The 52,576-nt window shown below is 47.5% G+C and overlaps 3 protein-coding genes and 3 long non-coding RNA genes across 11 annotated transcripts; 2 read left to right on the top strand and 4 right to left on the bottom strand.

Annotated features, from left to right (window-relative positions):
* Positions 1-6,266: 6,266 nt before the first annotated feature.
* Positions 6,267-12,267, bottom strand: LOC123810700. 2 transcript variants are annotated; one of them, XR_006784293.1, is made up of 4 exons: positions 12,153-12,267; positions 8,623-8,704; positions 7,555-7,762; positions 6,267-6,919 (listed from the first exon to the last, which is right to left on the bottom strand). It is a non-coding gene; the product is annotated as an uncharacterized LOC123810700 (long non-coding RNA). The 2 variants fall into 2 exon arrangements; XR_006784294.1 differs by lacking the exon at positions 12,153-12,267 and adding an exon at positions 11,449-11,579.
* On the top strand, positions 11,449-21,404 carry C1RL (complement C1r subcomponent like). 2 transcript variants are annotated; one of them, XM_045826631.1, is made up of 6 exons: positions 11,449-11,574; positions 12,155-12,383; positions 16,222-16,411; positions 17,688-17,813; positions 17,947-18,021; positions 19,435-21,404. In XM_045826631.1, coding segments are annotated over exons 1-6 (1,395 nt in total). In that variant the 5' UTR covers positions 11,449-11,572; the 3' UTR covers positions 20,208-21,404. The 2 variants fall into 2 exon arrangements, with proteins under 2 accessions (XP_045682587.1, XP_045682588.1); XM_045826632.1 differs by lacking the exon at positions 11,449-11,574 and adding an exon at positions 11,881-11,993.
* On the bottom strand, positions 16,336-19,539 carry LOC123810701. Its single transcript, XR_006784295.1, has 3 exons — positions 19,419-19,539; positions 17,957-18,089; positions 16,336-16,465 (listed from the first exon to the last, which is right to left on the bottom strand). It is a non-coding gene; the product is annotated as an uncharacterized LOC123810701 (long non-coding RNA).
* A 2,430-nt stretch (positions 21,405-23,834) lies between the features above and the next one.
* C1R (complement C1r) lies at positions 23,835-33,259 on the top strand. 2 transcript variants are annotated; one of them, XM_045826635.1, is made up of 11 exons: positions 23,835-23,976; positions 24,689-24,917; positions 26,173-26,365; positions 26,686-26,832; positions 26,933-27,129; positions 27,395-27,542; positions 27,653-27,774; positions 29,759-29,837; positions 30,206-30,361; positions 31,854-31,928; positions 32,383-33,259. In XM_045826635.1, coding segments are annotated over exons 1-11 (2,115 nt in total). In that variant the 5' UTR covers positions 23,835-23,974; the 3' UTR covers positions 33,150-33,259. The 2 variants fall into 2 exon arrangements, with proteins under 2 accessions (XP_045682591.1, XP_045682590.1); XM_045826634.1 differs by lacking the exon at positions 23,835-23,976 and adding an exon at positions 24,494-24,616.
* Positions 33,260-40,439: 7,180 nt separating this feature from the next.
* C1S (complement C1s) lies at positions 40,440-49,306 on the bottom strand. 3 transcript variants are annotated; one of them, XM_045826564.1, is made up of 12 exons: positions 49,139-49,306; positions 48,119-48,285; positions 47,681-47,888; positions 47,306-47,483; positions 46,339-46,464; positions 45,703-45,902; positions 45,145-45,298; positions 44,667-44,782; positions 44,176-44,254; positions 43,515-43,643; positions 42,738-42,812; positions 40,440-41,651 (listed from the first exon to the last, which is right to left on the bottom strand). In XM_045826564.1, the coding sequence occupies exons 2-12, from the start codon at positions 48,121-48,123 to the stop codon at positions 40,852-40,854; spliced, it is 2,070 nt and encodes a 689-aa protein (XP_045682520.1). In that variant the 5' UTR covers positions 48,124-48,285; positions 49,139-49,306; the 3' UTR covers positions 40,440-40,851. The 3 variants fall into 3 exon arrangements, with proteins under 3 accessions (XP_045682520.1, XP_045682521.1, XP_045682522.1); XM_045826565.1 differs by having other exon boundaries at positions 48,119-48,269; XM_045826566.1 differs by having other exon boundaries at positions 48,119-48,198.
* Positions 49,307-50,885: 1,579 nt separating this feature from the next.
* LOC123810551 lies at positions 50,886-52,144 on the bottom strand. Its single transcript, XR_006784274.1, has 3 exons — positions 52,023-52,144; positions 51,863-51,938; positions 50,886-51,164 (listed from the first exon to the last, which is right to left on the bottom strand). It is a non-coding gene; the product is annotated as an uncharacterized LOC123810551 (long non-coding RNA).
* Positions 52,145-52,576: the final 432 nt, after the last annotated feature.

Below are 52,576 nucleotides of genomic sequence, written 5' to 3'. Positions count from 1 at the left end.
TTACTGAAGGACTGGGCTTTAGGCTTGACAGTCCACCCAAAGCCCCAGGGGTGGGAGATTTGGAACTGGAATCTCCAGCCTCTGAACTTGCCCTCTGGACAATCTTCTGGTGTGAGGCCTGCAACCCTAGATTCTATGAGCTCACACTATGGTTAACCTCCCCGAGGTTAGAAAAGGCATTCTGTCTGCAGCTTCTCCTTCCTGCCCACCCTGTCTCCTTTTCAACAGCTTCTTGGTCCTTTTTAACCCTTTCCTATCTTCCCAAAGCCCCACTCCTCTTGTGCTCTGTCTCCTGTAGGTCATTCTTTTGTCTATGCAGTCCTGCTCCTTGATGGAGATGGGGGAGGGGCCCTTCAGATCTTAAGATGGGGGAGGAGAGGGCTAGACTCCCCAAGGGCACTGTGGCTTCAGGTTAATGCATCTGAAATACACATACCTCGCAAAAAATAACATCCTGCATGTATTGTACTAAAATAACATGTCTACTTCTGTGACCGCCAGCTTCCCAAGTGGCCCCGTGATCCCTGCTTCCTGGCATTCCCCTCCGTGTCGCCAGTCCCCTCCCACAATGTATCAGGGTTGGTCCATGTGACCAATTGAATATGGCACAAGTGACCCTATGTCACCTCTAAGGCTAGATGATAAAACGTATTTTGGATTTTCTGTACAATGTTGTACCTACAGCCAAAATACTGTATTATACACCTAAAACGTTTTTTAAAAGATATTTGGGGCTCAGCCTTGCTGTGTCTTAGATTCCTCTGGGGAAAGGCAGCTGCCACATGATGTGGGCAGGCAAGTGTCCTGTGAAGAGGGCCCTGTGTCAAGGGACTGAGGCCTCCTGTGCACAACCGTATGAGTGACCCGTCTCAGAAGCAGACCCTCCAGCCCTGGGCAAACCTTCAGGTGACTGCAGCCAGGGCCAGCACCTTGAAGGAAGCCTTGTGAGAGACCCGCAGCCAAAACCACTCACTCATCTAAGCTCTTCTGATTTCCTCAGAAAGTGTGTGAAATAACACATTTGTCGTTTTAAAGCACTAAGTGTGTGACTTGTGACACAACAGATAATGAACACCTGTTCTCAACTTGGAATTTCATCACAAATGACCCTCATCCTAGCACCATAGCCTCAATTTTTGCCAAGGTAGAAAGAAAGAAAGAAAGAAAGAAAGAGAAAGAGAGAAAAGAGGAATGGGTGACTTGTGGCAGGAAAAGCCCGACCAGCCACAAACTGGTGTGGCTCTGCACTCCTCCACGGGCCCTTCCACGCGAGCCCTGAGCCCAGACACCCTCTGAGCACCCGGTACGAGGAGCCCACACCTCAGCGTGGCCCTTCCAGAAGTCTAAAAAAGGATGTTTAAAGGTAGGCAGGTGTCCCCTTTCTTTCCTGTTTAAGGCCAAAATAAAGGCTGTGGCAAAACCTCCCTGGTCTGCAACCCCCACCCCCACTGGGTCCTTCTCCATGCAGGACAGCCAGTGGCAGCACCCGCAGAAATTTCAAAAATAAAAATCCAAATTCTGAAATACGTTTATGTACTTCCTACACTCAAGCCTACCTACTTCCTCTGCTTTCTCTCCATCCTTCCCACCCCCACATCAAAACTTTGAAGACTTTCCTCTCTCCCTGCTTCTGCTCTTTGCCCCTTCTCAGTTAATGAGAAACAAAATTCAGTGGAGGGGGTGAGCTGAGACAGCGGGACATCAGGTGTCTCCAGACATAAGCTCCCCAGGGTTGACAGGGCCCTGTCTGGCCTAAGCTTGTATCCAAGGGCAAAAAGTTCTTCTTTAACTGCATGAGTTACAGATGCCACTAAAGCCAAGTCCAAGCAGCATCCTCAGGATCCGTGACCTCATCCTTTCAATCTAGCCTGTCTCAGAAGGAGCCATCTGGTCACCATTATAATTCCAAATACATATTTTTCTAAGTATCAAAGTGATTTGATCACATTACAGAAATTTCACTCAACAGGGAAACATTTTTCAAATCACCCACAGCCCTCTAATGAGTCAGTTGTTTTAGATTGTTCTCTCGTGTTTTCTATTTTTGTGAACACAGTGTACTTACAATCTTGTAGCTTGTTTCCTTTATTTCCTTTGTTCAGTCCTCTCAACCTGTATCTGGGGACCCACACACAGAGCAGGTGTGGACTTGGCTCTTTACTGGCTCCCATTAGTAAGGGAAAGGGGAACAAAACAGATGGCTGAAGGACTAGGAAAAACCAGCTCGCCAGGTTTGCCTGGGACTCCGCCGTTTTAGGACTGGATGCCCCCTGTCCCGGGAAACCCCTCAGTTTCAGAAAAACCAGGATGATTCCTAAAAGGTCACCCTTTTAGAAACAAGTTCCCCAAATTAAACCAGTTTAGAGTTCAGAATTCCATTTTAATTTATCTGTTCCTTTTAGCTACACCTCTTTGCCTTTCGTTTTGAAAATTTTTCATTTTTAGTGGTCACTCTAGGGCAGTTGTTCTTAAACTTTGCACCCTTAAAAAATCTTTGAGAACCCCAAAGAGCTTTTGTCTGAGTAGGTTGTATCTATTCATATTCACTGTATAAAAAAGTAAAGCTCAGAAAACTTTAAAACACAAGGATATAAACATAAGCACACATTCCATTAGCTGTGAGGGGATGATGTCGTCACACCCCACGTAGCCTCTGTCCACTCCCGGTATGTTCATGAGACACAGAGAGAAAAAAACAGCAAACAATATCTGACAATTGTTATGAAAATAATTTTGATATCATAAACCCCCTGGAAAGATCTCAAGGACCCCCAGAGCTCCCCAGACCACAGGTAGAAAACCACTGCTCTGCAGAAAACTGCGTCCTTGATTTCTGAATCTTTTTAGACTTAATATTGGGTGAGGAAACTTGGTAACCATGTGAGTACCCTCATCTTTTATGCTACGATTGCCATGTATATTACATCTGCACGTGTTATAAACCGCACAATACTATATTTTTCTTTAAATAGGCATATGTATTTTTAAAACATTAAGAAAATATATATTTTACATTTACCTACAGGTTTACCATTTCCCTTCATCTGTCCAACCACTCTGTTCCTCCATCTGGATTCCTTTGCCTCTGGCCCACGAAACTTGAGCGTCTCTCATAATGCAGGTCTACTGATAAAAAATTCTCTAAGTTTTCTTTTTTCCGAAGGTGATTTTATTTCATCTTCATTCCTGAAGAATATTTTCACCAGAAAAACAACTCTGAGTTGATTTTTTCCCCCAGCATTTTAAAGATGTTGTTCTACTGCCTTCTTTCTGGTCTGTGTTGTTTTTGATGAGAAAGCAGTGACACTGAAAACGTTGTTCTGTGTTTGCGGTGTGCTCTTCTTCTCTGGGTGCCTTTGAGATTTCCCTTTTATCTCAGGTTTTCAGGAGTGTGACTCTGATAGGCCTACATGTGCTTTTTTGTTTATTTCCCTTTCTGCTTTGAGTTGCTGAGCTTCTTGAACCCAAACATACCTGCCTTCTCCAAAACTTGGGTAACTTTCCATCATTATTTCTTTGAATATTTTTTCTGCCTCATTCTCTTCTCTCCTTCTGGGACTCTAAGAAGACCCCTATTAGAATGAATATATATATATATATATATATATATATATCCACAAGTCCCTGAGTTTCTGCTCATTAAAAAAAATTTCTTCCTCTCTTTCTCAGATTGAGTAATTTCTGCTTATTTATCTTCAAGGTCACTGACTCTTTCTTCTGCTATCTCCATTCTTCTACTAAGTCCCTCCAGTTTTTGTTTTTTAATTCCATATATTGCATCCTTTAGTTCCAGAGTTCAGATGTGGTTCTTTTTTAAAGTTCTTATTTCTCTGCTTATGTTCCTGTTTGTTTTTCTTTAATACGAGCATATTTTTCTTTGCATCTTTGGGTGCTAAAATTCTTGGGTACTGAATCCAACATCTGGGTCATCTTGGGGGATGGGTACTGTTGTCTTTTCTCTTCAACATGGTTTGTGTTTTTGTTTCCTCATTTTTGGAATAATCTTGAATTGTATCCTATATGATGATTGATATGTTATAAATATCATGGATTCTGGCCCTGGCCATGTGGCTCAGTTGGTTGGAACATCGTCCCATATACCAAAAAAGGTTGCAATTTCGATCCCCAGTCAGGGCACATGCCTGGATTATGGGTTCTATCCCCATTTAGGGTGTATTCTCTCTCCCTCTCTCTCTCTCTCTCTCTCTCTCTTCCCCCTTCCCTCCCTCCCTCCTTAAAAGTCAATAAACAAACCCTCAGGTGAGGATTTAAAAAAAAAAAAGACTATGGATTCTGTAATGTTCCTCCAAAGAGTATACTGCCTTTTTGTTCAGTTAGCAGTTAACTTGGCTTATCTCAAACTGCAAACTGTCTTGAGAAGAGCAATAGCTCAAACTGAAGTTGCATTCTTTTAGTCTCAGCTAGGCTGCCTGGAGTCTGCCCCATGTACTCATTGTTCAGGGGAACAGGGTAGAAATATCTGAGACACTCAAGCAGCTAACAACCTGATTATGATCCAGGGATCACTCAACCAGAGAACAGCCATGTGCAGAGCTTAGAGCTCAGGAAGGTGGTGCAGGCTCAGGGTATTGGCCCCCACAACCTTTCCCAGCACCAACCTGTGCCACCAGACAGATCAAGATGAGCAAATGCCTTTCATGATGATAAAATTAAGAAAAGAGTGCTAGCTCTCACCCAGACCTGCTCCCTTCCCCAAGGCTCCAGAGCCTAATCACCAAGCCCTCATTCTCCCTTCTCCCCACTCCCAGGTGTGGACAGTGTGCCATCCCAAGCAGGACCAGCCCTAAGAGTTCTGGGCCCTGCATCTCTGCCATAATTACTTGGGCAGCTACCTCTGCTCCTGCCCCAGGCTACAAACTGCAAAGCAATGACCACGTCTGTCTTCCTGCCGGCTGGGGAGGAGGCCCCAGGGCAGGAGGAGTGCTCCTGAAAGCCAGGCCTGGGCACCACTCCCCAGCCCAGCCCCTCATGGGCCTGCTGTGATCAGCTACACACAAACCAGCAGGCTCCTTCTCCAGGCCCAAGTCCCTGGAGGCCTTCTCCCCTGACCCTAACACTCATTGTAGCTACGCCCCCTGGATGGGACCAGGCCCTCATATCCAAAGTGTTAGATTCCTGAAAGCAGGGACCACATCCAGGCCCTGGGCTGCTCCAGACACCAGCTGTAGGTATGGTCACTGTCTCTTGACCCTCCTGGCTCCATGACCTCTTTCACACCAGGACTCCACCCAGCACTTTAACCGTTGTCCATTTAGGGTGACCGACTGTTCTAACTCACCCAGAACTTTCTCACATCCCCCGAAAGCCTTCAGTCCCATACAAATCAGAACAGTTGTCCTTGCCTGCCCTGGAGTTTTCTTTTAAGGCCTTTCTCTTCCTCTCCTCCAGAACATTACCAAGAAAGAAAAGGGCTAGCCCAGGTGCTCTCCAAGAGTCCTGGAGCGCAAGCTCAGGAACAGAGTACAATCCTGCCCATCAGACTGTCAGAGAACAGGGAATGATGCTCTGAGGGGAGACTATGGGTGGATCCCCAGCCCTGATGGGAGCCTTAGTTGGCTTGTTCCCATCACATGGGTCTTGGGTTGGTACCATTGTTCACCCCTGTGGGTGTGTCTCTGCCTTCACAGGTGTTCCAGGTGACCCTGAGAGCTGGATGAGGGGGAATGTGTCAGTGGTCTCTGGGGAGGGGAGAAGCCCAGCCAGTGGGGCCTGCTGCTCCTAAGATGCAGATGGGAGACTATCCTCTGGGGCGGCTGGGGTTGATGCATGGCACACAGGGTCAACTTCATCCCAAGACTATACCTGGGGAACTGTGTCTCTCCTGACCATCACCCTCCTGCCATCCCCTCATAGCCAGGGACTGTGCTGTCCTAAACCTTAGCCTGGAGAAAACAAAGATCCAGAAGGTACCTGCTTAGGTCTGTAACTTGCTGCATGTGTGAGGAGCCATATGACTACATGCAAACTGGAGAAAGCAACAGATTCTTCTATGAGAAGTGTGTGTGTGTGTGTGTGTGTGTGTGTGTGTGTGTGTGTCTGGAATATAAGCCCAAATGGAATGTAAAGATTTCCATACATTCTATACCTAGAATACCTGGCACACACTAGGCATTTGTTGAATGAATGAATATCTGTGTACGTGTACATGCCACAGTGTCCGAATGGTAAATTCTCCTTAGGCCTGGGAGAGTAAAGGGGGGGAATGGAGCTCACACTGAAGACAGAGTTTTTTGTTTTTTGGATTTTTTTTTTTATGGAGGCAGCGATACTGCTGCCAACAGACAGAATGAGGCACAATACTATTCCACCACATCTGTTTTCCTCAGTCCAAGCACATTGCAAATCTCCTCCACAGTCCTTCTTGTTCTCTGCCTTGAGGACTGCTGTCTTCTCTTCCAGTCAGTCTGCGGCATGGAGGTGGGAGGGGGGGAGTGTACAGGTAGGAGGGTTCATTTGGGGATGTCCCCCAGCCTCTTTCTCATTCTGAGTTCTTATGGCTGGAGGGCAGACCTCAGAACTCCAGGACAAGGCGATCCACCCCTGCCTTTCAGACCCAAACACATTGAGATAACATTTTTCTAAGTATTGATGAAGGTGGGAAGCCCTAGGTTTGATGCAGAAGGAAGAAACAGATATGTTGGTGAGCCTGTGTTTTATGGGTGAGTCGAGGGGAGTATTGTTGTGTTGCTCTTGGCAGCATGGTGACCGAAGCACTGGGCACAGAGCTGCTGGACACCCTTCCAGGTAACCAGGGCTCGGAGTGGGGTAGTGGTCACAATTGGTGATAGTGAGTGAGCTCGTGGTGTGGGAGGTCTCCAGCAGCATGGTCACCTATTGAAGAGGCTGCAAAACACCATTCTCTGGGATGACCATAGAGCTTGTCCAAACCAAGATAACTCTGAAAGGGAAAGGGGGCATATAAATAATTACACCAGGACAACCAGTGTAAACTGGGATTGTTCCAACCAAACTGAGACATACGCTCTCCCAGTAGATTATTCTAAACAGTGTTCTGGGAGATTAAGTGAAGTTAGTCCACCAAAGCAACAAAGAAAGGAGGCATTAATACCCTAGTGGGTAAGGCACTGATGACCTCACAAAACCTACCAGATTTTTGGAGGGAGATGACAGCAACAATAAAGTGAATCAGTATTGAGTGAGTCAGGGTGGATGGCAATAAATGCAAGTCGCCAGTATTGCTCGGGCTGCTAGGTGGTTAGATGGCTGAACGATGAAGGTGTAGCTATGGTGAAACGTGATCGGAGAAACAAAGAACATAACATGGGGGTCCTAACCCTCACAATCTAGCACTGGTTCAGCATCCTTCCTTCCAGGACAGATCCTTGTGGGCTCATACTATAGCCCCTCTCATTCCTGGGTTATACCCAGGAGGTCCTGGCTTTTTCCTTGCAGGCATGAATAGAAGGCTTCCTCTTCTGGGGTTGCATTGCCTCCTCCCACAGCTAGCAAGAAGTGGCTCAACCTAGACTTCTAAGGACCATGGGCCAAGCAGTCCACAGTCAGCCACCTTACATGCTCCGACATCCTTGAGAAGGCAGGACCCAAGATACCAGCTACATCTCCACATTTCCAACTCAGGGCAAGGTGGAACAGTGCAGACCAGGAACTATGGAGGAGTCCACAGAGGTGAATTCCACTACTTTCACCAAAGTCTTTCTTTCTCTCATCTGGGGTCCTCATGCCTCCACGTGGCCATCGCTCTTCTCCCTAGAGCACCTGCCTGGGAAGGAAGGGCAGAGACAGAGAGCCAGGAGCATAAATAAATGGAAGTAGAGGCTTTGAGAGAGAGAATTTTTCTGTAAACAGGCAGCTGGCATGGTCCCCAGAGAACTCTCTTCAACTTCTCCTTCAAGTCAAGTCTGGTTGTTGGTGGGTAAGAGGTCTTCCTGGTCTCAGAAATATCGAGCCTCAATTGGGATAAAAACTAGCTGCAATATTTCGGTCATCCCCGTGCCAGACCACACGCGGCATCCAGAGGTTTTGTTTTAGGTCATGTTGATAATTACTGTACTTCCCGTAACTTTCAGCTCCCCCTGCTCCTGGAGCCTTCCCCAGCCACAGCCCTGGAGTGAGGGGACCTGACTCCCAACTGCAGCTGAAAGACAGAATGTGTCTCATAATACACTTGTTAGCTTTCTCTTTTCTTCTGTACATTTTAAGCTTCTCAGACCTGCCCTTTAAAATCCTATATAATGAAATTCTGGGACTCGGTTTTCAAAAGCCAGCCTCACAAATGCTAACAAAATAAATCTGAGCAAGATGAGAACAGAACGTACTCCCTCTTAGCACAGCACTGCAGAAAATCAGGCACGATTCTGCTCACACAGTTGATTCTGATAAAGTGGTGAATCAAACATGTTCAGTCTCACTGGAGGGGAAATACATAATTCTGTTCCATGTTATATTTATATCATCTTTGGAGTATAACTTATACAAAGGAATTTTTAAAGACATTCAGACTGCAGAGATGATTGCTGTATGACCAGGGCACAACGTCGTCTATAAAACGTACAAGACTGCCGGTCTGGTTGGTCGTTGATAACTTTTACTCATAGAAAAAAATTTTAATTAACCATTTACCTTCCAGAAAGCATGAATACTTGTGAGGTTGTTGTTTGTCTGTTAGACCAGGAGAATACCTTTGGGACTGACTCTCTTCCTCCTGTCAAGCATCAAGATAAAATCCCATTACTCTGATTTTTTTTTCCCAAAAAGCTTAAGAGTCGGCAATTGTTTAATTAACAGAAGGAATCCCTGCTCTGTGATCTACCAGGAAAGATAGGAACCAGTCTTGTGGAAAGAGCTGGAAAAGGAAAGCAAGAAACAGAGAACAAACTAATGATTGCCAGATGGGGTTGGGGGAGGAGGGAATGGGCAAAAAAGGAGAAAGGGATTCAGAAGTACAAACTGCCAGTTACAAAAACAGTCAAGGGGATGCAGAGTGCAGCACAGGAAATACAGTCAACAATACCGTAATCACTGTACATGGTGTCGGAGGGGCACTAGACTTACTGAGAGTTCACTTTGTAAGGTATATAAATGTGTAATCACTGTGTTGTGCACCTGAAACTAATATAATACCATAGGTCAACTGTAATTGAAAAATAAGTCTTAAAAAAAGAGAGAGAAGCAGTGAAACCCCGATATTTCAGTTCACTCAGGATTTGGAATCAGGCCGAGGCCTGCAGCACCCCTTCCCTGGGGCGATCGTGAGGAAGACATAGGCCCTGATCGTGATGTTTGGGGTCCTCATCGCCACTGGTCCCTGTTACTTAAAAGACAATAAAAATTCCAAAGCCCAGTAGGTAACTGTCTTGTTGAGTCAGAGGCTCCCCAGGAAGATGGAGCAATAAGAGGTTCAAAGGAGGGGAAGCTGTCAGAGCCAAAGCTTGGTTTAAGGAGGAAAGTGAAAAAGAGAACACAAAAGCCTGGAGAAAGGGAAGAAAGCGAAGGAAGTGAAGGACAAATAAAAGCAGGGTAATGAGCCCTGCCCAGGCGGTTCAGTTGGTTGGAACATCAGCTTGTGCACCAGGGTGTTGTGGATTCAACCCCCAGTAAGGGCACATACCTAGGTTGTGGGTTCAATCCCCAGTGTAGGTGCATGTGGGAGGCAATCAATGGATGTTTTTCTCTCTCTCTCTCTACCCCCCCAACCTTTTCTTCTCTCTAAAATCAATAAACGTATCCTCAGATGAGGCTTTTTTTAAAAAGCAGAGTAACAAGAACAGGAACATACCTACCACCAGGGACCTGAGCAGCATGCATGCACCCTGAGTAGAGATTACTTCATGGAATAGGGGTGACAGGGATTGCCCCCCCCCCAAGCTGTCCCTTGGACTAAGGATGGAAGGACAAGGCTCTAGGAAGGAGAGGACATCAGAGGAATGGCACTTGGGAAGGAGCCTGGTCATTGGGAGTGACCCAGAGAGAGCCGGAAGGAGCTGTTGATTATTATTACAAGGTTACAAAATACGCAGAAGGATACCATTTTCTAGTATATTTTGTATCTTTAAATTTTTCTATTTCTGTTATTAAATAGCTGTGTTACACCATACACATTCTGTTGGGTTTGTTGGGGGCCAGCAGGAGTATTCTGCAGAAGAGGGGACGAGGGAAAAGTCAGGTCCAAAGTGTGGGAGCAGAAAAGCACTTAAAGTGACAGTGGGGCTGGATGAAGGAGGAGTAGAGAGCTAGTGCAAGGGAGAAGAGGGAAGAAGCCAGCTGAAAGACTTTCTACCCATACTTTCCAGATTCAAACACACACATTTCTCGACCCCATATATGGGCAGGGCGCCTTATTAGCCGTCAGTGATGGCAAGCCCAGGCCTAGTAGATAGTTCTCGAGAGCCCCTAAGGGTTCCCAGAGAGTCTCCCAAAAGAATTGTGGACCGAGAGCACTGGAGTGGGTGAAGAGCCATTCTTAGCCTCAGTAGCCCAAAGAATGGAGAGAGAAAGGGTAACTAAAACTATGTGCAAAGCCACCCTGAGTTACACCTCTGAATCCCAGAGGTGTACAAAACTTCCAGACAAGGCCACAGCCCACACCCAGGACGTGACCCCAGGACCACCAGTGGTGCAGAGTCACTCCACACCTGCCTGCCTTCCCACTCTTCCCCTCGCTTTCAGATCACAGGCCGTGGAGCGGGAGGGGCTGCTCTGAGCTGATCCTGTGGGTGGCAGTGCTCTCCAGTGGGCAGCCTCCTGATCAGAGGGAACCTGTGTCCTTGGGGAACAGGCTGCTGCTGTCTTCCATCTCCCACAGACCTGCCTCCTTTGTGCACAGGACTACCAGCCTTCACAAGAACAGCCTAGACCCCTACCAGGCCATGGGTGAGTGTGTCTCCTGGGGAGGTGGCCTCGTGCCCAGCCATGGCCCTGGGATCTGCCTGAAGAAGCAGGAGTCTGGGCCTGATCCAGGCCCTGGGCCAACCTGACCCTGCCGGAGGAGCAGATTCCAGGGGTTGTGAGCAGGGTGCAAAAGACCACCCAAGCAAGGGCCCCAGCCATGCTTGGTGAGGAGGGAGTGAGGAGGAGAAGTTCAAGTTCAGAGGTCACAAACTTCCATTTCAACAAGAGGCAGGCAGGTAATACAAATAAGTGGAAAGGTCAGGAAGGGAGAGATATGGCCGATTAGAGGCAACAGCCATAGCACACACGGAGCCATACCTACTATTTACCATTTTGTAAATAGTACAAAAGAGTCAAGAGTCAGTGCCCTCCCAACCCCTGACCTCTGAGGGCAGCGAGGTTTTGGAGTTTTTCCTCTGAAGTTGTGGTGGCTGAGATATACCCAAGTCAAACAGTAGGTGGCGCTCGACCCAGAGAATTAGAAAAAGGAACAGGAGAATTACTAAACTCATTTCCAGTAACCTCCCACCTCCCCCTGAGGGCTCTCTCTGGCCCCACCTCTTGTTTCCTGGCCTGAGCCAAGTCCTCTCCAAGGTCCCGGAGGTCCCACTCCAGAGGCCTGGTCTCGGAGCCGGGGAATTATTTCTGGGGAAGCCCCCACTCCACAAGCTGCCCAGGCAAGATGTGAGTGTGCCCTTAGAAAGGACTGGAGGAGAGGAAAAGGGTGGGGAGATGGGAGGATGAGACCCAAGGGCTCACGTACGCCCCACACAGAAACCCACACCCACACACTCACATACACACACACACTCAGAGCCACTTAAAGCAGAAGGGAATTAGAAGTTGCCCTTAGCTTCTAGCAGCCTTCCCGGGGGGTGGTCAGGCACAGTGCTCTGAGCCAGGAAACTAACATTTTCACTGTCCCTCACCTGTACCTCCGTGTCTCCCTCAGATCCCAGGGTGGGGCTGGGATCTGCTGAAGCAGAAAGCAGTTCCCCACCTTGTATGAGACTCTCCAGGAAGATAAGCTATGGTGAAAAACTCACCGTGGAGCTCAGGCTGACTGGGAGGCTGAAGGAATTGGGGCGGAGAGGGGCAATAAGGCAGCGGGCAGAGGTGTCAGACTTCAAGGGCTGAGGCCACAGCTGCTAATGCCTTCACCAGGTCTCTCAGTCCCTTAGCAATGCCTGCCCCCATTCCTCAGGACCCCACAGGCCTCAGGCCGCAAGCTGTGTGGACTCATCTTTCCCTCACCCACTCACAGGTGGTGGCTGCTCCTCTGGGGAGTCCTCCAGGCTGGCCCCACACAGGGCTCTGTGCTCTTGGCCCAGCAGCTACCCCAGCAGCTGGCATTCCCCGGGTTCCCGGAGCCATACCTCAAAGGCCAAGAGAGCACCACTGTCATCGAGGCCCCGGAGGGCTTTGCTGTGAAGCTCGTGCTCCAGGACTTCGACCTGGAGCTGTCCCAGGACTGTGAGCGGGACTCTGTCACAGTGAGCTGGGGTCCTGGAGGGACTCCGGGGAGGCAGCCTCCTGGCCTGGAGCCCGGGGCCAATGGGAGGTGGCGGGACCCTGGCTCTGGGGGAATGGATGAAGAGCCCAAGTCAGGGGCGCAGGCTGGCTTCCCTGGGAGGCGAGGGTCTGCCCAAGTTCGCAGCCTCCACCAGCAGCCCTGTCCCTGGCCATGCTACCATCTTGGCCCCAAAGGGACACACAAGTACCACCAATCCCTGGAATCAAGAGCGAGGCTTCACACATCAGTCATTAAAAAGACATCAAGCATTTTGCCAAGTGTCTGCTCTGTCAGGACAGGAAACTGGGCATGAACAATAACAAAAGATTCGATGACTGAGCTTACCCTAAAGTTCTCGTGATAAGGGAATTATTCAGAATAAGGACACTTTAAAACCAGTACTGTGTTGTCTTTTGTTTTGAATTTTATTTATATCAAAATAATAGATGCAATGTTTGTTTGTTGGTTTATTTTTAAATCAGAGTACTACAAGGCTATAATGGGAAACAGCTGTCTCCAGCTTTACTCCTCAACCCCATTCTACCCTCCTGGGCAATTAGTCACAATTCATGTAGCTGTTTCATCTGGCTTTTAGTTTCATATGTATCAGTCACACTCTTGTTCTGGTTTGTGTTTGGGTTGGGTTGTTTTGTTTTGTTTTTTTGGTTGTTGTTTTGTCTTGTTTTACATATTATCCATTAACTTTCAACTACAGAAGACAGGACTGGCTTTATCGGAGACCCTCACGCCTACATTCCCCCTCTCCCATCCTTGCAGCTTACCTATACTACTATTTTTAATTAAATCTATAGTCATTACTTACATTATTATGACTTTAAAATACTCACATCTGAGCATATGATGGACAATAATTACAGGTTTTTTCCTCTCTAATTTTCGGTTTCCCAGGAGTCAATAATTACATGGAGTTCTTTGGAGCTTTCTGTTTGTTTTTGTTCTACTCTGGTTTGCTTAGTCCTGTGTAACTAATCACAAACTCTGTGTTGAAAGATTTACGCTGTGTAATTTACACAGCGTAAATCTTTCAACACAGTCAAGTACAAATCTCATCCGAGTCGTCCTGTTCATGGGCGACATTTCGCCAAAAGATCTCTTGATCTTGATTTATTTCTTCACTCTGAAGTCGTGGCTGTCTAAGACTTCACCCTCTCTGGGGTTCCCTTCTCCATCGCGCTGGGAAATTCCCTTTACCTGCCCTGCGTTAAAACTGAACCCCACTGTCATTCTCTTTCTCTCATTTTTAGAGGAGCACTTTCTCCTCCAGAAAAGGTATGTGGGAGTCAGTTTTAGAGGCTCTTGCACAACCCTAAACGTCTTCGTTCTGCCCTCACAGCTGGTGGATTGTTTATCCGGCTTGCATTCTAAGCTGGAAGACATTTTCTCTCAGAGTTTGGATGACATTGTCTCCTAGCTCTAGTGGTGTTAAGTCTGACAGCAGTGTGATTTCTGGTCCTTAGTTTTTTTCTCTCTAGAGTTTCTGGAATTGTTTTTATTACCAGTATTCGGAACTGTATGACGTGCCTTGATGTGGTTCGCTTTCTACTTGTTGTAGAACCTTCTTTTAATCTAGAGACTCTTTTCAACCTGTCCTTCAATTCTAGGAATGTTCTTCTATTATTTTTTTAGATTATGTCCAGGCATCTACTCTCCTTATTTTCTTTTTCTGGAACTCCTATAATTTAGCTGTTGTATGATCTGGACTGATTCTCTGGTTTTATTATTCATTCTGTTGTGTTTCCATCTCTTTGTCCTTTTGTTCCACTTCCTGGGAGATTTTCTCATTTTAAATACCCACTTTAGTGGTTTTTTTGCTCTTGACTTTTTTTATGACGAAAGGCTCATTCTTATTTTTTAAATGTGGCTTTTTACAGAATGTTGTTCTTATTTCACAGACAAGACTCTTTTCCCTGTAGTGGGACTATTTTTCAATGCTGTTTCTGTTCCCTGTATTATCTCTACTTTGCCCAAGTTCTTTCTTACTCTTCTTTTTGTTTTGTCTCTGCTTCTTATATTAGAGACTCTCCTACAATAACTGATAATCCTTGGCTGTTCATTTAGATTTAAAAAGAAAGTACTAGAATGATATTGGATGCCCTGTGAAGACAGCTAAAATTTAAGAAACGACAAGTTTGAAAAGAAAGCTACGAGCGAGGTGGACCAGGTGTGCCGCGGGGCCCTCCCAGATGTGGGCGTGCAGAGCATTTCCCTGGGGGATGGCCAGCCTCAGAGAGGAGTCCTCTGGTCTCCTGAGGGAGTTGCCCGCCTTCTGGTAGACAAGCAGAGGCATCTTACTGTTTGATATGTAGACTGTCACCCAATCCCTCTGTTTTCAGTTCTGATCTCACTCCCTCTGTCAAGTGTCCCAGGGAACCCCAAGCCCAGGGTCCCTGGCTCCCGCTGAGGTCTCCTGCCAGGCAGGGTGAACCAGAGGGAGTCACCTGGGCACACAGGGTGGGCAGAGGGGTCTAGAACTCTGAGGTCTCCCTACATAGGCTTCTGTTAGCCCCCAGCCCCGCCCCACTCATCCCCATCCTCAGGGGTTCCTGGTTGTCCTCGTTTCTGTGGTAAGAACCTGTGTGCTTTATGTTGGCTTCCACTCTGCGGAGTCAGATCCTTAGTTGCCTCTTTTCCATCTCCGGTCCACCTTCCAGGATGTTACTGGCATCTCTCCTCTGCTGTCATCTCCTCTCACTGTTTTGTCCTTGGTCGTGTTGAAAGGAATTTGAGACTGTGGGAGAATGAGGGAATGAAGAACCCAGGAGGTGGATTCATAAGAAAATCATAAATTAAATGGGGAAAAAAAAGAAATGAGTAAAATGAGCTGAGCAGGGGGCTGAGTGCCCAGAATAGAGATTGAGCATGAAGCGTGGGCCAGGGGAACTCCTTCCAAGAGGTATCCTTGTGGGTTGGAGAACCCACCAAAAGGAATCTGAGCAGGGGCGAGGCCCTCGAAGGGGTTTGCAACAGGGACCCCTCCTTAAAGAACATGTAAGTTAAGCAACAATAGGCAGCCTATCCGTACTGCGTGCACTTGTGTCCTTAGATTCCCACCCCTTGTGGGGCTTTATTTACAGTTCAGCTGGAGGAGGGACACTCCAGAAAAGAGAACAGGAAAGGCCAGAAACCCCAGCTCGGTCTTTGCAGAGGGTCTTATTGCGTCACAGATGTTGGCCCACAGGAAGTTACTCAGAAAAGTGGAAGGGGGCAGGGTTGGAGGAAGCCAGAGGGAGGGACTTACATCTGTATTTTCATCAGTTCAAAGCTGTAGTGCTATAAGCGCCATGTGAGCACCAGGGATTCTGTGGTCAGCAAAACAGGTGTATTTCCCGCCTTCTTGGAACTTACAATCCAGTGGACTATTGGGGGAGCCCTGGGGAGCCCAAGGAACTTCTTTTTACTGATTTATTTTTCATTATAATTGACAAATAGTATTATATTAGTTTCAGGTGTACAACATACTGACTCAATATTTATATGGCTCACAAAGTGATCACCACAATGAGTCCACCAGCCACCTGTCACCAAACATGGTTATTATATGTTATTGACTCTATTCCCAAGGAGCCTTTCGAGAGCAGGCAAATATGGTGGGCTTTATGAGATAAGCATAGAAGGCTAAAGAAATATGCAAGGTATCTGGTCACATCTGGAAAAAACTTGGGAGTCAACAGCAAACAGGAAGCTACGTGAGCAAGCTTGCACAGGCGTGTGCTGACCTGTCAGGTGGGGAGTGTCCCTGGGACCACCCGGGGTGCAGATTCACCCCACACCTGCCTGCCCCTCTGCTCCCCTTTCAGATCACAGCCAGTGGGACGGACCCAACCCTGTCCTGTGGCCAGCGGGGCTCTGCGCTGGGCGGACCCCGAGGTCAGAGGGAGTTTGTGTCCTCAGGGAACCGTTTGCGGCTGACTTTCCTTGCACCTGCCTCCTCTGAAGACAGGACAACTGGCCTCCACAAGGGCTTCCTGGTCCTCTACCAAGCCGTGAGTGAGTGTCCATCCTGGGGGTGCGCTCTCTTTCCACGGCCATGACCCCTGATATCTGGAAAAGACAAGTGGAAGCTTGAGTGATGGTTGAGGCTGGGGGTGCAGGGACTGGACACCGGGGCCCACCCCTTCCCTGCCGCCTCCGGCCCCCGCTGGGGAGCTGCCCAGTTAAAGGCTCCAGCAGGCATTCTCACACTGATTTACTGACCCGGGTTTGAGGATCATTTCGTTTTTCATGAAATGCCACATACAGATCGTAAGTAAAATTCCAGATTTTCAAATGGTAACTCAGAATTTTTTTTTGCAAGGTAATATATGCACATGATAAAAATTTCAAAAAAAAAAATATATGGTAAAAAGTAAGTCTTCCTCTGATCTCTGGGCCTTAGTCCATGACTACATTGTCCAGAAACAACTCTGTTCTCCATTTCCTGGGTATTTTTCCAAAGACATTCTATGCCATTGAACTATAATTGTGTGTGTGGCAGTGGGGGAGGGTTGTTGCATAATACAATGTTTTAAATTTGGCATTTTTCACTCAATGATATAGCTTAAAGATCATTCCATATACATGTGGCTAGCATTGCCTAGTTCTTTTTAGTGACTATATAATATTTCTTTGATTAATATGTCATAATATATTGAATTAGTCGTCCACCGATAGATATTTTGCTGCCACAAACAGTACTGCTATGGAAAGCTTGTATACAGAACACAGGTGGCAAACACAAGGCCCGCGGGCCGAATTCATCCCTCCACCTTGTTTATCCGGCCCAGCACTTTGTTTCTACCCGGCAGCAGCGCCGAGCTCTCACTTAACTGTTAAGGAGTAGTTACATTTACACAGTCCTAAAAGTGCATTCGGCCCTATGAAGGCAACTGTGAGGCTGATGTGGTCCCCGGTGAAAATGAGTTTGACACCCCGGATATACACGTTGGAGCATGCACATGAGGGTGAATCCTTAGAAAGGAAAATGCTAGGTGAAAAAAATCACAGTTTTAATTTTGACATTGCTGAATTCCCCTCACAGAGGTTTTGTGAATTCACACTCCCACTCAGCATGTCTGAAAATCCTGTTTCCCCGTATCCTACTCACCATGGTCGCTGTCAAACCTTTTTAGCATTGACAGTCTGATCAGTGAAAAATAGTTCAAATGTTTAAAAAAAGGAAAAAAAGACTGCGGTTCAAACTAAATGTGGCCATGGGCCAGAATCAGTCCCTGGCTTGCCATTTGCAATTCTGTTCTAGGTTCTAATGACCACTTCTTTCCTATAGGCATGAACCATAGTCAGCCCCTCAGCCAGGTTAGTGGGGGCTCTGAGGCCACACACACACCTGGAGGCAACTCCTCCAACATCCAGAACCACTGCCAGGAGCCCTATTATCAGGTGGTTCCAGCAGGTGAGTCCCCACCTGCCGGGGAACCGGCTTCTACCTGCCTCACTCCTACCAAGAGGCCTGTGGCACCTACCCTTTTAGCCCCACCTCCCGATTCTGAGCCTGTTTCTTTGCCTCACCTCATTTCACTCCTCAGGGACACTCACCTGCACAGCCCCAGGCCCCGGAGAAGAGACAGAGGACAGGGAGGAGGTTCCTCACTGTGTGCCAGGTGAGTAGTGACCTGCCAGTGCTGTGACGGCGGTCACTCTCCAAACAGGATTCAACCATACGTGGGGCCTGTGGACCAGGATGCAGGGGGTTAAAGGAAAGCCTCAGAATAGAAAGAGGAGACAAAAGCAGAAGGGGAGGAAGAAGAGGGAAACCAAGAAGGTCCATAAAAGGAAAGGCAAGGAGCTTGTCCCTTATTCTTCGAAGATCAAGATATACCTGGGGAAGCAAAAGCATGAAGGAAGTTAATCAGATGGGGAAGTGAGGGAGACAGAGGGGCAGCGAGGAACGAGAGAAAACCCTCCCTTGGAGCCGTATGCTTCGAGGACACACAGACAGGCACTCTGTCCCGCAACTATCTCCCTACCCAGATGCCACAGGGCCAGAAAGTCCACCTTTTTTTTTTTTTAGTTTCATTATTGAGATAAAATTCACCATTTTATAGTGTACAATTTAGTAATTATTAGCATATTTACAATATTGTGCAACCACTCCCACTAATTCTAAAACATTCCCATCATCCCAAAAGAAACCCAGTACCTCTAACTCCCCCCTCCTTCATCCCCTGGCAACCACTAACCCGCTTTCTGTCGCCACGGACTTGCCTATTCTGAACGCTCCATAGCAGCGGGCTCATACCATATGTGGCCTTTCGGGTGTGGCTTCGTTCCTTTAGCATCACGTCATCAAGGTTCCTCCACATTGTACCAGGTATCAGGACTTCATTTCTGTCACAACTGAATTGAATCCCACCGTATGGACATACCACATTTTGTTTATCCATTCATTAGTTGATGGACATTTGGGTTGTTTCCACTTTTTGCCTCTTATGGACAATGCTGGTATGAGCATCCACGTACAAGTTTGTATCTGAACATGTTTTCAGCTCTCTTGGGTGTACACCTAGCAGTGGAATTGCTGGTGTTGACTTCTATCATAACTCTACGGGTATGCTTAACTTTTTGAGGAATTGCCAAACTGTTTTCCATGATGGTTGCACCATTTTAAATTCCCATCAGCAGAATATGAAGATTCAAGTCCCATTTTTTGAAACCCATTTTTTTTTTAGTCAAAGCATTGCCTGTCTAACCCAATCTGGATGCATTTCTCAGATTTTACTCCTGATCCACAGAAGCTCTGGAGGCAGCCGGAAGTAGTGGTTCGTAGGGGGTGGAGGACAGGTAGTAGTGGCAGATGTTAAAAACGAACAAGTGGCAGAAAGGAGAGTCAAGAGGCGCCGAAGGCAAATTCTGCTTGCTGTGTGAGTTTGCTCAGGATGGCCCCACCAAGAGTCTAAAGAAGTGGTTTGAAATGGCTAAGGAGGCAGGAGAAAGAGCCCTTCACAGAAGTAGGTCTTTAATAAATGTGGCTTGATGCATGCTGGTTTCTCACCCTTACCTCTCCTCTCTTGCAGTCTGTGGACAGCCAGTCACCCCCATTGCGCAGAACCAGGGGGTCCAGGGTTCTTCCAAAGCTAAGCTGGGCAACTTCCCATGGCAAGCCTTCACCAGTATCTATGGCCGTGGGGGTGGGGCCCTGCTGGGCGACAGATGGATCCTCACTGCTGCCCACACCATCTATCCCAAGGACAGCGCCTTTCCTGGGAAGAAGAGGAGGGTGGACGTGTTCCTGGGCCACACAAACGTAGATGAGATGATAAAGCTGGGGAACCACCCCGTGCGCCGAGTGGTTGTGCACCCGGACTACCCTCAGAACGAGTCCCACAACTTCAACGGGGACATCGCCCTCCTGGAACTGCAGCACAGCGTCCCCCTCGGCCCCCACCTCCTCCCGGTCTGTCTGCCCGACAGCGAGGCCCTCTACCGCAGTGGCCTCATGGGATATGTCAGTGGGTTTGGCGTGGAGATGGGCTGGTTAACTACTGAGCTGAAGTACTCGAGACTGCCGGTAGCCCCGAGGGAGGCCTGCGAGGCCTGGCTGCAAGAGAAGCAGAGGACTGACGTGTTTTCGGACAACATGTTCTGTGCTGGGGATAGGGCGCGGCGGCAGAGTGTCTGCCAGGGGGACAGTGGTGGCGTCTACGTGGTGTGGGACGAGCGTGCCCATCACTGGGTGGCCACGGGCATCGTATCCTGGGGCATTGGGTGTGGCAAAGGGTATGGCTTCTACACCAAAGTGCTCAACTACATGGACTGGATCAAGGGAGTGATGGACGGGAAGGGCTGACCCTGGGCACGCTGAGCCCAGGCACCAGCTCTGTGAGGCCGCAGACAGAAGAGGGTTGAAAGTGAGGACTGAGCCTTGTGGGTGGGGAGGGAGGGAGTCCGGGAATCCATATTTGAGTCACGGTGTGAGACAGAACTCCCCCTCTGCTCAAGGCTGACCCCAGCCCAGATAGGAAGGGCCTCCCCCAGCCCCTCCTCCTCACCCTCTACCTTCCTGTGAGTTTGCACTATGCCCAGGAAAGCCCTGTACATCCCAGTGAGTTTCACTTCGAACTTTATCTCTTGCTGACAGAGCTTCATCTGTCTCTCCTGGGAGACAGACAGCCTCTCACCACCCTGTTCAAGTGGTGTATGGGGGCAGTGGTCTTAATTGCATTGCATCCCTGAAACATTCTAAAGCCCCTTCAGTTGCCGTTCAAATATTCAAACTCTCAGCTGCACCACCTACCACAACTCCCAGCTGCAGCTACAGTGATGGCTCGGTGTTTGTTATATCTCCCACATGCCAGGCAATTCGTGTACGTTATTTCACTGGCTCCTCACACCAAGTTTGCAAAGCCTGTGTTATAACCCACATTTTGAATGAGGAAACTGAAGTTCAGAGAGATAAAGCGACTTGCCCAAATGCCACAGCCAGTCCAGGACTGCAAAGGCCCTTTGCCTCCCAGTGCACCTGGACACCTCTCAGAGTCCTCAGGACCTGCTGTGTTGCCCACTCCCCCTTCCCAGCCCCCACAGCCCTACAGCTTCTCGCTCGCTGGGGACTCCTGCTGCCGTCAGGACGGACACCTGGTGCACACTTTCCTGGGGCCCGGCTCCTGCAGACAGCACACCCCCTGGGCCCAGCCCTGGGCTGGGTGTTCCTGCAGACACGCCCGGTGCTGCTAGACACCCCAGGCCATGCTCCACCTGAGACGACCAGCTCTTTAATTTTTAGTGAGGACATGAGGCAATTTAGAGTAAAAGGCACAAATAAAATACACGTGTTCAAATAGAACTAGAAAGTGAAAAAAAACAGAGGAGAGCAAATTTACTAGTAATAAAAATCAAGGGGGCTGTATGGTTAAAGGTTAAATTTATATTTGAAAAATAGGATTCAGCCCTGGCTGGCGTAGCTCAGTGGACTGAGCGCGGCTGCGAACCAAAGCATCGCAGGTTCATTTCCCAGTCAGGGCACATGCCTGGGTTGTGGGCCAGGTTCCCAGTGGGGGCCACATGAGAGGCAACCACACATTGATGTTTCTCTCTCTCTCTTCCTCCCTTCCCCTCTCTAAAATAAATAAATTTTTAAAAATAAATATTTTAAAAGAAAAATAGGATTCAAAGGTGTACATACATGTGGTGGTTCTATTTTATAAACCTGTACATAGTACAAAAGACTATCAAAAATACTCTAAAATATTCATCAGAGGTTGCTTTAAGTGGTATAATTCCAGCTGTTTTGTTTTCTCTTGTTCTTCTCTATTTGCTAAATTTTATTTAATGAGCATGTATTAGTTATTTTTTTAACTTTTATTATTGAAAAAGTGATATGAGTTTCTCCCTACCAAAGCAAAAAATATAAAGCCAGATCTATGTGTACATATAGGAATAGGCATATCTAGACATAGATATAATTATAGGTATGGCCACAAAGGAAAACCTACTGCTACTTTAAGGGAGAAAATGTTTCCCCCAGAATCAAGTCCTAAGAGGACTGAATAAGACAATGGACAATGTCCTCAAATACTGCTCTTAAAACAAGTGCCTGCTCTGGCTGGTGTAGCTCAGTGGATTGAGCATAGGCTGTGAACCAAAGTATCGCAGGTTCAATTCCCAGTCAGGGTACATGCCTGGGTTGCAGGCCATGACCCCCAGCAACCGCACATTGATGTTTCTCTCTCTCTCTCTCTCTCCCTTTCTCCCTCCCTTCCCTCTCTAAAAAAATAAATAAATAAATAAATAAAATCTTAAAAAAAACACAAGTGTCTGCACAAACTTTGTATAGCTTTTTCTTCTTTCAGTCCTTAGTGTAAGTCAAGGGCATAAGACAAATGTGCAAGTCAAGGTTATCTGGAGTGGTGGGGCAGAGTGGAGGCTGGGCCGGGACTGAACCAACCAGGTGCATGTTTGTCACTTGCCAACCATGTTGCATAACCCAGGACAGAACTCAGATTCTGTGAGATGGGAGAGGAGAGCTTCAGCTGAGACTTACCTTCCCAAACGCCCCTCCTTCCCTGGTACCCCTGTCCCCCTGCCCTGCCACAAGCTCACACACACACGCACGCGCGCACGCTCATGCTGCTGTCAGAATGCCAGTGTGCAGTTTTCTAGACAAGAACCCACCCTTTCTCATCTCCTGGTCTGCTCCTTATCCTTCTTTCATGTCTTCACTCTTTCTGAACTTGACTAGGCCACCAGTCAGGTGCTGGATCAGCCAGGTCACGAGATTCATTCCTCAGCTGCAACACATAAGCCGATGGGAGCAACCCTCCAGGCCCTCGTTAACCTTGCAGCTTCCCCGTGCCTCCTCCCCACCTATGTTCAGTGATGGTGTGGTCGCTGCCTGACAGGAATGGCCCGTCTTCGTGAGTCCTTGCAAACCATTGCCTAGGAGAGTGCCTGGCACATTGAATAGGCCGCCCATTAAGGATCAACGGGGGGAGGGGGGTGCAGGGATGGGGGAATTAATCTGATAAGGGAAACAGCAGGATACCCTGCAGAGGCCTCAGAACTCAGAGGCCTGGTCTGCAGCCTGAGCCTCCCTGTGGACTACAATTACACAAGGCATTTGAGCTGCAGAGAGTTGATGAAGAAAGGTTCCCATGAAGAGCAAACCTCGAAAACAGGACACTGTGTCCTGATGGACAGGAGAGACCAGAGCTCTCCTCCCTCCCGGGAATCTGGCTTCACTCTCAGTCACTCTTGGTCCACAGCCACACCCTTGGCCTAGCCCAAGGCAACTGTGACTCTAGGGCTCAAACTCTTGACCAGACACTGAGGAAAAGTGGATTAGCTCCACTCTCTCCCCAGCTGCCCCTACTTCTCTAAGAGCCAAGTTCATTGGCAGGCCTGAGTTCATTGAGGTGGGCAGGAAGAGTCTTAAAGCAAACCCTGGTGCAGCTGTAGGGTTGCCCTGAAACAGCAGCCCCTGTTCGAAGTCTAAGCAGCATTACTGAATGAAGTAAGCCAGGGCCCCAATGCAGCCAGACTGCATTCCCCTCTTTCCACGCCTGCACTGCTTCCGCCACGTCGCCCTGGGCTTTGAAACCCTGGCTGTTCCTGGCCCAGGGTTGCTGGGTGACTGAGCGTAGGACAAACCGGGCTAATGGAAAAGGGCAGTGCAGAAAAGAGAGTGCCCTCAGCTGTGATCTCCACTGCACTCTGAGTGGGAACCTTGTAAACATGGCAGCAGCCTCTAGGAAGGTCCCTGAAGAAAGGGAGAATTCAGATCAGACCTAGAAAACGAGAAGTCTGCGCCTCCGGCGGAAGGCTCTCCTGTTCCTAAAAACGGACCCTTCCCCATATCGGCCAGCAGGTGGCACCACCATCAGGGAATTCAAAACCAAAACTAAGTTAAACTGGAAACAGATTTTTTTTTTCATCAGTTTTGTTTATGCAAATAGTTCATTCCCCCGAAACTTTCCTCCGGGAAAGGTCCCCCTCCCCCCTCCACAGTCGGTCACTCCCTCCCCCTTCCCTCCTCTGCATGACCGCCTCTCTCCCTCTGCACAGAGTGGATGCAGACGCGGTCAGGACCATCCAGGATCCAAAATCAGGACTTGAGAGATGTGAGTAAGGCGGATGGGGACCACTGATGGAGGGAGAAACCAGAGGAAAGAACCCTGGGCGTGGGAGGCAACCCTGCCGCCAAATTTATTCAGAGAGACAAGAACAGCCTGCCCCTCCCCATATGCCTTATCTATTCCAACATGCACACGCATGCACGCCTCAAACACATACCCTCCATCCCTCCTCCTGAGGACCGGAGACCTTAGACACATGAGGTGGTGGCCACATCCCCTTCTTCCTCCCAGCTCATAGCAGGAGGGCGCCGAGACGGGGGAAGCCCACTCTGCCCAGGAGGGGTGTCCTCCGTGCACCACTCCACACTCCATAGGCGGTTTCTCCCAGACGCCTTTGCTGAGCCTTCGGGAGCCCTTTCAGAGAACCACGACTGGAAACCCTCACCCCCAATTAACTGGTCCCAAGCCAGCCCATTCCGGGAGTGGGAGGGAGTGATAAGACAGGGCGAGGAGGAGGATGGGGAGAGAGGTGAAGGCAGTGTGATGACCTCTGGACTGGACACTGCCCTGGGGAGGAGCACCCAGTGCAGCAGCTGTGCAGACCGGCCTCCCCACTCCACCCACATCCACCCCCACCTGGAACATCTGTGAGGTCTAGAATGGGCAGAGAGGAAAATGCCCAGCGGTATGGCCAACCCATCCCCCGCCCCACTCGCTGCCCAAAGAGCCTTCCTGACGCCCGCTTTCCTTTTGGCAGGTGGCTTTTATACCTCCTGGCGTCGGTCCTGTTCTGCACGGTGGGAGATGCCACCCCCCTCTCTCAGGAGCTCTTTGGGGAGGTGACGTCCCCTCTGTACCCCAAGCCTTACCCAAACAACTTTGAGACAACCACTATGATCACAGTCCCCACGGGATACAGGGTAAAGCTGGTCTTCTGGCAGTTTGACCTGGAGCCTTCCGAAGGCTGTTTCTATGACTATGTCAAGGTAGGAGGGCAGGTTGGGAGGGCAGGGGGAGAGCTGGGTGGCTCTGGAACCCAAGGACTTGTGCTCAACCACCATGGGCAGCACTTCCCATCCATGGACACAGCCCCAGCCCTGCAAGAGCTGATGGCCAAGTGCAGTTCTGGGAGTTGCGTGATGCCATGAATGGTGTCCACAGGCTTTAGAGGCCTTCGAAGAGCACTGGGAGGGCGGGGGGCAGGGAACACAGAGGAGTGAGGGTACAGCCCTCACTATCAAGAAAGTTACCATCTGCAGGAGTTTCCCCATCTGTTTCCCTGCTGGGAGTCTTTGAAAAATCGCCGTGCCTCAGTTTCCCTGTTTCCTTGGAGAATATCACCATGACTACCCACCTCATCAGGAGCCCAAAAACATGGGGAAGAGGAATGTGTGTGGTGGTAGCTCAGGCGTAGTCTTCAGCAAGGACGTTGGGCTCAGCCCCCTCTCGTCTCTGATAACCAAGGGTGCCCTCCCAGTCTCATCCTTCTGCATCCAATAAAAATGAGATTCTGGATTCAGGATTCAGTAGCACTCACACACATCCAATCAATACCATTCCCAGAAGGTGGTGAGAGAATAACATGAAAACGATACAGCTTCCTCATCCAGAGGACTTGAGAAGTGTGCAGTGCTGCGAGGACGGGCCTTGGTGGCAGGGATGGCGAGGAATGGGGTTGGGACAAGGACATCACCTGCTTTGGGTGGGTCAGTGAAGAAAGAAACAAGGGAAGCTGGGCGATGCTCGCCGATGCCAAGGCTGGTGGGCCACAGGGAGTCACATGCAACTATGTGTATCAGGACACGTGGCTGGATGTGAACGGTCTGAATAAGGTGAGGCGGGACAACGACACAGAACTTAAGGCAGATCAGCCCAGGCTCTAGGAATGAAGGGAAGGTAAAGGCTGGGGAGAGCCGACCAGGATTCCGGGGGAAGACAGGCACAGGAGGCGGTGGGAAAGAGGAGAACCCCGAAACGTGCTGGGGAACACAAACAGGAAAGGGCATGGACAGCACGGAAAGAGTTAGCCCATGGGAGGAGACTCGGCGGGCAGATGCAAGTCACCTGGGGCAGTTTGCAAACACCAGAGCCCACCAGGTGGAGACCAGCTGGAGGCTATTGCAGAAGTAGGGCAGCGTTCACTCTCTGGGACAAGAGGAGGACCTCCACTGACTTTCCATAGGGCATGTGCCTCAGCAGCCCTTCTTCCTACCTTCCTACTCCTCGCCCTTCCTCCGCCAGATCTCTGCTGATAAGAAAACCCTGGGGAGGTTCTGTGGCCAGCTGGGTTCCCCACTGGGCAACCCCCCAGGAAAGAGAGAATTTGTGTCCGAAGGAAACAAGATGCTGCTGACCTTCCACACGGACTTCTCCAACGAGGAGAATGGCACGGTCATGTTCTACAAGGGCTTTCTGGCCTACTACCAAGCTGTGGGTGAGTGGTCCCCGGGTGCCCTCTTCGGGGCCTCAGTCGTATTGAATGGAGACTGGAAAAAGGGAATCTTGAATCCAAAAAAGCAGGGAGCCTGGCCTTCCTTATTTTTTCCCCTCAAGAGAGCTTTTTCCAGAAGAGGCAGGCCAGCCTGGGCTCTGTCCCCAGGGGTAGTTCCCAGAAAGCACTAGAAAGGCCCAGGGGTGCAGGCGGTCAGGAGCTGACTTGGTCTTGTAGCCTCTGGTGAGTGACCACTCTGAGACCAACCCCACTACAGAAGTCCCCTGGCAGGAATTCAACCTTCCTCCCGGAATCTCTTCCAGACCTTGATGAATGTGCTTCCCAGCGAAACACGGTTGAGGAGAATCCCCAGCCCCCATGCCAACACCTTTGTCACAACTACGTTGGTGGCTACTTCTGTTCCTGCCGTCCAGGCTATGAGCTTCAGAAGGATGGATATTCTTGCCAGGGTGAGGTTGGGTGGTAGGGAGGGAGGCAGAGGCTGAACAAGGGCTTGCTGGGCCAGCCAGAGAATCTCCTGGTGACCCTCTCCTGGCTCTGCTCTCACAGTTGAGTGCAGCAGAGAGCTGTACACAGAGCCATCAGGCTATGTGTCCAGCCTGGAGTACCCCCAGCCCTACCCCCCTGACCTGCGCTGCAACTACAGCATCCGGGTGGAGCGGGGCCACACCATCCACCTCAAGTTCCTAGAGCCTTTTGAAATCGATGACCACCAGCAAGTACACTGTCCCTATGACCAGCTACAGGTACAGCCATCCCACCCCCAGAGAGACCCCTCCCTCTCTTCCCCATCCCCACTTGGTTCTTCTCATCCTCTGGCCAATTGGGACAGGAATGTCCAACATCACAGGTGGGCTGGGCAAGCTCCTACACAACTGGAAGTGGGTCCTGGGAATCCCTTTTCCCCTCCCAGTGAAAACAGACACAAAGCAAGATTGCCACCACCACCACCCCCAGCCCTGTGGGAAAAGGCCCACATTAGAGAGATGACCCACCCTCCTCCCCCACCAGATCTATGCCAATGGGAGGAACATCGGAGAGTTCTGTGGGAAGCAAAGACCTACTGACCTTGACACCAGCAGCAATTCTGTGGATCTACTGTTCTTCACAGATGAGTCAGGGGACAGCCGGGGCTGGAAGCTGCACTACACCACCTCAAGTAAGGTTGCCTCCGGGCCTCCCTCACTGGCCAGCAATGGGGCAGGATCAGGGAGGGAGAACGAAGGCAAGTGACTCTGAAGTGAACATGCCCTCTGGTCTCCACCACAGTCATCAAGTGCCCTCAGCCCAAACCCCTAGACGAGTTCACCATCATCCAGAACCTGCAGTCTCAGTACCAGTTCCGTGACTACTTCATTACCACCTGCAAACAAGGCTACCAGCTGGTGGAGGTAAGAGCCCGGGGCTAAGGGAGAGAGCTGGCCCAGCATTCCAGGAGCAATTCAGATGGATAAGCCCATAGCAAACTTAGGCTCAACCCCAGGTGGGATCACAGGTGTTAGAGCTGGAAGGGTAGCCGGGTCTACCAGTTCTCAAACTTGACTGCACATTGGAAACTCTTAGGGTTTCAAAAATACAGATGTCCGCGTCCCCTGCTAGAGACTGATTCCACTGGTCTGGAGTTAAGACTGGGCATCAGGCTTACTTAGAGCTACCCACGTGGTTCTAATGTCCACCAAGTTCACGAACTACTGATGCAGTCTAATAAACTCATTGTAGAATTAGGAGCTGAAAAGGCAGGAGTGGACGTAGAATGCAAGGAGTGGCTCACTCGGCATCACAGTGATTTCGTACATCAGAGACCTGGACCAGATCTCCTCCCTCTTGCTCCAGGGCTCTTTTATGCACATTGGTGGTCTCACCTAGGTCCCACCATCTGTCCTCTGTGGACTCAAGAAAGAATGTCGTTTTATCCACTGGCCAATCTCATAAAAGCTAGTAAACTAAAGTACTATTTGGAAAGACATACAACTGAAGTCACTCCTGGCCAGGGACCCAGGACTGGACATCCCATCTTGGTTCAATAGATCCACTTGGAATGCCTGATCAGAATCAGGGAAGAGACGTTTGCTATGTCCTTAGCTAGTAGTTAATTCATTCAACAAATATTTCAAGTGTTGACTGAGTGTCAGGCAGTGTTCTAGATGCCGGAGGACAAGAAAGAGAAGCACACACATTCCCACAGCCTTCACAGAGCTGACGTTTGACGGTTGCATGTCCCCACGTTAGCCAGACGAGTTGCTCTTTACTGCAGGATGCCTCCCACTGCATCGCAAGGACTGGGTCTCCTGAGCCCAGAAGACTGGACATACTCTTCCCTCTGGTTACAACCCCCCTTTTCCTATGCCATGCCCACCCTCACCTTGACATTTACCATTCACTTCACAGAATTTGAAGCAAGTCACACAGTACCTCACATTAATAATATTTCACTCAGACATCCTAGTTCTCACACACATTCTCTTGCGAACTTTCCCAGGGCTAATGCTCTAGGGTGGTTGCTGGCCTTAATAAAATGCATTTATATTGTTTAAATGCTTTTCATTTCCAAGGGTGACATTTTCCTGCATCATCCCTGCTATCTGCTCACTTGCAACAGCACGTAGCACATCAGTGTTGCAGGCACCCTGGAAAGTGACTAGGCTGCACCAGTAGTTTGGGAAGGGCCCTGGCACCTACGAGAACCGCAGTCTAGGATTGATGAAGTGACGATGTAGGTTGGCGTAGACTGGCAGGGAACTGACAGGGAAGGGTCTTCAGTTTCAGTGCAGAAAACACACAACCAGCCTTGTGACAGTCTTCGTTTAAAATCATGGGGGTCAAAACTAATTTAAAATGGAGGGGAGAAGTGTTGAGGGCTGGATGGAAAAAGTAAAGGAATTAAGAAGTACAAACTGGTAATTATAATACAGTCACAGGGATGTACACTACACAAGGAATATGGTCAATAGTACTGTAATAACTGTGGTGCGAGGTGGGTTCTTGAATTATCAGGGGGATCGCTTTATAAACTATATAATTGTCTAGCCACTATGCTATATACCTGAAACTAATATAAAATAATACTGGATGTTAACAATAATAGAAAAATGTTTGGAATAAAGTAAATAAATAAGTAAAATTGTGGGGTTCAGCTAGACCTCAGCAGAAACAGGCAAGAGTCTAGAGAGAGGATCCCCATGTCTGACAGTTATCTGCTGTGCAGCCAGAGTTCCCAGGTGCACCTCTGGTCTGAGAGGACGGGCTAGGGAGGAGGACAAAGAGCCACGCCCACAGGGGTGAGCTGTCTCCGCACTCCCTGCTGTGTGGGAAAGAGCAGGAAGGGAGCTGCAGTGCCTCTGTAGACTAAGGGCACCTCTACCTCTGCTCAAACAGGGGGACCAGGCGCTGATCTCCTTCACAGCTGTCTGCCAGGATGACGGCACATGGCATCGCGCCATGCCCAGGTGCAAGAGTAAGTCACAACTCAGGAAGTATCTGCCCCTAGGGACGTCCCACCCGCCCCAGCCTTGGGGACCTAGCCTGAGAAGGGAAGAGGGGGGTCTGGAAGTAAGCCTCTCCCCAAAGATATCCCCCTTGACTTGTCCTTTGAATTCTGTGGCTCATCGCAGGAACCAGGCAGCCCTCATCTCAGCAGGATTGATTGTCTCTACCCAGAACTGAATTTCACTGTGACCAGTTCCCATCCATGACAAGCGCCCCCCACTGACCATATTTCTCTCAGGTTCTCAGCCTGTTCTGTGGGTAGACAGCTCGCATTCCTCCCGCTGAAGTTCCAAACCGTCCTTGTCAGCTCTCATCGGGCCCTGTGTTCTCTCCCAGTCAAGGACTGTGGGCAGCCCCGAAGCCTGCCTAATGGGGGTTTCACTTATACCACCACGAAGGGAGTGACCACCTACCAGTCCCAGATCCAGTACTACTGCAATGAGCCGTATTACAAGATGAAGACCAGAGACGGCAGCAGTGAGGCTGAGCAAGGTAGGGACTCCTGCAAATTGCGGTTATTCCCTTCTATCTTCTCAAGACATCTTCTGAGATTTCTTTCTTTATTCTTTAAGATTTTATTTATTTTATTCTTAGAGAAAGGGGAAGACAGGGAGCAAGAGAGAGAGAGAAACATCAGTGTGTGGTTGCCTCTTACACACCCCCTACTGGGGACCTGGCCCACAATCCAGGCATGTGCCCTGACTGGGCATCAAACTGGTGACCCTTTGGTCTGCTGGCTGCCGCTCAATACACTGAGCCCACAATAGAATCCCTAGGGAATATATGTTAAGGTATCTGCCCAACACACTGGCTTTAGGGACCTACAGTACAACGCCAAGAGGCACCTAGTAGGTTTGAAGAAGAAAGCACCTGAGTGACAAAGAAAGACTTGAATCTCATAAACAGCTCCCTCTCACCACCACCCCCACCATCACCATCACCCCTCACCACCCTTACCACCCTCTTCACCAATGTCACCCCCACATACACACCCCCACCCCACCACCACCACCACCACCACCACCACCACCATTATCATAACTATCACCACCATACCAACCACCACCACCACCACCACCATACCACCACTACTACCATCACTACAACACCACTAACACCAACAACAAAGCACCATCACACTACCAACACCACACAATCACCACCCTTACTACCATCACCAACACCACAGCCATCACCACCACTACAGCTGTGTCAGTGGGACCTCCCCCAGCATTCTCCCCACATTCCCCCTCAGGCCGCTATGTTGTGACATTGTGCACTTAATTTTACTAAGTGACTCCCAGATTCATCTGTGGGTATCTTTCAAGTTTTCTTTAAATAAAATAAATCATATACTTTCTGGTTTGAAACATACAAAAAAGGAAAAAATCTTATATCTGGGTCATATAAGGTATTATTTAAGAGCTGGGCTTTGCATCAGGCAACTCTTGCTTTGCACCTTGGTCCTGGAACTTGGAGGTTATGGGACCTGGTGTGAATTATCAAAGCTCAGTTCCCTCATCAGCAAAGTGAGAGTAATAGTGCTTACCTGCAAGTGCCACTGTGGCACTTAAATGAGACCATGCAGGTACAGTGTTTAACAGCAAGCCTGGCACCCTGTCAACAACCAGAAATGTCACTACCACTGTTGTCTACAGTCCCACTACCAAGACACCAAGTCACTGATAGGGTTCTGATATGCTCATCCCAGTCTCTGTGTATTTCATAAATAGCAATCACACCAAACATGTAGTTAAATATTCTAATACTTTCACATAACATTAAAATTAAAATATATGTGTAAACCCTCTTTACACTTTTGTTACTCCACCCTTACATATCTGAACCTTTTCCTTGATCCTTGTCCATGCTGGTTCCGATTCTCCCCTGCCCCTGCCCAACACACTCAGTGCTCACCGACCTCTGCAACCTGGTTTCCCTGCCCACCACCTCCCAACCTGATCAGAGCCCCTTCGCCCCTCAGGGACATATACCTGCACAGCCCAGGGCATTTGGAAGAATGAACGGGAAGGAGAGAAGATTCCTCGGTGTTTGCCAGGTGAGTGGAAACCCCCTGGAGCCATCCTTGGTGACCTGTGGGGTATCAGAAAAAGCATGCACGAAGAATGGAAGCAAAGCAAGCAGGGAGACACTCCAGCTTGAAGTTGAAAATAAACTTGAGGAGGAAGGGAAAATGAGAGATGTCACAGGAAAAAGGGGGAGAGAGAGAGATGCAGAGAACTGGATGCCGCCCTGACATTCCAGCATTTTCACAGAGCAGACAGGTAATCAAGGAATAAAAACAACAAGCCCCCCCCCCAAAAGAGAAAGAAATAAATAAGAACAAGGAGAACAGGCAATAGGCCAGAGATGGAGCTGTTGGAATGGGAGGACAAAGAGCAAAGAGACCAGAGCCAATCAGAGGGGATGAAGGGGGAACCGACTGACCGCCCGAGGGAAGAGGGGTGAGCCTGGGACTGACGCATCCTTGCCTCACCGTCTCTCTTCTCCAGTGTGTGGGAAACCCGTCCACCCTGTGGTAGAGAAGCAGCGCATCATCGGAGGGAAAGAAGCCAAAGCGGGCAACTTCCCCTGGCAGGCGCTCAACTACAAATCTGGGCGAGGGGGTGGAGCCCTGCTGGGCGACCGCTGGATCCTCACGGCTGCTCACACCATCCAACCCAAGGAGCAAAACTCACACCCCAATACCAGCATAGATGTGTTCCTGGGCGGCATCATTGTGGAGGAGATTGAGAAACTAGGGAACCATCCTGTCCGCAGTGTCAGAATCCATCCATCCTACCGCCAGGATGAGGCCCACAATTTTGAGGGGGACATTGCCCTCCTGGAACTGGAACATAGTGTCACCTTGGGCCCCAACCTCCTCCCTATCTGCCTCCCTGACAATGAGACCTTCTATGAGAAGGGCCACATGGGCTATGTCAGTGGCTTTGGGATAACAGAGAACAAGCTTACTGACCATCTCAGATATGTCCACCTGCCTATAGCTGAGCGAATGGCATGTGAGAGGTGGCTCCAGGGCCAAAACACCAACGAGGTGTTCTCTGAAAACATGTTCTGTGCTGGGGACCCGAAAGCAAAGCACGACAGCTGTCAGGGGGACAGCGGAGGGGTCTTTGCGGTGAGGGGTGCAGACGGCCGCTGGATGGCCACCGGCATAGTGTCCTGGGGCATTGGGTGTGGCCAAGGGTACGGCTTCTACACCAAAGTGCTCAACTACGTGGACTGGATCAAGAAAGAGATGGAGGAGGAGGGCTGAGTCCCAGTCCACTTCATCAGAATCTGGAGAGCAGTGTGTAAAAAAAAAATTATCTGACTAGTTGTTGATCACCACTAAGAATCCATATTAAAATCATAGATGCAGAAAAATACTGTGTGAAATAAATTCTCTTTTCTCTAGTCCCATCCACACTCTTCATCTGAAACAACCCAAAGGTCACCTTTCTTTTTTCCAAGGATTGCAAAAGATATGTCCTCTTCCACTTTGATACCATTGGATAATTGTATAAAGATCTTTCCGAATAAAATCTTGAGAAATTCCAGTGTGTAAAATGAGTTAAACACAGTATTTAATCAGTATAAAAATATCTAGTGAGGTCATATTTAAAATACTTTACACAGGAAGTCAATGAGAACAATTAAGTTTATGCACATATTTACAATTACAGTTGTAGATCATTTATTTCTGTGTTTTGTTTTGATGGTACAATACAAAGAAACTTCTGATTTTCCCACATACATAGTTGCAAATATAACAGCTTTTTTAACAGCTTGCCTTCCAATTTCTATATATTCCTTAAGAGAGGAGTGGTGTGAAATTTTTGTTTCCAAGTTAAATCATTAACAATATTTCTAAATAACTTAGGTTCCTTAAAACACAGTTAAAGGTGAGAGAAGGACCCAAAACTTGGGCTAAGGATTATGAGTGTTTATAATAGCACACTATCACAATGAACTTGTACAACTGACTCTGCTGGACTTGTGTGAGTAACTTCATAGGAGCTGGCACACACAGGCCTGATTTAAGAAGGCCAGGGCAGCGTTTCAACCTTCCCAAGTGATGATGAGTTTTTACGTCCAAACGCAGGTCCACAATCCCTCAGGGCCGAGTGTCTTTCAATATTCAAGATTTTATGGATTTCAGAAATGTGATATACCATTTATATTAGATAACGTCCCCAGCAGGGCCTAGGGCAGCATCCTAGAAATAATTCTTCTGAAAAACATTGGAACCTTCACGCATGGGAGAGAAAGACTCTAAACTGCCACCGTCGGGTCAGGTCAGGTTTTGCCCCTCAGTACATTTTGGTGCCAAACTTATTGAAACACTTCCAGTTTTCAAGAGCACTTTAGATCTCAGGATTGTGGATTTCAGAAGTGTGGATTTGCACTGGTAGAAATGACAGGAAAACTTTTCACATGTTCTACTCAAAAGCGTCCACAAGCGGCATGCAATACATTTGAAGACCATGTGTTGACCGCAGTTTTTTTAAGGGTTAGAAATGTTTTCCGAACTGAAGCACCTCCAGGATTCTAATGGACATGGGAGCGGAGTGGGTAGAGGAGACAGAGGTGGTAAAAACAAAAGCTAACACTAAGAAACGGAACTATATTATGCCTAAGGTTCCTGGCAAATTTAAGATTCTAAGACCTTTGTCTTTATTGTGATCATCACAGGTGACCCAGGAGAGTCTAATCACTGCTCTGGCCTTCCTGGTCCCCAGTCCCCTCCCCCCAAATCATGGGCATCTCACCCTTCAAGTGCCCTGAAGTAGGAAAATAAAGACAAAACCAATACCCTATGAATAGACAATTAACAGAAAAGAAAATGCAAATGCTTGGGGGCTCATAAAGAAAATATGGAAATTAAGATACCACCTCCTTACCTAAATATAAGATTGGTGAAGATAATACACTATGTTGGTGAAGACAAAGAGAAAACAGTCACTCATGCAATGCTTTTTGGAACGCAAATAGGTACAAATTCAACAGAGGGCAATTTGACAACATGTAATCAAAATTACAAATGCACTTCCTTTTGACCCAGCAATTCCACTTCTAGGAATTTTTCCCACATATATTCTCACATATGAGATAGTCCTTGTAGCATTGTTTACAATAGCAAAGTATTAGCCCTGGCTCACTGGTGTGGCTCAGTGGATTGAGCACTGGCCTGCAAACCACAAGGTCACAGGTTCGATTCCCAGTCAGGATACATGACTGGGTTGCAGGCCAGGTTCCCAATTGGGGACATGTGAGAGGGAGTCGATCAGTGTCAGATTGATTCAATTCATCTCTCATAGATTGATGTTTCTCTCCCTCTCTTTCTTCCTCCCTCCTTCCCCTCTTTCTAAAAATAAATAAAATCTTGAAAAAATAAGCAGAACAGTGTGTATTACAGATTACCATTCGGGTAAAAAAAGAGGAGAGGGTACATATCACTTTCCTATGTGTAAAATATCACTGGAAGGATGTACGGAAATGGGGGTAGTCTCTGGGGGAGGACAGGAGAGAGAAGAAGAGTTATCACTATATACTCTTTTGATCTTTTGATTTTTGAGCCATGTAGATGTTTTATCTACTCAAAATAAAGAGATGGAGACCTATTAAAATAGTTTTAATTTTAAAATGTTTTAAAGGAATAGCCTCATTGAGAAGGTTGACATTTAACAAAGATTAGAAGAATTTAGGTATTCAGAGGTCTAAGGGAAAAGCATTCCAGGAAGCAGGAACGGCCATTGCAAAGGCCCTGAGGCAAGAATGTGCATGACCCATTAGGAAATTGCAAAGACAGCCAGTGCAGTCATGGGAAAGGCTCACTCTGGCTACTGAATTGAAGTAAGACTGTGCATGCAAAAGGGAATAAAGGGAACCAGTTAGGAGGTGACTATGGTAAGCCAGGCAAGTAATGGTAGCTCAGACCAGGTGGTAGCAGTGTGGATGATACAAAGTGGTCATATTACAGATAAGACTTGAAGGAAGAGCCAAAAGATTTCCAGATGGAGTAAATATCACAAGGAGAGGGATGAGAAAAAGAAAGAAGGCAACTAGATACAGACAATTACAAGAGTAGCACACCTGATGAAAAACATGAGGAGTTCCATTTTGTCGTGATGAGTTTCAGATGCATATTAGATTAGGACCAAGATGGAGTATCAGAGATCAGATTTACCCTCCCTCCTGATACCAACAAACAACAGCAACAACAAAGACATCAATTAAATGACACAACAGTTTTACAGACATGGGACTTCAGGTCACAGAGGACAATGGTCCCTGAGAAACTGAGGCCCACCATGGCCCCAGCTTACTGCCTTGAGAGGGCTTCCACGCTGAGGTGCCGAAAGGAGAAACCCAAACAGGGCTCACTCAACTCTCTGAGCTGAGGAGACAGAGCCAAAAGTGCAGGGACACCAAGGCCACTAGAGCTCACAGGACCGAGTATCAGAGAGGAGAAAGCCACACCTAGAGAACTCCAGAGATCTGCAGAAGATTCCTACCAGAGTTCACCCCTGAGGAAATCACTCAAGGATGAGGGGGGAAAGCTGCATGAGAAGATTACAGTGAACAGTCCCCAGCGATCACCAGGGCTGGGGCAGTGCCTGATCCTACCAGGCAGATTGGAAAACCGAAGAATTCATGGGGCATTGGGTAAGGGTGGGCAGAAGGGTCTTGCCTCCGTGGTAGGGAATAATTCGCCCTCGATAAATGCTGCTGTGGTCCCGTCTAACAATCAAAGCAAGACTCAAAAGGACAAAACTGTTTCCAAGTAACTTAACCAAGTCCCAGAACAACACTCAAGAATATTTATAGAATTATAAAAATATCCAGCACCCAAGAAGATAAAATTTGCAAAGTCTGGCAGCCAATCAAAGAATATGAAGCACACAAAGGAGCAGGAAAATATAACCCGTAATGAGGAGAAAAATCCATCAAAACCAAACTGACATAGAGGTAAGAATTAACAGTCTGGGACATCAAAACAATTGTTATAGCTATATTCTGTGTGTGCAAAAAGCTGAATAAATGTCTATTAGACATTTGAGAAATACTAAATAGGTTGTCTGATGCATACATTTGGAGTTGAGGGAAGAGGTCTGAGCCACAAATGTAAATTTCAGAGTTGTTAGTAGGTGTGTCAATGGGTGCTTAAAGCCACAAACTTAAATGAGGCCACAAGGGAGTGACGTTGAATAGGAAAAAGGACCAAGGCCCATGCCCTGACACATGCCAGTATTAAGTCTAGAAAATTAGGGAAAAAATCAGCAAAGGGGTTCAGAAATAGTGGCTCTTACGAAATGAATGTTTGAGTCCCATCAAAATTTGTATCTTGACGTCCTAACTCCCAATATGTGGGTATGGTGGGGGTGGAGGCAGGGCTCACCCCCCCCCACCCCCAATGCCTTTGGGAAGCATTTAGGGTCACACGAGGCCATGAGGGTGGGGCCCTCCTGATGAGACTGGTGCCGGTACAAGAACAGCACGCTCTCCCCCCACACACCGCACCAGGGAAAGGCCGCATGAGTGAACAGCGAGATGGCTGTCTGCAAGCCAGGAAGGGAGACCCCACGGAGAATCAGATGTGCCAGCACCTCACTCTTAGACGTCTCAGCTTCCTGCACTGTGAGAAAGACATGTCTGTTGTTTGAGCCGCCCAGTCTAGGGTATTTCATGGTAGCAGTCTGAGCTGACCGAGACAGTGGCCACTTAGGTAGGAGGAAAACCAGAAGAGTTTATCATTTCGGAAGCCAAAGAAAGAAACGGAATCAAGGTTAAAGGAGTGATCAATTGTTCATCTTGTCCAATGTTGCCTGTAAGTCAAGATGCAGGCTGCGGATCACTCCTTAGATGAAGCAATGTCAGCGTCATTGGGGACCAGGAAAGCAAGCCCAGTTTGGGAGAAGGATGGGAGCAAAGCCAGGCTGGAGTTGGCAAGAAAGTGGAAGGAGAGAAACGGGAGACAGAGGGTGCACCAATTAGTTTAAGAAAGTGAGCCCTGGCTGGTGTGGCTCAGGGGAGAGAGTGCCCCCTGAAAACAGAAGGGTCGCTGGTTCAACAGCCAGGCAGGGCGCGTGCCTGGGTTGCATGTTACATCTCTCGCACATTGACCTCTCCCTCTCTTTCTCGATCCCTTCCCCTCTCTCTAAAAATAAATTAATTAAATTAAATTAAACGCAACTTTAGAGAGTCCCAAAATTCCTCCACCCCCTTCCGGACTAGTCCACTTTTAACTGGGTTCCTTCCCATCAAGTTCTCTTGGCCTCTGGCACCTTCTTTTCTCCCTGGCGTGAGGAGCTGATCCACCAGCCCATTTTCTTCTGACCAAAGAAATGTCCACCTCTTTAAAAAGTTAAGTCCCAAGTGATTTGCAAGGCAGTGTAATTCATGTGCTTTAAGCCACAGTGAATGCTTTTCTAGGCCTTGCTGATGAGCCCTTCCCAGCCCTGGAGTCTTTGGGGATGATTCATTTAGAACCCCTCCCTGCCATTCGCCCGGGAAAATGATCTTGGGGTAGAGTTAACCATGCAAAAACCACAACCATCCCACTGAACAAGGCAGCTGTAATGAGGGAATTTGTCAAGAGGAGAACCCATACAGACTGAAGATTCCCTCTGCAGGGGAGTGGACTTCTTTTTACTGTTACTTGTCAGATTCTATTCTCCAGTTATGAAAAAGAAGGAAAATTTCTACATCATGAGTATGTTCCTTAATCTCAACCTTTTCCCAATTCTTTTTTTCTCTAGAGGAATCCCCCTCCACCCAATCAAAACACTGTAGTCCAGGGTTCAAAGTCAATTCCATTGCACATGTAATGACTGGCAGGTGGGGGAAGGGCATTCAAATTATACAGTTAAGAAACAATGCGAATGGCTTTATGCTGCTTGGTTGACTTGACACAATCTTTCCAAAGGTTCCCTATTGTAATTCCCCTTAGCTCTTCAGACCCTTCGGGTTGAGTTCTAATTATTTCATCATGTGTTAACCTCCGGTCTAAGGTCAATTATTGAATTTAACCCTTTTCGTCTATGGAAGATCAAAGTCCTTTTAATAGGCACCAAATACACCCCTTTTGGCTTCTGGTAAAAACTGCTCTCCTGAGAGCCATGTGTTGCATCAAACAGACCAGAGTCCTCCAGAACTCTTACTCTTAGTCTACAGCTTTCATAAGACACCATATTAGGGCAGCTGCCACCCTAAGACAGCTCTCCTACCCTCCATTTAAAAAAATATTAGTCTCGCTCTGGCTAGTGTGGCTCAGTTGGTCGGAGCATTGCCCTGTAACTAGAAGGTTGCATGTTTGATTCCCAGTCAGGGCACACGCCTAGGTTGCAGGATCCATCCCTGATTCGGGTGCCTGTGATCTCCAGTCCAGTGAGGAAAAAAAAAAAACCAAAATCGAGTCTCTAATGTGTGGTTATTTTTCATCACTAATCATTTTGCAGGCAAGAGGAGTTTTATGGGATTTTTTCCATTCCCTTAAAAAAAAAGCAGAAGGAAGCCCTGGCTGGCGTAGCTCAGTGGATTGAGTGCAGACTGGGAACCAAAGTGTCCCAGGTTCGATTCCCAGCCAGGGTACATTCCTGGGTTGCAGGCCATAACCCCCAGCAACCGCACATTGATGTTTCTTTCTCTCTCTCTCTCTCTCTCTCTCTCTCTCTCTCTCTCTCTCTCTCTCCCCCTTCCCTCTCTAAAAATAAATAAATAAAATCTTTAGAAAAAAAGGGTAGAATTGATTAATAAAGTCAAAAGCTATAAAAAACAAAAAAGCAGAAGGGAAAGTCTTTGGGCTTATCCTGATGGGGACTTTGCTCTAAAGTCTTGGTGCACAGTTCAGTCCAGAGATGACATTGTTGCTTGACAGAACAATGGACCGGAACTGCCAGGAAAGCAGATAAGGTCATGCTTAATTTCTTTTCTTTTCCTTTTTTAAATTTTTATTCATTCATTTCTTTAGTGAGAGAGAGAGAGAAACATTGATTGGCTGTTCCACCCATTTCCACATTCATCAGTTGATTCTTGTGTGCGCCCTGACCGAGGGTCAGACCCACGACCTTGGCATACGGCAGCAGCGCTCTACACAGCTGCGCTACCTGGCCAGGGCCTCCTTCCCTCTTTTGTTGAGTCATAACATTGTATGATCCATAAGAGTAGTGAAGGAAAATTAATTTTCAGGAGGCATATTGAAACAATTTCTACCTCAAATTTTCATATTTACATAGCCAATTCTAACTGTTGTTATATGGACTTCTCAATGAGGTTCAAGTATGTTTAATGATTTTTAGGAAAAAAATATGGTGCCTTGTACTGGAGATGTTCATGCTAATCCACAATATTTACTAAATTTCAATTGAAAGAGAGGAGAAAAGCTGAATTCGCAATTATCATGACAATTAAATATTACCGCTAGAAATATATAAATACATATTTATATATATATATATATATATATATGCTGCTAAATGCCTGAATTTCCATGATATACCAGCCCCCTCATCCCACCCTCTTGCTATAGTGCTGAGGTCTTTATGTGGAATAAGTCAGCCAGGACTGGATTACAAATCTGCTTTATTACAAGTAGATAGTAGACACTGAGAATGATAAAGTAAGCGGAACACTGAACAGATAAAAGGCAAACAAAAAATCAAGGGTGTGCCCACAGTAATTTTCAGAGCCGGGGCTGGAACACCAGGCAGTCAAGGAGAGAGCAGCCTCCCTGTGGGACGGTGCAGCCCGGCAGTGCCCTCCCCATGCTGTTTTCCACCGATTCACACTGCACTGAACAACCGACAGGATGTCATCACCGAACGCTACCTCCAGCCGTGTATCCCAGCACCCAAGCTCCATTTAAGTCATACTCCTATGTCTTCCCTCAGTCATGGTGAAACAATGAGAATATTGTGAGGAACAGAAAGCAACAGATTGGTCCCAGCCCTTGGAGAGGCTGGTGGAACATGTGTGGATTAGTTTATACTTGGGATACTATTTTCCTGCATAGTCTTCATTATCCAGTCAATATAGTTCTGCACTCGAGTGTAAATCCCATAGGTCCCACATTCGGGGCCCCAGGATACCAAGCCAGCTACGTAGAATTTGGGTTTCTCTTCTTCAGGGACCTTTACAGCAAGGGGTCCACCACTGTCCCCCTCACAGCTATCAACACCTCTCTTGCCTCCGGCACAGATCATGTTGTCAGTGAAAACATAGCTATTTACATTCACATTTCGATTTTTGGGCTTTACCTGCTGGCACTCTCGTAAAGTAGCAACAGGTATCATTGCCCCTCTGAGATGTGCTACATGATTTTTATCCTCTGTTTTGCCCCAGCCTGAAATTAGACCCAGGGACCCCCTGGGGAGGCTGTAGTTGGAGGATTTGCCTGGCAGGCAGATAAGGGAGACCTTGGGTCCCATTTTCACTGGGTCTTTAAGCTGTACCAATGCAATGTCATTGTCAAAATTCTTTCGTGTGTCTGGGTCCTCCATGAATTCCCAACCCGGATGAATAAACACACGCTCAGTAGTGAGCAGCTGGGCATTTTCCAGTCGGTCACGGAGCACAAGGGTAGACCCAACATACATTGTTGGGTTCCTCTCCTTCTCCACAACGTGGGCGGCTGTCAGCACCCAGCGCTCATCAATGAGGGCCCCGCCAGCCCGCGGGTTTGAAAAGAAGACTTGCCAGGGGAAATTTTCAATCTTTGCCATTTTTCCTCCAAATATCCTCTGTGTTCCTTCAAACATCTCAGTGGGGACGCCACAAACTAGGAAGGAACAAGAACAAGGAGAGCAGGGAGCAGGAAATAAACTGTTTGTCTCCTACAAGTCCTCCAACCACTCAAAAACCTGCCAGGCTTCAGAGTTTTCTAGCACAATATAGCCAACCCTGTCTTTGGTCAGCCCTCTCAATGCCTGACTCAATCTGAACACACCTAAAGGCCCAAACGTCCCATGTCGCCAGCTTCACAGGCAGGCTCTGGGACAGACTGGCTAGACCGGGCCGTGTGTGAGCTGCCACCGCTTCTCCCTGCGGACAGCCTGACACACAGCCTCCAGCAGACTTCACCCCAGGCTCCACAGGTAGGGCCCGCCTGGGAGCCAGGCTGGGCAATGCTTTCCTCATGCAGATAGTGAGGGAGGCAAGCATTCCACCTTCATCTGATACTCAAATCAAATGCTTATCACCTTCTTTACTGAAGACCTCATTACAACTGAGTCCCTCCTAGTGATCTGTGGAAGTAGGGTAGAGAGAGGGTTCTCCTCTTTCATCTCATTCCACATTGACTGGTTCTGGATCACTTTGCCATTACCCAGTATAACTAAAAATGAATTTTATTTCAGATCAAGTTGCCTTCCCTAAATCCCTCACTAGTCAGCCTGAATGGACTCTGAGTTGAATATAGCCGACTTTGGACTCAGACGTAAGTTCAACGCCTACCCCTGCTCCTTACTAACTTGGTGAGCTTGCACCTAATTCACGCATCTGTAAAATGGGACTGATAATACTCGTCTCATAGGATTGTTACAAAGGTTTGAATGAGATAATAAATGCAATTAATTAGTGCAGTCCATAGCCCTCAGTAACACCGTCATTACTACCAGTATCACTATTATCCTGGCTTTGCCTGAGAGCCTTCTCCTCCTCAACTCAGATCTGTCTGCTACCTCTCATCTACTCTATTGTCTCCACTTCAGCTAGGCCTGGCAGGTTATTGTCTCCACTTCAGCTAGGCCTGGTAGGCCCAGACTGTCAAGTCTTTTCCCAAGAGGATCACAGCTACTTTCAGAAGGCGACCCCACTTACTCACACCCGTGACTATGGTTTCTACCCAAGCCTGGGCCCTGATTACCTGGAACACACTTTGGCAGCTCTGTGCCCAGCAGCTCATTGACCCAGCTCCCGTTCGCAGCGCAGTGGTACTCCCCTGGAAGGGCACAAGGGACACAGGACATGCTCACCCCCACTTCTTCTGTCTTCTCTGCCCCCGCCCCCAGCTTTCATGCAGAGCCTCAGCTCCTCCGGGGTTTAGAAGGACATTACATCAAATAAGTAGAAAAGAATCATTAGAACGTCTTCCAAATGATTTCTCTGGCCTCTCTCTTGCCTAGGAAGGGAAAGGAACAGTCTCCAAAGCAGAAGGAAGAGGGTTATGGGAGATGGAGATTGGGAAAGGGCTTTAAGAAGAGAAAGAAATTAATTAATTAACTAAAATTAAATTAAAGGCAATGAAGTAGGACATATTGTGTCTCATCCAGTCCTTCCTCTAGCACTACCAAAGCCTTTCCACCAAGAAAGCCAGTCATCACAGCATGGTGACTTGAAGCTGGAAGCATTACCCCTGCAGGCTCTACATTAAATAATCGGCCACACGTTGGATAAGCACATGAAAACAGATACTGTAGGGGGACTCCTGCCACAGTTGTGAAGCTCTATGATTCACTCGAAGGATTCTGTGGAACCTACCCTGCCCCATATGAAAAACTTTATCTTTAGAATAAACCAAGAGGATGAGCAGAGTCCATTTCCTCTCCATTTCTCCCAAACTCTCTCCAACCCAGAAACACTGTGCTATTTGTCCTCCAACTCGCTCACCCTTTCTCTTTTCTCTCTTGTCAAAGAAACCTACCGCTTTCTTCAGTTTGCAGGTAATAATACGGCTCATTACAAGTGTAGTGAACAACAGCACCAAATGCAGTATCTTCTGGTTCTTCGAATTTGCCATTCTGAATGGGGTCAGGGGAGCCACAGTCCACAGCTACAAGAGGAGGGCAAGAGAGTGGTGGTCCGGATAGCCACTTCCTCTCAGGAAGCCATTGGTCCTTAGGCCAGCCCCACCCTCCCGGCCACGTCCTTCATCCCTTCCCCACTCCCACATCCATAATGAACCTGCAGTGATTCTCCACACCAGCTTCTCTGTAGCCATGCTCTTCAATTGGCATCACTCAGTTCCCCAGCCCACTGACTCCTGCCAATTAAGACGGCCCCTCTCAAGCTATGGGGAGGAACCTGGTTCACCATGGTTGAGGGAAGCCCCCTACAGAAGCCAGGACTAGACCTGCGAGGTGCCATTAATGACCAGTCCCACAGCCTCTTATTTTTGAAAGAAACCTGCCAAGCTGGCCTGGAACCAGATCAGGGCTGAGACTTCACGACTGGCTTCCCTTCAAAAACCCAACCCACTCTCACGAGCCTGAAAACAAACCATACATCTGGATCTTGATCCTTCAATTCCCTTCAAGAGAAAAAAAAATGTTGAGACTTGTTTTCTCAATGTTTGAGATACCTACGTTCACAAACCAGTCTGGAATTACTCCACTTTCCATTGCTTTGACAAGTAGAGTAGAAATATGGCAAGCCAGCTCTTTCCTAGAGAATGACACAATGTCACCATTAATTTACAAGGAGATGTATGGAAACTTTAAATCAAAAATGGAATCAATCTCTGGCCTTGGGTCAAGGAGGAATCCTCACCACATAAACCTTGGAGACATCTTAGCAGAATGACACAGAGTACCCAGGGTTGGGGCTAAAAGAAAAGTTTGCCACAACATATCAGCGACCCTTCAGCAGGAAGACTGAGGGCACAGAGAGAATGCAGGCTGGCCAAGGAGCCCCCCAACTCACAAGGAAGGAATAAGGATGCTGAGCTGTTCTGGTTATGGAGAAGGTGTTAGACCATGCTTAAACAAGAACATCCGGTATATTCAGAACAACGGGACAATTCCAGCATGCTCATCCTCACCTAGGCACCAGGGAGAAGCCCCTCATAGTACTCTACCTGTACAACTTCAAACCCTTCCTGACAGGTTATCTTCACCACATCTTTGTACACGTATTTTTCCTTCTCAGGCTCCCAAAAAGAATTGGCAGCGATTTCTTTAGGACAGGGGATTGCTTGGAAAGGACAGGAAAAAAAAAATTAACCAAATAATTGGATAATCTCTGTTCTGTTTACACCATTCTCACACTTTACAAAATCATTCAGTCATTCTCAATGCTGATTCCTAACCTTCCAATATGGGGATGTCTAAAGTAATATGGCATTACTAATTGACCACCCCCCAAGCTGTCTGCACTCATGGGTCCAGCTGAACTATTCCTAGATGTTGAGGCATTTCTAGCAACCACTGACAGGTTTAAATCTTGCTGCAGAAGGGGAGTAATATCTCTGCACACAACAATTTGCCCTGTTTTGACTTTACCTTGTCCAGGGACTTTGTTACAACCAACTGAAGAACGACTTTCAGATTACTTACGATCTCCATGATAACGAAGTTTCCAGCCCTTTTTTTGCCCTGTTTGGTCTGTTTGGAAGATGATATCAAGAACGTTACTGTTCGTTTCAATCCTTAGTGGCCCAGGGAATCCATTTCCACAGTAAGGACCAAACTGCTGGTCTCTTGTAACAAACTGAAATGACACAAAGTGATGAAATCAGAAGAGAGAAAGATTTAAAAGAGGCAAAACAGAAAGAATAAAAGAAGCCCTGGCTGGAGTAGCTCGGTGGATTGAGCGCGGGCTGGGAACCAAAGTGTCCCAGGTTCAATTCCCAGCCAGGGTACATGCCTGGGTTGCAGGCCATAACCCCCAGCAACTGCACATTGATGTTTCTCTCTCTATCCATCTCCTTCCCTTCTCTCTCTAAAAATAAATAAATAAAAATTTTTAAAAAAGAATAAAAGAAAGTTAAATAGAAAGAATATAAAACAAAACAAAAGGGGAGAGAAAAGAAAGGGCAGAAAGAAGGATAGTTTGTCTTCAAGGAGAAATCTCTCCGTGGAAATTAGGAGGAAAGTTAATCACCCATCACGCACAATTAAACTGTCAGCGCAGTTGCCCTCCGAATCAGCTGGTTCCACGTCAAAATCTTCTCTCCGCACGGTCACCACCACTTGGAAACCCTCCTCCAACACGATCTGATATTCACACCTTGAGTTCTCTGGGTACAGACTGGGATAATTGGGACTCGTGATCTCCCCAATCAGTTCAGTGAATACATCCCCACTGCAATTGACTATGAAAGAAACAGAGAAAGGGGGCATCAGATACAGGCTCAAGCAAGGAAGTCTCTGTCCTGTTCTATGACTCCTCTTATGAACTGACAGTCCCTGACTGGAGCCCATGCACAGCGATTACACACCCAGTACACGTTAGCAGAACTACCCAGGGCCTACTGGGCTTCCATCGCATTGCTTATGATAGAGCCTTCCACAGTTATGAACAGTCCCAGGCAGACTCTTCACAGCCATCTATCTCCCTCTCCAATTAGTTAGCTTGACTCTGTAACCTTGCCTTCCTCTACTCTTGTGGCTCCCCCTCAGGTAACTAAGAGTAGATGCCAAATCAAGGTCAAAGCTAATCAAAATCAGAAGAGTAGATAAAGCCCTAATTGAAGTCTTAAGCCATTCCAAATACCAGAGATCACTCATCCCTTTCAATGCCAAACTCACCTCCACAATTTCTCATATCATCATGGAGGAAGTATTCGGGTGGGCAGGAGCAGAAGTAACCACCAATGAAGTTGTTGCAGAAGTGGCTACAAGGGACATCTGCAAAGTCTGTGCACTCATTTACATCTACAAAAGTAGAGAAAGACAGAGGTCAAGGACAAAGACCTAGCAGGAAGAATGTGGTTAAACCCAAAACTACAAGGGCAAGGAAAAGTAAGAAAGGCCTGTTGCTTGAAGATCTTCATTTCAGGATGGTGTTATTCTCTATTACTCTCCTGAGATGTGATTCCAAAGTTGGACCTTACCATCACAGGGCTCTAAGGGAGCTCTCACTGCTAGAGACCTTTGACCTTTCTCACAAACAGAGCATTTCAGCTCCAAAGAAAACACTCCACAAGCTAAACATGATGATATGCCTTCTGCAGGGAGGAATAATTAGTACATTTATTCCGTTGTACGACGTTTGCACTTCTTTCAAATCTAATCTATAGCTTGGCTTTGCAAGATGTTCTGACTTTGTTTTAGGTGTAGAGCACACAGAATTTGAAGGTTCGTTTGCCATATATTGAATGGGTTTGAATACCGCATGTTCCTTGTGTGAGTCTTGGTAAGTTATTTAACTTTCCTAGTCTTCCCTTTCCTTCACTTTAAATGAAGATAATAATGCCTGCCTTGAAGAGTTGAGGTGAAGATTAAATTAATATACACAAAATTCCTAATACAGTGCCCACTTCTAATGGCTCTCAATAAATTACTCTTTATTATCTATTCTTAACATTATATCATCACAACTAAGATATGGTCATGTGCTTGAATTTCCTAACGGCAACTCATAGAGGGATCCGAGTCAAGTCTATACTTCGTGAGAGTTCTAAACAGAATCTGTATTCACAACATTGCTCAATGTCTACCCTGCTTCTGACCTGCTAGCTGGATCAGTGAGTCAACAGAGAAGAGTGGGCCTTACCTACGGCGACATAGTACGCAGCAAACCCAGTGAAACGCTCTTCATTGGAGAAGTCGGACTTAAAGATCACCTGGACTTTATTGTTCGGGACTTGGAACTCTTCCACAATTTGGGAATTGGGATTCTTGCTGGTCCTCCGTCCACAGATCTTCCCTTCTTGGAGGCCTCCTGACATTATCTAAGAGAAGCATCAAAGAGAAGCTAGGAAAGGGTCACATTTTGATACAGAGGGAAGAGAAAGGGGGACAAAGAGAGCAGAACACACGCCACCTCACCACTATGTGACTCTAGTTCACCGTACGCCTGTGATACTCCCTCCTGCATCCTTCTCATTTGACCCCCCGGCCCCACCCTGTAGGTGCTTATTTAATGTACCTGCACTGAGTCATATGTGCAGTCCTCTGACAGCTCTATGTCCAGGTGGGTGAAGTAGAGATGGATCCCGTACCCTTCAGGAACTTCTATGTCCCAAGATTTCTCTATGTCATTGGGGTATGCCTGAGGATAGTTAGGGGACAGGATCTCCCCATACATGGTAGGTTCAGCACACACCCATGCCAAAAGGGAAAACAGCACAATGCACCTGGAGAAAAGGGCATATGAAGAGGTGGGTGACACAGGTACAGCAGACTAGAGCAGAGCTCCAGCATTTGTCACAGGGAGGACAACAGCACATGGAGAAGAATCTTAGGTTGAAATAGAGCAAAAAGGCACAGATAAAACCAAATCCCAAGCTTCAGATCTGAGCTGTTTTCTTGAGAAGATAAAGAGACTGGAATCCATGCACATCCCTGTAGACTCATGATCACTTACCACATCGTTGGCAACTCGTCCACCCCCTGGTGAGCAGCACGCCTCTTGGGCCTGGTTCTCTGCACTTCTGGACTTTAGAGCTAAAGAGGTAGCAGGCCTAGCTGTATTTGTCTAACAAACACAGGTACCTGCTTTGGTAGTTGAGGGTCACCTGGAACCAGGGTCACCTTCATAAGAATAACAACAGGTTAAACCGAGCCATACCCCTAATCATCACCACATGACACCTATCTTCTTACCCCCTTCCTGGTTCTACTTCGATTGATTTTCTAGACTAAAACTAATCGTACCCTTCTCCCATTGCTTCTCTGGGCCTCATCCCAGTTTTTCTCCAAAAGAATGAATACTTTCTCCCAGTTTTCTTCCTCCTCACCCTGACCCCCCACTGTATCAGTCTCTCTCCTGTCCTCACAGAATAATATCCCCATTTACGCTCCCATATCTGGGAATCTTTCCCTATCGTGACCACTCACCTAGGACATTTTCTCCCTCCTCTTTTGACAATTAACCCCCTATCGCTTCAAACCAGCTCTGTTACTATGTTCATTATCACATGCATTTCTATCGATACTCCCAATGACCATGGATGGAGCAATGAGCTTCTTTCTCTAAAGTGAGGCAGTGGCCTTGGGAAAAGTGGTCAGAGACAGGGTTGGGTGGGAAAGGAGAAAAGGGGCAACTGAATTACAAGAAACATAAAAAGAAAAGAAAAATATTCCCTCAATTTTCTACATTAATTTTCCAGATTTTTTTTTTTTGCCCTTTACTAAAAAGATAAGATATCTTCCCACAGTTCCTAGAAAAGTTTTGCCAAATGTAAACCCTGAAAACACTGCTAGGCGGTGGGGTGATGTGAGGGTGGATGAGGTCATCCTAAGAGAAATAGGTTATCTATATTTTGCCTTCCTTTTATTCTGCTTTTTCCAGCCCTCCGTCTTTGCCCGAAACCTTCGTATGTGAAGTTTTCTGCCTTTCTTTTTCCCTCCATCAAAGCTCTGCTCTTTGTTTTTAAGGTTTTACCTTCAGAAGCTGATGGGAGCAAGTGGGTCAGTCCCCTCTCTTGCCAGTGGGCATGCTGGGCGACCCTGCCGGCTCCCAGGGAGAGAAGCACGGGGCCTGGACGCTCCCTCTGCAGGAACCTCTGCCGGCCTCCCTGTCTGCCTCTGTTCGTGTGATTCTCCACTCCAGTGTGCATGTCTGAAATTCCCTGATCTAAACAAGAGGGGGCTGGGAGACCAGGAGAGAGGAAAGGGGTAACGCAGCCTTGATCTCAGAGCTCCCTCTGCTTTCGAAACGAGAACTGCATACCTCTCTCAGGCCTGAGATTCCTCTATCCAGGCTTACAGAGAGAGAAAGGGGGAATGGGGAATTTCACTGATTGCCTAATGCTCTTTTTCAGCCAAAGGGTGTGTTAGAGTTTTCAGAGAAGTCAGCTGATTTGTGGGAAAAGGTGGGGATTAATACTGTGGGGAGAAAGCCAAACCCAGAAAGTCCAACCCTCCAGTTGTATACAAATCATGAATTGAGGGTAAGTAGTTATCAGTAATGCAGCTCTTCTCTGCCTTCCAAGCATATTTAATGGTTGGACAATGAGTTCCCAGACCCAGGCTGGTATGGAATGATGATTTTACCTCTTCCTAAAATCCCCTCCTTATCTCCAAACATCTAAATTCTATTCACCAATCAAGCCCCAGTTCAGATACAATCCAGAGTCCCTTATCCATAACCCCTGAGTACAGAGACATTTCGAAATTCTGAATTTTAAGATTTTTAGAAAAATTACAGTGCAGTACATGGACCCAACGTCAGGTAACACCTCCTCCTCTCCCTCCCCTCAAGGGGCTGGGATAACGAACCTTTATCAAACAACATTCCTGCAGCTGAGCAGACTGATCTTCACGGTAAGTAGAATAACTAAAATTATAATTTAGTTATAAATATATATGGTATTATAAATTATTCATAATTATAAATTACTTCACATCATCCCTGGCCAGGTAGCTCAGTTTATTAGAGCATCATCCCAATGTGCCAAGGTTGTGGGTTTGATCCCCGGTCAGAGCACATACAAGCAATGAATGCACAACTATGTGGAACAGCAAATTGATGTCTCTCTCTCTCTGTCTCTCTGTCTCTCTCTCTCAAAATCAGTAAACTTAAAAAAAAATAAATAAATAAATTACTTCACATCAGTTCATGTCAGGTTTTGCTGCCCAATAAGTATCGGTGCCAAACTTGGGTGAAAAAAAAACAACTTTTTTTCAGAGCCTTTCGGTATTTGGAATTGCAGACAAGGGACTGAGGGATGGTGAGCCTGTGGGGCATCTGCACAAAGCCTGCTGGGACCTCCCAGCTCTCCTTTATGTCCCTTATCACTTTCTATCCCAGTGACTGCATTCCAATGAATCTGAAACTTTATCTGCATTCCAATGAATCTGAAACATCAATTGAAGATGCTCCCTCATTTTACATACCACTAGGAATAAAAAAACTGTCAATTACACTATGGTATGCCATTGATTGTATGATGCATCCTAATTTCAGAAGTGTTAAAATGTGGGGGAAACCCTGAGCCTTGGAGTCCATGAAGCATGGTGTTTGTGTACATGCATTACTTCTGGTTGACTCAGCACGAGGCCTGGAGCCCGGGGAGAGGGCCGTGCCCTATCGCTGACCCTCACCAGTGGGGAGACCTTGGGCTCATTACCTAACTTCTCAGCGTCTTCAGTTATAAAACAAAGATAGCATCAGTTCTGCCTACCTTACATGGCTGTCAGGAAGGATCTGATGAAACAATGAGAGTGAAAGGCTTTGCAAACTATGATGCCAAATGAATGCAATCACCAAAAGGAAAAGAATTGTAAGCCGATCTGGTCTCCGAGGACAGGTTCTGCATGTTATCCATCTTTGTTTTCCCACCAAGTCAAGCAGTGTCACTCATATAGTCAATGGGCAGATGATCATTCCTTTGCCTGCCCAGCATTTGGACATCTTTACCGCATTTGGGTACTTCCTCTTCATGAGTCTGGGGAACAAGGTCTGCCACCTGGGAGAGAAGATGTAAGTGCAAGAAATGTGTCCCTTGCCACTCTAGCAGCTCGAGGGCATCCCATGCACTCTCGCTTCATTCATCAGAGACATCTGCCTGGGCTCTGAATGCAGAGGGGAGGATACCAAGAAGCAGGGACTACACAACCCCTGGGGACAGTGGTGGCTGCAGGGAGATAGAGGATGAGGGTGTGCCTGCAAGCAGCATCCAGCATCCAGCCCCAGTGAGTAAACATCACAGGCTGAAGTGTCTAGGACACAGCAGAGGCAATAGCAGCAGAGCAGCCATGTTCTGACCATTGTTCCTGCTGCAAAGCTTCCACACTTCGCTCTCCAACTCTTGGCATTTCTGTGAGCAATCCAGGATCCCTTTAATAAATTCTCCTTCTAAAATCTACCAGAATTGGTTTCTGTTGCTTACAACTAAGAACAATGGCTGAGTACCTGCGAAATGATTGACTGAATGAAGGAGCCAGATCATTTACTAATTGCTTTTAGCTGTGTGGCCTACGCAGTTACGTAACCTCTCTGAGCTCCAGCTTCGTCACATGTAAAATGGGAATAATATCACCTACCTCAGACACAGCTACCATTGTCAGGGCCTGCTCTGACCATGATTAAGTGAGACGATGTGTACTAAGCGTTCAGCGTATATCTGGTACTCGGTAAGCCCTTAATAAATAAATAAATAATAACCTCATCTCCAAATACAAGCAGCAGCAACAGCAGCATCGTTCTCCTCAAGGGCTTCAGAGCATACTTCAGTATAGAGCTGCAAAAAAGAGAGCACCTTACCAAAGTGTCCAGGATTTTTCCTCCTTTTACTTCTAAATCCAATACTTGCAAGAAAAGTTACCTTCACTTGTGTTTTGTGTTCTCTTCTTCAATTTTGCCATACAAGTGAAATATCGTATTTGTCTCTCTAAAGTTCAAGGAGACAACAAGTCACCCACATAACAGCATCTCTGGGCCCTGCTTCCTTCCCCAGTCCAGCAAGAACTCGAGCGTAACTGTGGAGAACAATTAATAGAGACCTCAACCAAGGTTGGCAGTTGAAGGGCCTGTAGGGGGAGCTCTCACTCCCCACAGGAAGAACTTTTCTAACAGTCCTACCTTCTCTTCCCCCCTATAAAAAATTCTCCTCTTCTTTGTTCTAGCGAACTTGCACATGACTCACCATGGCTGCGTGTTCCCAATTGCAATTTTCGCTTTTTCCCAAAGAAATCCTTTTTGCGGGAGGAATATACTTTAAGTTCAATTATAAGTGGCAGCTTTGAAAGAGCCGAGGCCATGTCACATAACCGGCTCAGTATGGTGGAGACTCATAAAAACAACGTTGCTTATTGTCGCCCTCAGGGTCCTCTGAAGCCCAGCTGATGTGACAGTGCTGACACAGAGCGCAGATATTAG

This window comes from Phyllostomus hastatus, unplaced genomic scaffold, assembly GCF_019186645.2.
Source record: "Phyllostomus hastatus isolate PE091 unplaced genomic scaffold, TTU_PhHast_1.1 phas_scaffold_755, whole genome shotgun sequence".
In the NCBI taxonomy this organism is placed as follows: Eukaryota; Metazoa; Chordata; class Mammalia; order Chiroptera; family Phyllostomidae; genus Phyllostomus; species Phyllostomus hastatus.
Note: the sequence above shows the minus strand (reverse complement) of the source record. Positions and strands in the feature narration are given on the sequence as shown.

Excerpts from the sequence above, each read along its gene's own strand:
- C1RL (XM_045826632.1), top strand. The coding sequence starts at position 11,896 with ATGAGACTCTCCAGGAAGATAAGCTATGGTGAAAAACTCACCGTGGAG. Across the intron at positions 11,994-12,154 it reads GGGCGGAGAGGGGCAATAAG|GTGGTGGCTGCTCCTCTGGG; the intron begins GCAGCGGGCAGA and ends ACCCACTCACAG. Across the intron at positions 16,412-17,687 it reads GGTCCTCTACCAAGCCGTGA|GCATGAACCATAGTCAGCCC; the intron begins GTGAGTGTCCAT and ends TCTTTCCTATAG.
- C1R (XM_045826634.1), top strand. The coding sequence starts at position 24,591 with ATGGGCAGAGAGGAAAATGCCCAGCG. Across the intron at positions 24,918-26,172 it reads GTTTCTATGACTATGTCAAG|ATCTCTGCTGATAAGAAAAC; the intron begins GTAGGAGGGCAG and ends TTCCTCCGCCAG. Across the intron at positions 29,838-30,205 it reads CGCCATGCCCAGGTGCAAGA|TCAAGGACTGTGGGCAGCCC; the intron begins GTAAGTCACAAC and ends GTTCTCTCCCAG.
- C1S (XM_045826564.1), bottom strand. Across the intron at positions 47,484-47,680 it reads GCACATATGACTCAGTGCAG|ATAATGTCAGGAGGCCTCCA; the intron begins GTACATTAAATA and ends TGCTTCTCTTAG. Across the intron at positions 42,813-43,514 it reads CCTGCAAACTGAAGAAAGCG|GGGAGTACCACTGCGCTGCG; the intron begins GTAGGTTTCTTT and ends GTGCCCTTCCAG.